This window comes from Balearica regulorum, chromosome 1, assembly GCF_011004875.1.
Source record: "Balearica regulorum gibbericeps isolate bBalReg1 chromosome 1, bBalReg1.pri, whole genome shotgun sequence".
Classification (NCBI taxonomy): domain Eukaryota; kingdom Metazoa; phylum Chordata; class Aves; order Gruiformes; family Gruidae; genus Balearica; species Balearica regulorum.
In genome coordinates this window covers 186,825,575-186,897,663 of record NC_046184.1, presented here as the reverse complement: position 1 = coordinate 186,897,663, position 72,089 = coordinate 186,825,575, and the positions used below count along the sequence as shown (strand labels likewise).

Below are 72,089 nucleotides of genomic sequence, written 5' to 3'. Positions count from 1 at the left end.
GAAGGCTACGTCAGCCTGTGTCTAACTCTGGTAGAAATTAGGAGACCCTGTCTACTGGCTTTTGAATTTTCCTTTGAGGTATCTGGTTAGGACCACTGTAAGAGAGAGATAGATTGACAGATAACACGCTTGACTGCAGCTTTTTCCCTACACAATCTGAATTTTATTTTTTCTTTATGCAGAAGACTTTCTTGCCAGCTTATCCAAAAGCAAGTTGCCCAAATAATAAATGCACTGTTAAATTCACACTTAGCGGCAACTATTCTTTTCTCCACTTCCCCTGAGGAGTGGTACCCCTCTTTGCAAATCTCATCTGATGCATGAACTGTCAAAACATAAATGGGCAACTGTGACTTCTCCGCTGTCTGCTCTGGAATGATAGCATAATCTATTTGCTGTATTCATCACTTTAATTTCCATTTTTATTGCTATAATCTAACCCACTTTTTTTTTTTTCCTTCCTTGGTGTACAAATTATAAAGATGGCCTCACCTATTCATCAGTAGGCTCTAAAGCGCGTGCACTGTCTGATGCACGATTCTATCTTGTTGTTTGATCTAGTTAACGCCGCATTCATAACTATACATGAAAAATGGGGAGTGCTGTCTGATGACAGCTTAGCGTAAATCATGGCATCCTCTGACCCAGGTGGAAGCATGGAATCTTAGCAGATCTGAAGCTTAAAAAAAAAGACTGATAAACACCGCTTCTAAAGCGTTTCTCAACCTGTGAAAAACAGAGCTGTTCTGTTCATTATACATGTTTGAATGGGCACACAAGCCTTTTCCTGGAATGCAGGACCAATGGCATCGCCATCTACATGGAAATGTCATTTCCTTTATAAGGAAACGCTCAAATTAGGGTCCCACTTAGGCACCTTTTTTGGAAAAGCAATTTAATACTGCTCAAATACCGTAGGAGCATAAACTGGCCTGATTTTGCATTAAATTGCTAGAGCCTATAATAAAATGTACTGGGTAGTTAATAAATAAGGCAAATGGATAGCGAATTTCAGAGTCAGATTTTTTTTTTTTTTTTTTTTTTTGGCAACAGGCATATATCAGTTCCAGCCTCAGCTCAGCCATGCACATCTGGATAGAAAGGAAAGATCACGTTTATGTATGGGAAATTCAGTTCTAATTTTCACCTGTATAAACCAATGTGAACTGTGAAGAGAATGACATGATTAAATTGATATACTACCAAAGTGATAAATCCAATATCTGGAAAGATGTTTTCCTTCCCTGCTTGCTTCTGAACCGTAGAAACTGGTTTTCAGCTCTTCACCCAAGAACAGCAGAGGAGGATCTATCATGTGGTTGGTTGGTTTTTTATTTCAGAAATACTTTGTGTTGCTCTAAAAGTACCTAATCACTGTTGTATTGATTTGTGTATCAAAAAAGTAATATCAGGAAAAGAGCAGGAGTTTCCTTGGGTTTTGTCCCTGATTGCTACTGAAATACATATATATATGTTTTTGCTACAGTTTCCAGGGGGTAATTTGTCTGATTTGGCCACAAGACAGAGCAGAGTGTGGGCAGCCATCTGCATTAGTGTTGCATTACTAGTTTCTACCAGTAGAGTTTCTACCATCATGCAGAAGCATGTTGGGTGCTTCTGCGGTGGTCTCAGCGTCATGGAGCAGCCCACGGGCTCAGTGTGCTGCTCCCAGCTGTGTGCGGGAGAGGGGGCAGCTCTGATGAGGAGCATCAACACATTGGCGACTGCCCTGCAGGGCTGATCACACCTCGGGATGGCCATGGGCAGAGATGTCCTAAGTGTTTGCAATCTGCATCTTTAGGAGGATTTATATAGAATCATAGAATGGTTTGGGTTGGAAGGGACCTTAAAGATCATCTAGTTCCAACCCCCTTGCTGTGGGCAGGGACACCCTGCACTAGACTAGACCAGGTTGCCCAAAGCCCCATCCAATGTGGTCTTAAACACTTCCAGGGATGGGGCCTCCACAACCTCTCTGGGTAACCTGTTCCAGTGCCTCACCACTCTAACAGTAAAGAATTTCTTCCTAATATCTAATCTAAACCTACCCTTCTTCAGCTTAAACCCATTACCCCTTGTCCTATCACTCCATGCCCTTGTCAACACTCCCTCTCCAGCTTTCTTGTAGGCCCCTTCAGGTATTAGAAGGCTGCTGTAAGGTCTCCCCGGAGACTTCTCTTCTCCCAGCTGAACAGCCCCAACTCTCTCAGCCTGTCCTCATAGGAGAGTTGGTCCAGCCCAAGTGGTCCATCCATCGAATCCATGTCTCTCCAATTTAGACACAAGGATGTCATGCGGGACAGTGTCAAATGCCTTGCACAAGTCCAGGTAGATGATGTCAGTTGCCCTTCCCTTATCCACTGATGCTGTAACCCCATCATAGAAGGCCACCAAATTTGTCAGGCACGATTTGCCCTTAGTGAAGCCGTGTTGGCTGTCACCAATCACCTCCTTATTTTCCATGTGCCTGAGCACAGTTTCCGGGAGGGTCTGCTCCATGATCTTGCCAGGCACAGACGTGAGACTGACTGGCCTGTAGCTCCCCGTGTAATGATGTCACTGTTTTTAAGCAGGACATAAAAGCATAAGGTCTACAGCTCCAAAAGAAATATTTTATCTGGAGACATTGTAACTTTAATCTGATAAATGCAGTCACTGTCCCATAAAGGGATGGAGGAGAAATCAGTGTAAGCCTAAACTAAATTGAATTGTTGGGGTTTTTCCTCTCCCTTCTGCAAAACTCAGGTAGCTTTGCAATTCATCACGCACTACTGATCAAGAGCTGGGAAAATTTCTTTCCAGCTTTACAAAAATTAAGTTTTATGCAGTTTTTGACCCAGATTAGTGGTGGGCAGAGCAATATGTAGCCTGATCCCAATTATTTCTTAGCTGTTGGCCCTGGCCCACTGCATCCCTCCACTGCTGGCATGTGCTGCTGTTTGCAGGCTGGCAGTTCCATGCAGGTTTGCTGGAAAAGGAATCATGGAAGGGTTATTAGATGGCAACAGAAATAAAAACATTCAAAAAGCCAACAGAAGTCTTAGGCGCATTAAAAAATACATTGTAAAGAATATCGCAAAGACCATTGTAGAGATATAGTTATCTTCAGCACGCCCTTCTTTCTAATTGAGTCCTAGACCCCCGCTGCTTAAACGACTGTTTTTCTATCTGCATGGTTAAATCTTCTTTTTTGTGGATAACTCTTTATGAACACTGCTTCTGTTACAAATCGTGAAGTACAATTTATATTGGCAATAAAACCTTTAGCAATTGCTAAAACAGTTAACCAGCTCACTAGAACATTCCCCATCACAGATCTAGCCTTAGGAAGTTAACTAACAAACAAGTTATTAACCACTGATGAGGAGCTGTTTGGAAGAGATTATTGCTTAATTAATCTCTGTGCCGAGCTAATAAGAGTGTTAAACGGGCCTCTCTGTTGAATTGGGTTGTTAATACAGATTGCAAGTTCCCTCAGGAAGAAATCTGAGACCAATACAACATTAAAGTTAGCCATCCAACAAAGAAGATATTTTAGGCATTAAAAATAATAAAGCCAAACATCTTCATTAATAATGTCATAAGATTCAGTGGCTCTGTGTGTGTGTATGACTTAGTGTACGTGCATGTATGAATTACCATGCTCTTTCCTCTTCTGCTAAGAAAGCTATATCAAAATCTTATTTAGATTCAATGTTTTTCATCACTGTTCTGTTGTGGCATAAATTAAACTTGTCACACTTATGTCTAGTAAGCAGGTTATGCTGATCGGGAAGGCAGAATCTGAAGCAAACTCTAATGTCGTCTGCTTATCCTAAAAAGACAAACAAGATCAAAAATCTCTTCATATTCATGAGTTGAATAAACCTTCTGCTTATACAACTTAATGCAACAGTAGAAGGCAGTGATCAGATTGCTTGCCCTTGTGCTTCATGGCATTTTAAGTAATGAGCGCTCAGGTCTTAGCCACGAAGCAAGGTGCCTGTACTTAATATTAAACCTTCATTTTGAAAGGTGTTATAATGCACTGCATGAGAAGTTACCTAATGTCTTTGACTCCCTTTTAACATACATGTTACATCTTTTGGGATAAGAGACAGAATCCATAAAAAAAAATATTGGAAAGGGATAATTCACCCTGGAATGTCTGTTGTTTGTTAGTAATTCAGCACAGATATTAGTCTATCTTCCACGCCAGTCCCTGTCCCTCATGAGACCAACTTCCATCTTTACACTCAATGTGGAGGTGTTGACTCTGTGTACGCCTGCATCCCATGATCAGAGTATTATACTTAAATGTGTGATTACATTTATTTTATATGAAACAGTCTCAGAAAGACTAGGCAAAACACTTATGACATGAAAGTAGCAATATGACAAAAATGCATTCATGCATACCCATAATTTTGATGTTAGGGTTTTATCTTGTCTGAATTCTTGCTGGCTTCAGGCTTAATATACTGCATCCCTCCCTGCTCACCAAAAGCCTGGGCGTGTCTAGACGAGGTGAAGTCCTTGTCTGCCTGACTCCTCTGTGACTAGCCTTTGACATCTAACAGGTTTATTTTATGGTCTTCTGCTACGCGCACTTGAATATTGATGAGAGTCTTGCACTTAGGGGATGTGGTCATAGTACAGATCATCACTTAGTGGTCTGTTGACTGGTTTCTCTATGTTGTCCATGTTGTCTCTAATGCATCACATTGAAGCACCAAGGCAAAACCTTCTTGATTAGCATATCCTTGGAGACCTCTAAATATTGCCTCACTTCATTACTACTGCAAAATGATCAATATGCCTCACCAAAATTAACTGTACTTTGGACATCTCCCTTGCCTGATTACTGTGCATTTTTTATTTCTCAAGGATAGTGGAGGTTTGTTCCTAGCCAAGATGTTATCATGGTTGTAGGCACAGCTGCGGAATCCCTCTGTGCCTGTGGCCTTTTCAGGAACAGGTCTTAGCTGCTAATCAAAAATACTCTTTGTACATGTGCACGCAATTTGTGTTTGGCGAATATGAGTTGGAATTCATAAATGGGAAGTGATTGATTAGAATAACATACCCCTGTGCTTTTATAAACATTGGAATGAGGGCTGGAATACCTCACTCCTGACTGCCTACAGCATATGTCCACAAATCAGAGATGTTGTTTTCCCACCCCTTGTTTCATGCTGACCTTTTAATGTACTAGCCGAAGCTAATCTTACGTGTACAACAGCATATTGGCTTGATGTATTTGTTACAGATAATTAATATTGGTCTAGTCAGCCATCTTGTCAATTATTATTTCCAGTTGCTTCATAATTATTAAACTGTCACATTTCAAGTGCAGACAAGTGTCCATGAAGATCTACAGAGGCTTGTTAAGTGGAAAAGTTTTAGGTGGCTTTTTAATACTCAGATCCCCAAGGAATGCCGTTGTGGTCATGCTGTCTTCAAATGTATATTTGACCTATACTTCATATGCACAGTTAAAGGTTAGAATAAATATGCATGTTTTCTCTGCTTATTAAGTGAAATTCTAGACATGAAGAGAACATGAGAGGAGTTTCCACTGATCTCCCAGCTAACACGGTAAATTGCTCACGCCGGATGCACCCGCCTGCCTCAGCTCTGCTCCACTCATCCATGCTGCTGTTTTTCCATACATGCATTCATAGAAATCCATTTGCATGGAAATATAGCTCACTAGTTAAGCCTTTGCATTGTAAATCCAGTTTTAATACTATCAGCAGTGCTCCCTGCTGTGCATCAAGGTCCAGTAAACCACTCCTCCACGCTGTGGGTTGGAGGACCCATTGCATGTCCTGTGTCTTCTAGGCTCCTGCTTTCCATTACACCTTCTTCCATGAGCAATGCCAGACACAACACCACTAACTTGTTCACGTGTTGTCCTCAGGAAAGTCTCCTCATGAGTACTCTTCTTGCAGGATCTTTTCCGTACACAAGGAGTTAGATCCCGAGGGAGTGTGAGCTTCCATGCGGAGGTCTAAGTGACAAGGTCAGAGGCTGCAAAACCCCGTCCCCTCCAACTCACCACCACATCTGTGGTCCTGAGCACTGTCAGCTGGCATTGAACAGTGACAGCGCTTGGGAGGAGAGGGAAGGAAAGTTGAAACGGAAAAGCAGGGGGAAAGAGTATGGATAACTGTCTGAAAAAAAGAAGCAAGAGAGTGAGAAAAATAACAGAACAGATATTGTTTAATCTCTGTTCATCAGGTAGTAAAAATCTCCCCTTTACACAGAGAAAAATTGTTTGCTCTCCAGGACAGACCCAGCTCCCAACAAAGTTATGCTGGGTTCAGGGAATTGTCTTTCACGAGCTCCACCCAAGCAAAAAAATGTTGTGGCTTTTTACTGAAAAAAAAAAACCCCAACTGAGAACTAAAAGTGGTCAGGAATCTAGCTAAGGATAATCTTCAGCTCCAGTAGTCCTGTTTGTCCAGGACAGGGCTTCCCCTTCCACTCTCTGCTGTCAGACCCTGATATTTCATTTTCTCACAGTCATTCAGGAGACCCGTTTTTTCCCAACCACAGCCCATCGGCTGCAACATCGGCCCCCACCCCCTTTCCCCTCTCCTGTTTAGGTACGTTTCCACCACTGTCATGACCTTCAGAGCTGATGTATGGAGTATCCCTGCAGGACTGTTCTGTCTGACATTGAGCGTGAGGCTGGGCAATAAAATCGCGAATTAGCAGGCATTTACATTCTGAAGTTAACGATGAGGAGTGTGAGCCTTCCGAACATCTGTTTCCACTGTTTTCAAGGGGGCCTTCAATTTACTCCTGGTTCTCATCAACATGGCCATTACCATTAACCATCAGCCAGTAGTGCCGTGGGTCTAGGGAACAAAGTCTGGGCTGTGGGATAAAAACCCTCTAAATCATGGTATATCTCAGTTTTGGAGGGACAATTGTAACAGCCATAGGTTTAGGACACCCTTCTTTGTGGGTGATGGGAGAAACACAGGGAAAGCTGTGCTGTCCTCAGGCCTGGAGCTGGACTCAGGGCTGTATAAATGAGGAAACTGTTCTGCAAGGGGCTGTGATCTCTCCCCCAGGGCACCGCTGGTCTGTCTCTTCTGCCTGCTTGCTAAGTCCTAGGCTGGTGACTGTTGCCCAGGGAAGGAACAAAGCCCTGACTCTAAGGTGAGAGAAGGGCCAGAAAATCCAGAAATTGGCAACTTGTGGGGCAAAAAGAATGAGTGGGGAAAAAATAGTAAGGAAAAAAAAGCCAGGACTGAGCGTGTAAGGAAAAGGACGTCAGGAGGGATGGTTGAAGGGAAACTCTGGGTAATGACCATTGTTTCAAGATGGACTTGGTGGACATGGGGGCAGAAGGCTGTTCTCCAGTAAAACACAGCCAGGGGTGAAGCTACCAAAGATCAGTCATCTTCTGATCAAGGGAATGAAGGGGGCAAACTGGGCACCCTGGCACCTGGTCAGAGTGTCAGAGCAAAACGTAGAAGGAACCCCTATGGAAGAAAATGTCTGAGTGGATTATAAAGACCAATATAACAATAAATCTTCCTGGTGTCTTTGCCTTTGACTTTCAAAGCCTTGTAAGAGTGCACGTTGTTCAGCTGTTACACCCCTCCCTGATTTAGTGACACTGGAAGTAGTCTTCACCTCCCAGAGTCCCCCATTTCATTGCCTTTAATAACCTCGTGAAGGGTAATGAAGCATTTTAGGCTTCGTGTCAAGCTGGCTGGTGTGGTGGGGGTGGGACATGAGGGCTCTGGCACACCTGGTCAAGGTTTCAAGATGCCTTTGAGAAGGAGCTTGGGGTGGGGATGAGGGATGAGGCATCCCAAGGCTCATCCCTGGGGGATGGGGTCCCGCTGCTGCAGCAGCTTCACCTGAGAGCCTGCCGAGCTGCCCCCACCTTTGGTGCCAGCTCCACGTCCTTTCCCAAATCCTCCCTAGTCCCTCCATGACTCTCGTGTGGAAATTTGGGGCTGAGGCAGTACAAGTATGCAGGATGCAGGGGGTGTCATCTGAGCCTCGTGTCTGCTGCCCACTCACAGGCAAAGCTGAAGGTGGTTTTCAGCATTCCCCCTTGTCAGAAGAGTTCCCCCTTGTCAAAATCTAGGCACAATAATAGCCGGGGGTCGGGTGTCTTTAAAAGCCTGATGCCAAAAGTGACTTTCATTATGCATTGTGCTGCTTGAAGTTATCCCAACACTGCGATGCTGGTGCACACCTTAAAAATTATGGATCTGTGACAGCTGGATTCAGTGCGGAGGTGCGGGAAGCCTCTGTGGTTTACCAAATAACAGGGAGAGACAGGAAAATCAACATGTCACACCAGTGTCTGCTGGCAGTCCGAATGATTTAACTGGCTCCACACTTTCTAGCATTTGTCTTGGATTTGCTTGGCTTTTAAAAACAGACGGGCTTTCAGGCTTGCAGCCATTTTCAGATCAAACACCCCACACCACTCCTGTCTCCATCCTCTTCTGAGATGCTTTTTGGCTGGCACAGATTGTCTGACGAGGATTTGGTTCCAAAATAGTGCATCCAGGGTTATAACAGAACCTTTTTCTTTTTGGCCGTTTCCCTTCTAAAGCAAGGTAATCAAGAAGCCCCAATTTGCACCCGGGAATGCTGATTGCACTAAGTAGTTAAGTCCATCAAGTTCCCAGTGACACTTTCTGTCTGTGAGTTTCAGATAAAGACGGGGAGCTAAAGTAGCTTAATGGATTAAAGCAATTGCCTTCCCCACCTAGACACCTCGGCTGGAATCTGATTTTGACGCTCAAGTGAAATTGCTCATTTGCTTCAGGGGAAGGAGGTGGTCACCCGAATTACCTCGGTGGCCAAAAACCCCAATGTGGCAGCTGAGGGGTGGCTGTCACCAGGACTGGGGCCATCGGTGCTGGTAGATGGGGTGGCCTGCCATTGCACGTGTCCCTGCAAGTCATTCCCCTGCCAGATGCTCTCCTCATATGGGATTTCCCCACTGCTAAAAATTTAACCCGCTTTGGCATGGAGTAGCTATCCCTCACGGCAAATGTGGAGAAGCTTGTCCCACTATTTAATACACTGTGACAAATTCTGCCAAATTCGCATTTGCTTGGAAAACAGTGTTCAGACTGGGGAGGTGCTAAACGGTTAACCTTTCCATCAGACCAGGGAGAGGCTCCGGCTGTGAAAGCACCAGCAATTTACCTTCCATTAAGATGCTGCAGCTTCTCATCTATTTGAAGGCTGATAGAAATTGTTTTCTAAATAATAAGGGTTTCCCTGTAAAAAATACTGTAGGTAATGGAAAGATTAAAACAGAAGTTGAGACATCACCAATCTATGTATTCGATCAATGCCAAATGCTTTATGCAGCCATTCTCTCCTTCCCGATACATGTTGCTAGGACCATAGCAGAAAGCTCAGGAGTATTTCCAGGAATTGATGCTATTTTAACTTACTTTTTTTTTCTTCTTCTTCTTTTTTTCTTTTTAGTTCAGCTTTGAGGTCCAGAAGAGAATAATTGAAGGTTGTCCAAATGACCTGAGAGATCAGTGGAAAATCTTGCAGAGAACCCATGACTTTTCATTTACAGGCCTAGAGCCACTTGCAGAGGAGCAACACGGCTCTCAGGGCTGTTCTTTTCACTCTTCAGTGTGGCTGGAATAAAAGTAGACTTTCTTAAAGGATCTGTTTGTTTCTGTGTGTAGCTGAGGCCCATCACTCCTTATTTCCCAAGACATCCCAGAGCACCTGAGAAAATGTGTTCTAGAGGGTCACCTCTCCATTACTGTCTTCTCCAAGATGGAACATCACAATTTTGTCTGGTGAGGGTACACTGCAATTTTCACAAGGAAAAAAATTTCTCCAGGATAACCTGATTTTGATTAGGAAGAACAGAACCAGCCAAGCTGAATCTGAACAATCAATGCCTCAGTTTTGCAAACTACTTTTTTCCCATGTAATATCTAGAAAAACAGTTTATGGGAGCAGTAGAGAAGAGGAATCCATTTCTAACCTCTGTGAACAGAGGCTGATCCCACACTGCTGGCTGAAGCTCATGTGAAACGTATCACGGCCAGTGCTTCACAGGAATGATGCATCTGTGTGACAGAGGAGAGAGGCAGAAATACCACTTAATGCCAGATTAATCCAACACGATTTAATAATAAGGCACAAAGGAACATAGTTGTCATTTACCATCGGCTTTAAAATGCTTTGTGTTAACTGCATTTACTCCCCCATCTGATGTAAGCTGTCCATTTAAATCCTCTTGACACACTCTCTCTGTTATCATTTCCTACAGACCCCTGTTTTACAGCCCCTCTTTTCTGGGTTTTTCTTGCTCCAACTTTCAATCAAAGGGTGACTGGAGCGGAAAAATGGCTCGAAAGCTGCTACAATGGGTGTCCATTTCTCTCCTCTCACGTCATTTTCTGTTAAGAGTCTAGAAGAAGACTGACCTTGACATAGGACCTGAGTCATTGCCTCCTTCTCGTGAGGATGGAGGAGGAAGCTGCTCTGCAACCCTAACCAAGGGAAAAGTTTTCCTTGCCAGTGTAGTGAGTAAATAGGATGGGAAATTGTTCCTGGGTCCTATCTGCAGGGTTGTTTCTAGACTGCAGCCAGAGCCGATGGGGATTTTTTTTCCCCATGGAATTAGGGACTTTTGCTGTCCATGATGAAGTTTTTTTCAAGTTTTTGCATGAGAAAACCAGAGTTCAAAGAGTCAAAACATTTGGGAGTTTCTTGGCAGTGAAAACTTTTCAGATCATGAAAAAAATCATTGAAAGTAGCATGTTCTTGAAAATGTTTATTGAGTGGAAGAGCTGTTTTTCACTGGAAAATATCAGGGACAATTTTCTTCTCCACTCTAGCAGATAGAGTCACACCTGAGCCTGAACTCCTTTTTTACACTATTTTATTTCTGTTTATTTTGCTTCCTTTCCCCCAAATGTCCCTCTCCCTCTCTGCCACCCACAGGGATGGTGCCATGGTCGAAGGGTCAGTGGTCCCCAGCTCAGCCCCCAGTGAAGGCTCACAGCATCGCTTAAACATCCTGGAGATCAGCAGGATTTTGTGGTGCTCTGGTGCTGGGGTGAAACCACCTAAATGATTCCCCAAGTACTTCTAAGTCTAGGAAGCAGGAGAAGGCTGGATCCAGAAAGGGGAGCAGAGCTCTGAAATTTGGGACAAGTGGACTTTCTTACAAGCTCTCTTCCAGGCACTGCCCGGGCTTTTTTGCGCAGGCCAGTGATGGGTCACTCAACCCCCGTGTCCATCTGCAGAGGGAGGCTCTCATACTACTGTCCCACCTCCATGATGCCCTTTCTGTCCCCTGCACTGTCACATAAAGATCTCAGGGATCCTCAGCTGAAATATCATGGTGCAATGACAGTATTACTAGGATATGGGTGGCTGCCTTACCCCTATCTTGTTAGTCAGGATCCACTAGCTAAAGAAATTGCTATTTGCCCCAGTCAGCCACCAAATACTGTTTATTTAACTTACAAAATGCAAATACACTGGCAGTCAGAGGGTTAAGAGAAAGCAGTGACTAAGTACTTGTAAATTGATGTAGTGCCCTGAGGGTACCTCTGCTGGTAATAAAGTGCATCTCATAAACAGATCTGATTCCGTGCTACAGTCCAGCAAAGCAAAGTGGAGTGGATCCATCCCAAATTAACCATAAATGAGACTGACACTCTAACACAAATCGAACACCCCTCAGGGCTCTGCTTACATTAATTACAAAGCCTTGGAAAACAATCCAGAAGGGCTTTCTCTTCTCCAGGAGAAATTAATTGAAGGGATTTGCAAACAGTGGAAAAATCAGATGTACAAGAAGCAAAAGCCTTTTAAATCCTTTTCTTTTCTAACCTTTCTCATGATGAAACCCAGTAATATTAGAAATAACTGCTAAGCGTGAATTCATCTGGGTGCTCATTTCCTCCTCCACCACTCTCCTTGCCCTGACATTTAAGGTGGAGAAGTCCATCTCATCCATGGATGTGGCCACCTCCAGACATGCCACGGGAGATGAGAAATCACCACTCCAAGGCTGGCGGCGGGAAGTGAATGGGACTGCGAGGGCAAAAACCATATCAGGATAACGCATGGGCTGGGACAGGCTGGACTCCCCAAGGGGCTTGAGGACACGCATGTGGGCTCTGAGTGCCCATACAGCTGAGACTGGGGTGCCATGGGTGCTCCCCACCCCTGCCTCACCATGGAGCACCCAGACCCTGTCTGTGCCCAATCTTGCTGCAGGGATGTGACCTGTGTCCTGACTGCTGCCTCCTCAAATCTGCACCTGTGCCCTCCTGCCGAGGGGCTCCAGCCCCATACAGGCTCAGCCAGGGATCAAAGGGCCAAGAGACACAGGGTGGCCAAGTCTCCTCCAGCAGTTTTTCAGAAGAACCAAAATGTGCTTTTTTTCTTTGCTAGACGGAAATGGATTTAGCAGCCAAGATCACCAGAAGGGTCAGGTTCTCCATCATGACTTTGTCGCACTTGTGCTTGTGCATTGGAGCATCTCACCCTCAGCAGGCACGGCTGAAATGCAGATGAGCTGACATTAGGGGCTGAATGAGGTTTGGATCAAAAAAAATGCAAAACCAATCCCAATCTGAACTTTGGGACTGCAATTTGTCACAGCTCGTCCTTTCTTGTGATGAACTGTGGGGCCAGGGTGGGTGGTAGGTGTTCTCCAAGGCAGGATGGCTCCTCTCGAGCTTTGATTCAAAGCCACCGCACGAGCAGGCAGAGGGGCAAAAGGTCCTGCTCCGTGCCTTATCCTCCAGCTCTGCTGCGTTACATTTCGGATGCAGGGCCATGGTTTATAATCTAATTCCAAAACAAAGGCTGGCATCTATTTTTTATGCTTTGTTAAGTAGCCTGTTTGGGTGTTTATGATTCAACTAATATTTGTAGGTTTTTCATTGTGAGCAGCCATCCAATAGCAACATTAAATAAAAAGTGGAGTCTCTTTATTGATTTGCTTTTAGTTAAAAACAAATATGTCATATGTAATCGAGATGTACACTGCTTGTAGATTGTAGAGAGCACATTTATAAAACCATCGAAAGAAATAATTAAATGGAATATATCACAGCCACCTTTACGAATCATTCGAACAGGGATGTTACATACATAAAATTCTGATAGTCCTTCTGGCAAACTTTTAATACAATCATTTGGTTTGCACTTTAAATGCCTGGCATATTTTAACCCTGGAGATAAATGAATCTCAGTGGGATTGCTGAGTAATTAAGAAAAGTGTCTCTGATGGGCTTGCTTCATACAGAGAGGTGAAATAACACCAGGAGAGTCAGCTGATCATTTGATATCTTTACATTAAAAAAAAGAAAGGCAAACCCTAGGGCATGCCATTGTCATGCTGCGTGACAGGCGTTGCTTTCAAACAAGTTGAGTTTTCAGTGTTAACTGTATCGTGGGTTTATAAATTGCCATTTAAAATGTAAAGCAATGTACGTTCCAGAAGGAAGCCTCATGAGACCCCTCCGAGCCGGAGCATGATGGCCTCGAGGTTGCAGGTCAGGTCTCATCTGCTCCGTGGGGCTTTCCTTGATCGAGGGCGATAGCTGGGTGGGTAGGTGGCAGTGCTGGAAGGGCTTGGGGAGGAGCGATTTGCTGCCCGCTAGTTAATTGCTGGCAAAAGATCCTCAGGAGTTGTTTATTTTCTTGTAATGGGGCAAGATATAGTCAGGATGGTCTCGATAACCTGCTTTTAGGTTTTGTGTTGAGCTTTCTGGATGCTCAGTTTTACTGAAGGCTCAGATATTTTTTGGTAAGAAATGCCAAATAGAAATTGAAACACTGAGTCCCCCGAAAAAAAGAAATCAAGCCTTAAATTACTGCCTGACTCTTTGATGTGCCGTGATTAGCAACACATACAGATTTAGTCCCAGTGCTACTACACACAAATCACGCTGGAAACTCTCCCTCAGCTATTACTGCCAGCAGAGGGATGTTTTCACATCGAGACGTTTAACTCAAAACAGTCGCTTTGCCAGAAAAAAATCTTGGAGAGCAGGCTCTGGGACTTTTCCCTTCACCGTAAAGTAGCAGAGCTAAATCCCAGGCTGGGAGCTTGCAGCCTTGATCTCTGCTGGCTGCCCTGAGGTCAGGCTCTACTCGCCTCTCGGGAGTTAGCTGTATCACAGGCAGAAACACGTAGCATCAGCCAGGATTTTTGCCGACAATATTGCTCTCGGTTTCAATGCGCCTCCTCCGGCATGAAAAGCATTCCGGGAAGAAGGTGGTTGTATCCCCAGAGATGAAAACCGATCTCGTTATGAAAAACATTAGTTATTCTCTGGAAAACAGACCCAGAATTAAGACATTAGACAATTAGAACAGTTGCCCCTTTAAATGATTATTTTCGACTAAAAGATGTTGTTATCATTGGCAGAGAGGTGGCTGCAGGAACAGTCCATTTGACAATTGTGTCTGAGAGCAGGGGACAGAAGCGCCTGTTTATTGGCTATATAAATCAAATTAATTTAGTTAAATTTACAAAGGCAGGACGAAAAGCAATAAGGTCTGTCCTGTGGCTGTGCCCCAAAACAAAGGCAACACTGTCAGTATTAAAACTGTTCTCCCCAGGGAAACCAAGAGTGTGATGTGGCTGCAAACATTTATTTGGTTGTTGTCATTTCCAGTGCTACATATTTTAAATTTATTTCAAGCACTGCTGGAAACCTGTACTTGTGAGAAACCACCTGCCCAGAGGGGCCCAGTGGGGTGACATGCCCACTAACATGAAGGGGAGTTGTGCCGTCTTGCTCCAAGGAAATAGTGAATTAAGGGTTTATAACCAAGGTTAATAACTCCAGATATATCTCCTTCTACCACACAAGATGGATTATTTATAGGCATGTGTTCTAGCCCCCTAGCTCTCACCTCCTGCCCCTCTCCCCCTGTCCCTCTCCACTGCTCTACCAACATCCTCTGCCCTGTCCGTGACTCCAACCACATCTGAAGCATGGCACAGCATCACTTTTCCACCTGTGATGCAAAGAGGAGGTATAAAGAGGTCATACTTTGACAACCCTCCATAGCTTTTCTCACCTTGGTATTTGCCATGTTAGTCAAGGCAAGACAGATGTGACGTGGGTCCTGGACATCACAGCCTGTCTCTAGCTCATAAGACGTTAGTCCAGATGCAGAGAAAGAAATGGTCGCTGCAGGACACAGCCTGGAGGGAGCTGGGTGTCTTTCACTGTGCTGGCCAGCTGGTGATGGCAGGCATCAATCTGCTTCATCTCTGCTGACGTCAGCATAATTGCAAAGGTACATTAAGCTGAAGAACAGCCCAAAAATTCATTTCAGGGAGGACTAGCCACCTCTGGTTTTTCCACCTGAAAAGAAGGTGAAATAAATGGTCTAAGACTGAAATTCTGCTATCAGATACCTATCTACAAATGTCACCAGTGTTATGGGACCACCACGTGTGAACATGGGAAAAGGATTTGGTGCTCCAGGTGAGGCCCTTCTTGTTGAACATCCTTTTTTGTGCACCCTTTCTGGGCAGACAAGTCCCTGCAACATCTCTGACCTAGGTAGGCTCAACCTTAGCTATCTGTGGGCTGAAAAAATGCCACCAGCTGCCAGGATGCCTTTAGTGCATGCACGGATGTGAAAGGACATGGTCCAGGCAAGCTGTTACTGGGTGCAGCTCATGAGGGGTGGATGCCTCTGGTGATACACTGGGACGTGGTAATCATCTTAACAGCACTTGGCACTGAGTACTCCCTCCCATGCACGTTGCTCTCCGAATCTCTGTGCCATTAGCTAATTGAGCTTTGCAGCAATACCTCAGCAACACTGGCATTGGCAGGCACGTTTTTCAAATGAGTACATACCAATTTGGAAGGGTTACGTGTCCTGTCTGGCCAGTGGTCATCAGTGGGATCTGCGAACCCTTAAAATGGCAGGAGCTGATGAGACCTTCAGATGGTGGTAGTGGCCCCTGGGTTCACCAGGGTCACATGGGTGGCTACTGCTGGGCTCTGTCCCAGAGACCCTCATGAAACGGGTTTAGAAATTTAGAAAGGAGTCAGAAATTTAGACCTAGTTGACACCTGTCCAACCATCTGCAGCCCATGTCTGTGTTGGCAAGGGGTATATCTGGCAATGGGGAGCTCCACTGCCCAAAGCAGGATGAGGACTGGAGGGGACACAGAGGCTCTTGCACTGGTGTATACCCAGACTAATTTGGGGTCACCTGGGCTCTGGAGCCTTCACTAGGGCTGGGCCGGGTGTGCCGCTGCCAGGGAGAGCAGCGTGGGCTGTGCACGTACCTCCACAACAGGCAGGACCCTTTGCAGAGACTACTCTCCTGGGTCACAGCCAGGGCTGGCCCTCCTGCAGTGCTGGCCGAGTAGTGCTGGTGACAAGCAGGTCCTCACTGAAGCAGCCCCTGCTATGGCACCCACTGTCCGGGTGGGATGTGCGGGGGCTTCTGTGGGGTTGCAGGATGCCACGTACTGGAGTCACTGCTTGTGTGGCAATGCCCGGCTTGCTGGGCTTGGGATTGATCTCACCTGGTCACGGAGGAGCATGGTGCTACATCTGTGAGAGTCGCAGGTGTACAACAGTCAGTGGAGGCGATTTGGTACTTTGAGGTGGTGAATCATCTATCCCATTTTAGGTATCTCCTTTAACCTGAGGTGCCCCAGACCTGTTTCTCCCCACTGTCTCAGGAGGCACGGTTGGCTAACTCAGGCATAGGCATCTGATAGAGGAAGATGTGTGCCACCTCCAATGGCTGGAAAATCCTCGACCAGATTTTGAAGACAGAAAAGTCCAAGACCAGGAAAACGTGGATGCAGGACCCAAAGCTGTGAAGCAAGCCTGAATTATTTATCATTCTTATGACCCAGAAAAGCAGGGAGTTCAGTCTGTCTTGCTGGGTTGTTTGGATACAGCTTTCCACCTCTTCATTTCCCAGGCCCTTCTCCTCCGCGGGGTGAGGCAAGAGCAGCATGACCTGGTTCAGCAGGGCTCATCTGCACACCCAGAAGCTGCTCACACTTTGAGGTGAGCGCAGCAAGTCTGTCTCATTCCCGCTACCTGTCTGTCCTTTGAACATCTCCATGCATGTGTCTCTGTGTCTGTTTTAAAGCAGTTGGACTGAAAAGTAAACCCCGTGGTGACTCTGGCAGGCTCCTAGGGAGGTCCCCGGCATCCAGATTACAAACCAGCGCTGGAGCTGGGAGCACACTAAGGAGATTAAAGGGTGACACCGGCGCTGCCGCCAGCCTGTGTTGCTGACTGCCGCTTCCCCTGGCTGAGCGCAGCTCTGGAAGCAAAACGCCAGCCCGCAGAGCGTGACCAGAGACAGCCTCTCAGGCGGGCTCCCCAGCAAATGAGAAACTCTCCAGCCCTTAAAATCTGCTCAGAATTAGAGGCTGCCTCTGAACAAGCCGCTGCGTGGACTGTCAGCAGGAAAAGGAGCATCCTCCATCCATCACTCCTGGCACCTGGTGCTTCTTCTCTCTGACACAAGGCGACCAAGGCGGCTACGGTCCATCCACCCCCCCGTGCTGGTTTGGCACGGGGCAGCAGAACTCTCCGCTGGGCAACTGCGTTAGGCTGACAATTGAAAGCAATATGTCCTTATGGTAATGTGGGCACCAGGCAGCCACTATGAATAGGAAATGATGGCAGTTACTTTATCTAATAACAGCGTGAAAATGTAAAGTGTCTTTATTGAGCTGCTGGCTTGCTGGTGAGAGTTAAAGGAGATGCTCTCTTGGGTACAACATTCGCAGAGAGAAGTGGCATGAGATACTGCCATAAACTCTCTCGATAACAAGCGAGCAGAGGAAGGGAGAGCATACCAAATGCAGCGGTGTGAAGGGACAAAATTAAGAAGGTGGAGGCAGCAACCTTTTTCCCTAGGCAGCAAATGTTCCCCAAGGAGAAATGAAGAATTCCCCTCTTGACCTAGTGACTAGAAAACTCATGTACTGCTAATAATAATGTAGGAAGGATGGCTTTGAAAGGAATAAAAAAAACTTCTCTTGCCATATTAGTGTCCTTCAATACCAGAGGGAAACGTAAGATTCTGCCAAAGGGAGATTAGCAGCGAAAGCCCAGCTCAGCAGCTGTGCATTGCTGATGCTCTGCAGGCAGCCAGGGGGTGCAGAAATTATTTTTGCCCTATGACAGATGGGGGAGACGTGGCCCAAGCGTGCAAACGATGTCCGCGTGCATCCCTGGTTATTGCAGCGATGGCGTTGGATGTGCAGCGTTGCAAAGTAGCTCTGAGGACAATGACCACACACAGTTGAAGGCGAGCTGCTCAGAGGGAGGAGGAAGGCAGCTCTGAGGAAATGTTGGGAAGAACATCAAAATTGTGAAATTGGTTCCAGTTCAGCAAATTCCATTTTCTCCCTAGTTTTGTAAGAAAGATTATCTTACATTTGTCACTGATACCTTAATTGTCATGTTATTTAACTAAAGACTGCTTTTGATAGTTCTCGCCCAATAAAAACTGTCCATTTGAGAAAAATGAAGATTTTTGATGCATTTAAGATCAGTTTCTGCTTAAAGCATCCATACAATTCCAGTGCAGTTATTGCTTATTTAGCCACATGGAGTCAAAATGGATTTTTTAATACATATTTGGCAAAATAATTCACAACAAATAAAGTACTTACTTAGGTAAAGCCAACAACTTTTGACAGCACTTTGCTTTTGAAAAAAAAGATCATTTTTTAAAGCCAAAAAAAGATTCTCTGATGTTCTTGCACCATAGAAGATGAGAGGAGGGAGTACCTCCATGCCTTTTCGAGCGAGGTTTGCAGTTCCCCTCCCTGCCCGCAGGCAGTTCAAGCTCCCACGTGTCTGTGCTGAAGTGGTGTGAAATCTGCCCTGCAAGCGAAGAAGAGGTGTGGGAATGGGGACCCAAAGGAGTGGATCTGTCACACCTGTCACCAGTGCACCATGATGCTGTGAGCCAAATTTTGCTTCTGCACTCATCAGCAGTGAGGAGCAGATCAGGCTCAAGAAGAGAGGAGGAGGAGGTAGAGAAAATACATAGAGAAGCCACAAGAGTGACCTGATCTTGGGCAAGAAAGGTGCTTCGCAAAGGAAACACTGTCTATTGGATTTTCTGAAGGAGATTTTAGGCAAAAACTGTCTTCACATGGAGAAGGTCTGTGATGGCAGAGGCTGCCACAGCTCAGCAAGGGAAGGCACAGTGACTTTCTGCAGGCAGAAGCTTATGCAGGAAAATAATTCAGACTGTAAATATGATAAAAAATGCTAGTGATGAAAATAAATAACCTTTGGAAGAACTTACCAGGAGGTGCCACTGGTCTCCTTCACAGGAAACATCAAAGCCAGGCTTTTTGGAATGGATGGGTTCCAACCAAAGCACAAAGCAGTCGGTATGAAGTGACATGCGCTTTAGAGGGGGCAGGCTGGAGGGTTACCACTCTCCTCCCGGTTTTAAAAATTGCTGACTCTGCTCCCCTAGGGATGTGCCCTCCAGTGCCCCAATACGACAGTTGTAGGTGCTGAGGGAATACCAGGAGAATGGACAGCAGGTGGTGGCTCCTGCCTATGAGCCAATTTGAAATGCCATCTCCTGTAGTCACTGCTGGGGACAGGGAGCTGGGCTGGAGGGACCATTGCACTGAGCTAGTGAGATATTTCTTATGATGTTCTTGCTTAAAAGGTCTAGTGGAAAACAGAGGAAAATGAGAGCTAACAGTGCAAACACCTCTCCTCAAAACCTGCCGTGAGACCCAGGAGAGCAGATGAAGCTTCATACATTGTTTGCATCCAAAGGATGTAGAAAACTGCCTGATGTCCCAGCCAGGTCAGGGGAAATGCATCCTCAGTGCGCCCAGTTCCTCCCAAGACTACAAAAGGAGCTGGGCTGATGCACTCAGATGCAGAGTCGCAGGAGAGGTGCCTAGTTGTCATGCATCCTGCTCCTCCAGCCCCTAGCCAGGCAGAAAATGGACTCAAACCTTGGCTAGAAGGTGGCAGGGACCAGTTCAAATGGCCAACTAGCATCCCCTGAGAGCAGGGCTCAGGGTGCAAAAGGGGTCCTTCCCTGCCCCAGGACACAGGGAAGTATAAGCAGTGGAAACAGAGTACGTCCTGCATCAGCCAGCACTGCCAGAAGCCTTACTGGCAGCCAACGACGGGGCCACACAAGCAGGCTGGTAAGCTGCCTGAATGGATAGTAATGATGCCCTGAACAGCACCTGCCTCTCCCGTCCTTGGGATAAAGACTAGTGCCAGTGTTGTCCCAGGCGGGTTAGGTTTCCCCCACAGCTGTCGGTAACAGCTTGGTGCCATCTGCTTGGAGTCATCCCGTGGACGTCAGCAAGAGATGCTCACCCAGGTTTGTACAAGTAGGGATGAGAAGGGACTTGGATTCACTGTGGTGTCTGGTGGGGCAGGAAAGGAGAGAGAGCAGTATGTAAGGTCACCCCAAAAAGTGCCCAGTCAGAAAGATAAAGAAATCTGATTGAAACCCAAGCCCTATGATTTAACGTTGGGTTTGGACTGAGCGATGCATCTCCCAGACTGTCATCCTGCCAAGTTGCATGATGCCTGGACACCTGCAGTTCCCCACAAGCGTTTCCCTTTCACCTCCACAGCTCGGACTGAAAGCAAAGTGGGCAAACTGGAAAGCTAGCACTGCTGTGGCTAGTTTTTATGTCTATCTTATCCTATTATCATGCTAACCTGGTGCAGCCACACCAGCATCTGAACTGTTAGATCATTATAATCCCATGCATATTACAGTGACGCCACTAGAGCTGCTAATTTGGCAAAATCTGGATCCTAATGAAGATTTAGCCTATGGCCTTTTGCCATGTCACGCTTGCATGTTACAGAATTAACTATCTTGGAAATAACAGCTACAGTCGCCAGAAATTTTCAACCAGCAGTTAAATGGGATTCATCAAGTGCCCCTTGTATGTGGACTTCTTCCTCCTCTCTCTGGCTGCATCCATACAGCCCAACAACACCATCAAGGACCTGCTCCATGGTTTGAGGCCAGGTAGGGCAGCAGACCTTGCATCTCCAAGCCTGGATGAGACCATCACGAGCTCAAATTAATAGTTACGCTGGTCAAGAGCCCCTGTGTGCAAAAGCAGAAGAAAGACCTGGATCCACACCTGCATATTAAAGGTCTTTTCTTTGCAAGAACGACAACCCTTTTTGCATACCAGCCCAATGGCCAGGATGTATATTTAGGTTGAAGATGTCTCTGCTTGCCTGTGGGATCAGGGACACCTCTCGTGCCCCCCCAAGAAGGCCCCTGGGTCTTAGGGGGGTTGGACCACGGCACTGCCGGAGCCCCGAGGCTGGCTGCACAGCAGCAATGAGGAGTGCTGTCTCTGCTGCCTACAGATGTGGTCGTAGCCCCAAGCCTAAACACTCAGTTGAGTCAATCAGTCAAACAGAAATAATCCCATGGGATTTAGGTGGTGATAACCAGTGTAAATAGCAAGGACCTTTTTCTCGTTTAAAGCTTTGATGACAGAATACTTGCACTGATAACTTGCGGGCTGAAATTTGCTGGTATAAAGTGTTTGTGCAGCTACCAACTACAAATCAGAAAGATATAAATAATAAATAGCTGGATGCTCACAGTTACTTTGGGAACGGAGAAAAGAATACATGTAAGCAAATCAATTCACTCACTTGTCCTCAAGTCTGTCTGAAAATATTCTCAAAGTGTCTCTCAGCACTGCAAAAATTATCTCCTGTTCTCATTTACAAGCAAATGTTAAGAACTGAGAAATACATATTCCTCCTGTCTGTAATGTTGGGGGTTTTTTGGGGGAGGTGTCATCAGCTGTTCCAGCATTCACAATTTCCCACTTATTTATCTACTCAGGCCTTTTTTTTTTTTTTTTTACACAGAGGCTCTCTGCAGTCTGGCAGAGCTGGTATTGCAGTATTGATTTAGGAGGAGGCTGCTGTGACAATCCAGTCCCGGGCTGAAGCCCGTGTCATACGGGGGCTGCTCTGTCCGGAGCAGCAGCCCCACCCCCAACGTGGGGCTCACATTTAAAAAGAAGCCAAAAAAAAAAAAAAAAAAAGCAAAGCTACTTTTATCTGTTCTGCTTTGAAGGGAAAAAGGATTACCAAGGCTAAATAAGCCATCTGAGTACTTAGCCTAAATAGCACCCTGATAGGAAGTTCTGGCAGAGAGCTAATTAAATTAACCTTCTTTGATTTATTAACAAGCAGAGCAACATATCACACAGGATTGTCCCATGAAATGAATGTGCTTTCTGATTCCCTCGGCTGCTTCGGCGCAGTCACCTCCCGGAAAACCCGGTTATGGGGACTCAAGTTTAATGAGGCTCAATGGCTCGAAAAGGATCCCTGCCCACCAACAGAGATACGCACTGGTAATAATACGCAAAAGCATGTTATTTTCCTTGCACTTCCCTAATTCCTTTTTAATGCCTAGGACAATCTAATGGCTAATTAGTAATTTCCTGCCCACCGATATGCAGATGAATGACAAGCAAAAGCCTTCTGCATGTTTAATTATTCTGTTGATTTAGAAGCCACTTTTCCCTCAGTGCAAGTTTCTCTGTGTGTGTGCTCTCATGCATCATGTATTTCATTATTTTTAGAAGCATGCTCTGTGCCTTTTTATGTTCTCATAGTTCCAGCATCCAGTAATTACCATGTTTTGTGTCCAACGGACCTGATCCACCGGCAAGCGTAAATCAGGAAAACATTGCTGACTTTAAATGGAGTTATTCCAAGTTATGCCAGACCTGATACCTGACCTCTCCTATTTTTAGTGGTGAGGGGAAATGTTATTTGAGTGCTGGCACCCTTGTGAAGTAGCAGAATGTAAAATTTAGTAAACTTCAGAGTGGTGAAAATCCAAATCAAAGCCTGCAAACGCACAGACGTGAAACTATTTATATAGTGAGCTCTACTTCTGCTTAACCCCTGCAAGGAACTGTAACTCTCTTTGCATATTTGATTTTTCTCCCTCAGTAAAACATAGTCTACTTAATCTATTTTTGCTACTTTCTAACAGTTTCACTGGTGAGCTTCTTCCCTACCCCTTACATTTAGCTTTGCTATCCAAGCGCTCTTTTGCTAAATTAAGGCAATTAATAAATGGAGACGTTAAGCAATCAGTTTTGCCTGCATATCTCCACAGCCTTACGTATGACTGGCTGTAATCACAAGATAAATGCAATGTGCTGATGTATGGTAATGTTCAATAATACATTCTCCACCAGGCTCAATTCATCAGGGAGTTTCTGGAGGGGAGGCATTCGTTATTGGCTGTCTCCGGACCTCAAGGATAACATTTCTGTCCTTTCCATTGGCCGCCCCGCTGCTGCAAGCCTCTTCCCGTCTTATTTTGATGATGAATATGAAGGCATGCTAAGCCGTGCTGGAGCGTAGCTCTCACTGACTGCACTCCCTCCCCGGGCTCAAGGACTCAGGGGCTCCCTCGCTGCTTCCCCTGCCCACCGCCAGCAGCAGCAGCAGCAGCAGCAGCAGCAGCAACGCCAAAAGTTGTGATGCTTTTCTTCACCCAGTGCTTTGGGGCTGTGTTAGATCTTATTCACCTGCGGTTTCAGCACTACAAGGCAAAGAGGGTTTTCTCAGCTGCCGGGCAACTTGTCTGCGTCGTCAACCCAACGCACAGCCTAAAGGTGAGTTAAAAATTTTTTTTTTTCTCTTCTGGCATCTTCTCGCCTTCCCCACTACACCACCATCAGCGTTTCTCTGCAGGGAATGAAATGATACTCTGGCAGCAAGGGGAGCGTGCTGCTAACACATTGCAGCCCTGGCAGAGAGGGTGTTTGCATTGTCTAGCTGCACGATTCCTTTCGGAGCGAAGGAGAAGCAACCCGCTGCTCCAAGCGATCGTGGGAAGTCGCTGCTCCCCCTCCCCAAAGTTTCCTCATCCCTTTCACCCGTATAATGAGCACGCATGTTGCAAATGTCTGGAAAAAATGACTGGAAAAGTTAGTTGGATGAATTAACATCCCTTTTTGGTGGAAGGATGCTGAGTGGTCTCCCAGGCTGACATCGAAGCACAGCGGGATGCTGCCAGGCAGTGGGAGGCAGGGAGAGGGGGGGTGGCAGCAGAGGGGTCTCTGGCTGCTGGTCTTGTTTGCTTTTTCAGGCGAAAAAGGCTGTTTCTGTCTCCTGAGGGGAGTCTGAAGGCATTCCTCTGGCACTGAAACCGTCCTTAAGCCATTTGCAAGGTGAATCTATTTTAGGCAGAAGAATACATTTGCCTTAATGCAAAACTATTTATAGTCCCCATAAAACATTTCTCTTACTTGAACAGTTCTGGATTTTCACTGACAAAGTGTCAACAGCTCCGTCTATGCCAGAGCCCTGATGTTTATATGTAGAGAAGGAGCAGCAGGGGGAGAAAGTGACTGGGAGGCTTTAATTACTTTATCACAGTGGTGAATGACCAACTTTAACAACGTGATTCCTGTTTTGTGGGAAGTCCTTGCGGACCTGACTTGTGATGCCGCTCTGCTAGCCCAATGCAAGCTTGGAAATGAATTTAATTCAGGACAACTTATCTTTAGCTCTGCTGGGGTCCCTGCGAGGAACTCGGAGGGGTTGTGGGGAACATCTTTCCTGAGCTGCAGGTCCCCGGGAGGTCCATTGTTGGGGTAAATCCTTCTTCAGAGCAACATCCCCTCAAAAAAGGCAGATTTCCTGGAGTTATAATTCCAGTGTCAGGCTGTGCTCAGGCAGGGGGAGGTTGTTTCTAGCAGGGCACCAGCTCCAGGAGGATTTCCCCGCACGGCTATGCTCAACCCAGAAAGCACTCCTGGCTGGGGCAGGCACTCCCGAGCACGGATTGCTAGGGTACGGGCTCGCCTCTCCTGGCATCACGCTCGGCTGCCGACACAACCTGTTTAAGAAACACGCAGCCCTGTTGTTATCTGAAAGGATCTGGCCGTCAGAACGGATAGAAGATATAGCCATGTTCCTAAGTACTTGGGGAGATTTTGTAAATGAATGCTTCTGTGCCTGACCCCTTTTATGTGACTGTCTCCTGCCACTTTCATCTCTAATTTTAATTTTTAAAAAAAAAAAAAAAAAAAGAGCAGGAAAAAGGTTATTGAAGGTCACAACACAGTTTCAATGCCAGTGGCACCCTCTGATGAGGTCCCGTGAGCACAGAGAGGTGTCCACTGACTGCTCCACTGTTATCTAGGACTAGACCTGAATTTAGCAGTTCAGGTCCTCTCGAGTCACAGGTTTGCTCTTGTAGGAGGTGCAGCATTTTACCTTTGAGCATACCAAAAAAAGTTGATGTTTCTGTTCCTCTCTGTTAAACACAAGGGTATTTCAGTTTATTAAAATCCCTCACGGCCAAAGTCTTCACTGGTCAGACCCAAAGCCTGGCAGAGAGACAAGCAATCTAGTTACTGTCTTGGCAGCTCTTGAGAGTAGGTGCTGGATGCAAAACTCTCTTGGAAACAAATGGGAGCCGATGTGTCAATAAAGCCCCAGTGAGAATCACCTTCACCTGGGTGGGAATTGCTTCTGTGATAGGGTCGTAGTGGGAACCCAATGGCACGTGTTTTCCCACACGGGCATGTTGAGACACCAGGCAGATGGACAAGCTGGCAATAAACTTCTCTACTCTGAAAAAAACCCCTCTGACCGTAAAGTGAAATATGCTTTGAAGATGTTCCTGAGTTACCCAGCTCACATCCAGCTGGGTAAATACGGTGGGCTTTAACTCTGATCTGCTCTCACGGTGGTCAGTTTGGTTTCCCACCAGCTCTGTAAGGAATGCACCACTTTGTGGCAGTACCCAGAAGAAGTAAGTGGATCGGACCCCGCTGTGCCCAGCACAGCACTACCCGTGCCCACCCGCAGGCGTTAGGAGCCTGTGGGCCAATGTAGCTGTCTCCAAGAGAGACACCTCGCCCCACCTGCTCTGGCCTGGTGGTCAAGAGGTGGTCGCCTCCAGCCAGCAAGGCACTTTGTCCAAAAACTGGTGTCAGAGACAAGCCAGACGAACTTGCTTCTCAGGGTGCCCGATTCTCCCCCAGAGATGCACGGGGAGGCTGTAGTTGCTCTCTCCAGCAACCTGGCACAGAGACTGCTGAAGGTGGGACAGGAAAATCCCCCCCCCAAACTGTCCTGTATGCCAAATGACACCTGAGGGACCATTAAAAATGAAAGGGCCGAACATATTCCTCTGTGGTGGTTTACAGTATTATGACTACTGTGATCTTTCATAGTCTATTATTTCTAGCTGGGTCACTTCAACTGTAACATTTTGTTGACAGCCCCCAAATCTATCTTAACAATTGACAAGTGGAGTGAAAACTGTATTAAGGTTCGCGGTCGATGAATACAAGCCTGCTAGGAAACAAGGGCTAGGAGCAATGTCATTTCTCTCCTTTCCCTTCAAGGCTTAAATGTTTGTGCTTACTCCAAAATTGTAAGCTTTTTGCAAAGGGATTATTTTATTCCATATCTCCACAGCACCCGGGCGAGGGAGCTCCTGGCTGATTGGTGCAAATGACAAATGACAGGCATCATATTCTGGTGTGATTATGCACGTTGACATCCCTCACATAGGTCAGGTCCTCAATCAGTGCCAACGCGCATAACTCCATTAAAGTCAAATTGCAGCAGGACCTCTATTCTTGCTCCTTCCATCCAGGGGAGTGCTCAGGGATGGTGGTGGGATCCAGCCCACCCCGAGGACCCATGGTTGGTGATCACGTATGTGTGTCAGAGATTTGGCATCATGTAAAGCACTCGGTGAGCAGCAGAGGGCATATGAGCCCTGGTACCCTCCAGGGAAAGGTTGCACCAGCTTCTGCTGTCACAGACCCGTAGCTAGATCAAGGGGGGCCTCCAGTAAAGTTATGTCAGCACACTGTCACTGCAGTCACAGTCTGGACCTCTGGCCATGACCAGAGGCCATCGCTTACCTCTTCCTTTATGAGAGGTCCGGAGGTTGGCAGAGAAGCACATGCTTAGAAAGAAACCCGTGTCTTTCTTCCCACTGAAAGGCTCATTAACTGGGAAGGCTGATGAGCGATTCAGTGTATCTTAAAGGAGAAGACGGTAAGAGTGTCAGGGCAGACACCTCTATTGATCTGCTGCTATTTTCCCTGTGCACGACAGGCTGACACAGCTGACTCTAAACAAGGAAAGACAATTTTGCAACTGTCCCACTCTGTTTCGCCTGTTTGGCAGGGGTAAGAATGGGGGGGGGGGGGGGCTGTTTTGGAGGCTCTTTGTCCTCCTTGCTGTTTTCTGCTCTTTGTCCTCTCACGAGCTTTCCCAGGCATGGTAGCGGCACCTTATGACGCAGTGCTATGCTGGGATCAAAATTCACTTGCCAAGCAGAGAAAACCACATATTTACCGCCCTTCTATAGGTCACCTTCATTCTCGATTGTATTATATGCATTACCTTGTAACCTGTCTTCCTTCAAGCATATGGTCGCCCTGACGTCTGCCCTTGGAGATGCACAGCCAGGCAGCGGAGCTCCCCAGCCAAGTGGCTGGTCCTTCCAAGGCCATATTGATTAGAGGAGCACCACTTATGCTGCTGGCTGCAGGCCCCAGTGTGCAGGGAAAGTTTTAAGGTTCTCCATGTGCGTGGAAGAAAAGAGCAGCGTTTTCTGGTCCCTGTGGAGATGAGGCTCAGTGAATTCCTCTGCATTTCCCCCCTGTTAATAGCAATTGTCCCCAACACTGCTAATTGCACCCTGGGGAGAACATGAAGGTGGGTGGTGTGTCCTCGCTCCTTAGCTGGCATCGGTCCCTGCCCCAAAAAACAGACATACGCAGCAGGGGATTGCAGTGCAATCACAGCCCAGCCGGGCACTGATGCCTTCCAAGGTGCTGTGTACAGCTGGGTAAAACAGGTCTTCATTCAAGGAGTTACTAGATTTTTACAGGCAACTTTAACTCTTTGGAGAGTATGAAAATTGTTCTTGTAAAGAGTAAAAAAGTGTGTTTACAATGTTCTTGTAAAAACCACCCGTCTCTATCTCTGTAGGACTTCAAGGAACTTATTGAATTACAAAAAGATGCATATTTAAAGGAGGACAGAAATAGTTACAGTCTTACATTCAAAAAGGGTTGTAGCACGGTTTATGGGGCCAAGCTGTCTCATAGCTATTTCTTAAAGCAACAAGCAAATCTGCTCTGAGTTAGGGAAGGATTTGAATCCTGTTATAACAGTTTGGCTCTGCGTGCAGTGGCCAGCCAAATAGCATTGTAATCCACTTTATCCCCAGCAGGATTTAAGTGCTACAGTGCATTATACCCCCATGAGATTTAATATTTATTTGGTGTAAGGGAGGAGAGAGACTGAAACCTGCTGCTGGCAACCCACAGACAACCTCTGCCACCTTCTCGGCCCAGACACCCTCAAATCTCCCATGCAGGGCTGTGATTTGGGGAACCCAAATGGTATTTGGCCCCAGTGGATCCCAGCAGGATCATGACAGCCATGGTGAGAGGGGTTGCAAACCCCCTGCTGCTGGCAAGCCCGGGCTCCTGGCAAGGCGCCTGGGTCCCCTGCCAGCTATGGACCAGGGCTGCGTGAGTACGGGGCATCTCAGTCGTTCAAATCCTTTTGTAGGGATGTGGACAGCAGCAAGCAGCACTGTTTTGCCACCCCTCCTTCAGCTCTGCCTCTGTTTGAAGGGATTTCAGTGGCCAAAACTGGAAACCAAGTAGACCGTGAGCACCCTGGGTTCCTCTGTCCGAGCGTCCACAGCCACCTGCAGATGTGACCGTAACGGTGCTCCGCAGAGGGGAGGCAGAGCACGCTCCGGCAGCTCTCCCTGGGGGCTCTCCATCTGCAGATGCTGCTGCTTGGTCCCAGGAGCTCCGCTCTCCCATAACCCATTAACCTTGAGCCCACAGACCCACGTACCTGCACAACCCATGGGACCATGTCACGAGACGGCACGGGCTTTGCTTCAAGCACGCTGCAAAGCAGGGCAGCTCTGAGCTTCAGCATGATTTCCCAGAATAACAATCACGGCGTCTCTTCAGCCGAGGGAGAGGGAGGGGAAGAGCCATCACCTCAGAAGTTTCTGTGTTAATATGCTCCGGCTTCCTTCTCCCCACCTCCCATCCCAAACCCGCTGCAGAAAATTAATTACCGCTGTTAACTGGCCCTGCCTGTCATGCTACAGCTCCAGAGATGAGATAAAGTGGGTAAGTGTTGAGTCCTTTCCTACCCATGTTTGATTTTGAAGGTGAATTTCAATAATAAACCCAACCTGGTTGCAGGACATTTCAAGTCAGATGTTATCAATGGAAGATGGTGCTGTTATTTTAATATTAGAGACATGCTTCTCCCCTCAACAAGGTGTTTGACAGCAGGGTGAGGAGTAGCCATCAGACACTGCCACATATCGCTTTGTAATCCACCTACTATGATATGGCTCATATATCGAGAATTTCTCAGTGCAGCCCTTTGGATTAGACATAACAGTCCAGATACCTCCCTCAGGAGAAATATTGCCCCAAAGCAATTGCTGTGGCTAACACATGGGTGCAGAGGAAAGAGACATGTGTTAATATAAGCCTTGATTACATGAAATGAGTGGTGAGGTCTCAGTCTGCTTCCCAGCAGATGTGAGTCACCCCTGGACATTCCTACAATAAGAACTCTGAGATTCTTAAGTAATCCAAGAAATCAAGTTTAAAGGAAGCACAGCAGATCCCAAGAGCTCCAATAAAGCGAGGGAAAGGAGCTGCTGTGACTGTGCCCTCCCCGGGGCTTTGATGTGTCCTACACCATAGAAAGCCCATAATCCTTGTCCTGTGAGTGAGGAGCATGGGAGGACACAGCCATGCTCTTCTGGCTGCACAAGGCTGGGGTGGTGAGGACTGCTGCTCTCCTGGCGTGGTGAGAGCAATGACCATGGGGGCCATGACCATGAAGGGCTGCCCTCAGCACCTCTCGGTGGCATTGCCACTGGCAGACATGGCAAGGCATGGCACAGCGTGGTGCAGAGCCATGGTTCTCCTTGGATCTGCTGGAGGTGGGTGCCAGGAGGCACACAAGCCACTAAAGAGGAGATAATTCCTTTGGAGAGCTGAACAAGATTTAGGTAATATGCTGGGCCTGCTTTGGTGTGATTTTTGCAACAGAGACAAGCAGAGCTGAGCCACTGTGTGCAGCTGATCTTGGTCCAGCTTCTGATGGAGCTGGGCAGAGCCTGGGCATGAAGTCTCCACTTGGATCTGGCTGAACATGGCAGGAACTTCCCTGCCCACCTCTGTATGCATGTGCTGTATTTGGAAATTAAAAGCACGGATGTTGAGACATTAAGCACCTTATCAGACTGCGTTATTTTCTTTCTTTCCATAGCTTGTCTCTTTTTGTTAAGTACCTTTTCTTCTGCGCTATTGTTGCTTCTCATCCTGCCCATTCCCTGCTATACTAAAGCATTAAAGCAAAAGATTCTCCTCATCTGTTGTTCAATAACCTAATTTTGGGCTTTTTTTCACTCCTGCTAAAAGGAAAGCATTGCTAACTTCACTGCAACTTTGGATCTCTTATTTTCCTCTAAGCTCTTTCAGAAGAAATCAGAGTCATTCAATCCTCAGCTTGTTTGGTGCCACCAATTTCCCTATTGACAGATGAAGTCCCACTTTAAAATGATCGCCAGCAAGATGAGGAGAGCTACAAAAAGCAGTGAAACTTTGCTGTCATCACTCATGGATGCACCTGGCAAGGAAGCCAAGTGCCTTACATGCCTGCAAAACCTAATGCCATTGTGCACTGGATCAGGGCTCGAGCAGGCAGGTCCTGCTGGAGGTGCTACGGCCTCCTGTTGTCCATCCAGTGCAGTAAGCCATGATCATGATCCCTTCACCAGTGCTGGAAAAAGAATGATATCTTCCCTCTGCTTCAGTCTGGCAATACTAATCCACTTTTAGCAGGGATTTGAGCTGATGGTCTGGTGTGTGCACTGTCAAAGTAGACACATGTCCCTTCAGCTTCCACGCTGCAGGAGCAAGCAGCTGGGCAGGGAAGTGGCCTCAGCTGGTTTTCACAACATCTCAGGAAGCTCTTACCCCTAGGGATTATTGAGGGCTGTGCTGAATGGCAAAATTTCAGTTGTGCATGGAGATCTCCTGAAGATTGCTCTGGGTGACCTGCTGCTAATAGCTACCCGCAATACTCCTGCTCGGCTCTCCCACAGCGTTCTCCTCCACAGATGGAATAGCGTCCTGGCAGTGCTGATAAATTGCCTGACACATACGCAGTGTATAATTTGAAGCACTTTTATTTATTTGGAGGCATTTCTGAGCATGTTATATAACGTTAATGGATTTATCTTTAGCTCTCCCCTTTAGTCTCAGCAGCAACATGAAAGCATCATTGGGGGAGAACAGCAGAGACCTCTGAGTACTTTGTGTGTCTGTTTTGGTGTACTTTTTTAAAAGGTAGTAATGTTTGAAACAACTTTGGAAAGGAATTAACCAGTTGTTATTCCCACACCAGATGCAGTGCTTTCAGTTCTGGTATTTTTTTCTAGAGCAATTTCATTCTGAGCCGATCCAAACTGAACCCCCTTTTCCTTCCAGATTGGCCTCCCCAGTGAGAAATAAATCATCTGCACAGCTTTAGTGATGTTACCAGTATTTTACACATGGAAATATTAAGCTCCAGAGTGGCTGGCGAATTGCCCATTAACACCTGGGAAATGCGTGGCAGAGAAGAGACACAGGTCCTCGTGAATATCTTAAACACAAGATCACACACTTTCTCACGTCAAGTGCCAGCTGAAATGGAAAGAGAAATATAGAAATGGAGCATAAATGAGACAGAAAAAGATGAAATTGGCAACATCCCCTAGTGCAGAAAACAAACACTATAGATGAGCAAGGAGGCAGATGCTGTGGAGCAGAAAACCACATCAGCAGAGGATGAAAATGTTCTTCCACTCTCAGGGACTGCCATGTGGAAAATAAGCAAAGTAATAAGTGTGAAAATGGAGTAAATAACCACCACACAAGGATTACATAGGGCAGCTGGGGTAAGGGGACGGTTAAGGTCACCTTCAGGCTTTGCAGAACGAGAGGCTGAAATGGAAACGGCAGGATGACGGCAAGCGGGGTGATCACAGTAGTGCCTGAACTCAGCAAGACCACTCAGGGGTTCAGTGTCAAGCATATGCACAGATTCAAAAAAGTGTGTGTTTTGCAGGATCAGATCCTTATTCAGACATACTTATTCTAAAAATTATCAAACTTGATTGAGAAAAAGACTGTATGAAAAACCCGCTAGAATCCAGCAAATATCCATCTCTTTTGAAGAGCACAGGGCAGATTGAAGTCATCTTCCTCTTTAATATGGAAGTGAGCCTGGATGTCTCACTGCTGCATTGCAACGTTTGCTGGGATGAGGATACTTGCCTGCACGCAGGGATGTGCTATTTCTGCTGGTTGGACGCTGCTGGTATGAAAAAGCACGTTACAGACCACTGGGGCCAGGCTTTGCTGGTGGGGCAGTACTGTGAGTTCCCTACTTGTACCACCTGAGACCTGAGGACATCTCTTTAGTGCAACATCTTTTGGAGTCTAGGATCAGTGACATGAATTGTCCACAAAGGAAGACTGTCTTTCTTGCCACTGACAATCAAGGAAGCCAGAAGATTAGCTTGGGATGGATATGTCATTTTTGTCCAGCTGAGGTTAGATGAAATGAACCCCATTGATAGTCTCTAGTTCCTTTGACTTATGCAAAGGAAAACACGAGCAGGATAATTGTCTCCTTAAGATAAATCCAGAAAGTTTGGGCACAGTAACACCAAGTGTTATATTCACTACTATTTTATACAGGTTAAGGCAAGACAGTCTTCTTTCCACTCACCAAAAGCAAGCTTTAAGATTTCAGATTCACAAAAAAAAAAAAAAAAAAAAAAGTCTGGCAACATAACTGCAGGGTGAGAGCTTTCAACTTTTGTCTGCTAGAAGGAACTTCTCATCAAGAAAAAAGTCATGAATAACTTTTTGGATTAGTTGACAACAGAGAATTTCTGGCAAAGCAAGCGAATAAACCATGGGTGCTGTCATCATTGCTAGGCAAGACAGAGAGACAAAGGGGTCCTGGTGGACAAGCTGAACGTGAGCCAGCAATGTACCCTTGTGCCAAAGGCCAACCTCACACAACCTCACAACCTGGGCTGTGCTAGCGGGACTAAGCAGCAGGAGTGTAACTTGTGAGAACACATCCAGAGTACCGAGTCCCGTCTGGGGTTGCCTACCACAAGAAAGGCACTGACACAGAGGAGCGAGCCCAGTGAGGGGCACCGAGTGGGTCAGGAGGCTGGAGCACAGGATGGAGGAGGAGAGGCTGAGGGCTGCACTTGCTCAGGCTGGAGAAGAGAAGGGAATTGCTGTCTACAATTAACTCCTGGGACTGTATAGAGAAAACAGAGCCAGATTCTTCCCACAGATGCACATTGGAAGGACAAGGACGAGACATAAGCCAAAATAAGGGATATTTTGACTAGATATGAGGGAAAAAAATCCTTCTCATGGCAGTGGTGAGACACTGACCCAGGCTGCCCAGAAGGGCTCTGCCATCTGAGTCCTTGAAGATTTTAAAAACTTGATGGGACCTTGAGCAAGCTGACCTACCTTGCAGTTGACTGTTCTTTGAGCAGTGGTTGGACAACGCGATGCTCAAAGGTCCTTTCCCACCTGAATTGTTCTGACCCTGCAATCCTGTATAAAAACAGGTGCTGTGCAAGGAGGAGTGCAGTAGCATAAGACTCTCAAAGGCAATCACCAAACGTTTGCATCAACAATGACCAAGCCAAAGTCATATCTGAAAGACATATCTGAAAGAATTAAGAAGGCAGACAGATAGACATGTGGGATGCACTCAGGAATCCAAGGATCAGCACAGGAGATTGGATCTATACCAGTTACACAAGTATCTGGTAACTGAAACTCATCAGAATACAAATCTTTACTGTAGTCCAAAGCCCAGGTATGTTACCAGCTAATGAAACCAGTCTGGATTGGAAAGGGGGTCACTGTGGCAGATGAGCGATGGCAAAAGAGAGTAAGGCATACTTCAAAATATGATTTGGGATAAGGACCCTTATTGGTAACTACAAGCAGTATGAAATAAGTTCTGAAGGGGAGAGGACAGATTGTTCAACATCTGTCGGTGAAGAGTTTGCACCGTGGCACAAGGGTAAACATGTTCCTAAAGAGTGCTGAGTGGCCCAAATAGCGTGGAGCAAGTGATGTGGAGCAAATAATCCACTCAAAAATATCTGCCTTTCATTCTCCTTGTGGGATGGCTGCCAGCAGAACAAACTTTCCCTGAGTTTATTCAATTAACTTCTTCATGATTACTGTCGCCCTATGGCAGGATCCCTAATGCTTCAGACTCACTTTTTGGTGTGAGAGCTGTGTTAATTAGCTGTGCAAAGAGGTACAAAGCAGAGAGGCTACTTAGGTAGTGTCGTTTCTGTTCCCTGTCTGGATTCTGGGTCTGATCCCAGGCTTGATGGAGTTTGTTTCTGTTTATCTTTGATTAGTGGAAGCCAGAGGAGCTACACAGATTTTGGTAACTTAGGATGAGATAGCATCACTAGAGGTGAGGAAATGCTGATCTACCTGGCCTTTTTAGGCCAGCTCATGGTTTGCAGAATGGAAATTTGCAGGTGACATGTATTTTTTGTGAGCAGCTTAAAATATTGTCATCCCACATGACTTTGCTGGTCTCCTAAAAGCTGTTGGTTGCCCTGGTGCAGGGGCAGCAGAGAGGGAGATAAAGCTTGGTCCTCATCCCACCTCCAACCCATTTCACAGGTCTTTGCTGGTTTGTTAAAAGAGTTTGCATTAGTATGTCAGACTGAGGAGGCAGCTGAAATGCAGACAAATGTTCCCCTTTGCTGTTTCGGCTGTGGGAATGTGACTGCCAGCAGAGGCCATGCAGGCACCGGGATCAGGAAGGTCCTAGGCCACCGCAGCAAGCTTCACCAGAAGATATCTTACAGGAGCCTAGGCATCAGTCCTTGAAAAGTATTATGCTGGTATTTAAGGTTTGTTGGCTTGGGGGTGATATTCACTTTTCATCTTCTCTCCTCATATTCCTACAAAATAGATGTGATGTGGTCAGAGGCATGTCTGGCTCATTTAGTTTCCTCTCTGCCATCATTCTGGCAAAATTTTTTTGGGGACCTCTTTACCCCTGTTGAATCAAGCAGTATCCCATATAAATATCTGCCTCAAGACATGTACGCAGGCTTAGACCTCTCATTATCTGTGCTTTTGGGAGTGGGTACAAAGACATGTTTTCCACAGCCACACGCCAACCTCAGCAGAATGCAAACTCAAAGGTGGCAGCAATGCAGCAGGAGCTTGTTCCTTACAAATAGGGGTGTGTTTACTTGCAGGCAATTTGTGGCTATGCCCAGCTCAAGATTTAAAGTGTGGCAGGAAAACAGACACAAATGCTTGCAGTAATTCACCATTGCTTCATCTGGTTTCCTCCTTACAGCCCAACTGGAATCTTTTATCCAATTATAGTTCCTGCCTGGAATCTCAAGGGTCTAAATCATATGGGAAATAATACAGCTTTAAAAATAAAACAAAACTTTTACTGGGTTTCTTCTGCCACAGAAAATATTTCAAAAAAGAGACTCAAAAATGTTAAGGTCATGCAAGGTTGCACAAACATAACCACTGGTTTGTAAATAACTGATTACAAAGACTGACTTTTCTTTCAGGCTGTTAGTAAAAGATGAAGGCAGTATCAGAAAACAGATCTGAAGTCAGCTTAATCTCCAGAAGCTTCACAAGGCAACTGGAGATAATTTGGTATTGCAGCTAAACACAAGCTTACTGGTGAGGTATCTCTTAATAATTTTTAAGCTTTTAATGATTTTTTAATAATAAGCCAGTGGTTAGAAAACAACATCCCAGTTCACAGATAAATCCAGGCTGCATCTGGGTATTTGGCCTATTTGCTGCTTTAACTAAAGCAACTTTAATTTGCCAGAGGCCAATCAACAGCCTATGGCAAGAGAACTCAATCTGATGAAGCAGATGTTGGGGAAAGGAAGACCTTTTCTTTACTCACTCATAGGGAAAATTAATTGATGCCGAAAGCAGCCTTTCAGCATTTTTTGTAATAGTAACTTTTGCTTCTTGACTTTTACAACACAGAAGAAACTTGCAGATCAAGTAGCTTCTGAGTTGTTTTTCATGAAAAAGGACCTCGATGTTCTCTACAGGCAAGTCACGCAGTGGGTTGCAGCCATATCCAGTCCTGGCTGACCCGTAATTACAGCTGAGGCACTCAGTAAGACCTGTGCCACCTGGTGTTTGCAAACAGCTGAGTGTTGAAAAATGAGCGAAAATCTAGTCTGGCCCTCTGCAATCCAGAAGTCCTGCTGCCTAAGTCCGGTTTTGTGGATAATTTGTTTCCATGGTGGTGAGCAACCCTACCTCTTGGTGGGTATCACAAGACTTCCCCAGTGAGCATCTGTTTCTAAGTTCATGGGCAAAATTAGGCTGAAGTCCCTGGAGAGCACTCAGTGATGACTGACCCGATGCTCTGAGACCAGGTTACAGCTAACAGTGTCAGAGAGTTTGCTGTGCTTACCTCTGTACCCAAAACTGCTTTTCCCCTCTGGGTATAAACTCAGCCTTTGAGCTCACTGACAGCACTGGCAGGTTGCCTGTCTCCTGCCCCGCTCACCACAGAGCTGGGGTGTGAGGAAGGATGGAGCAGAGACGCAGCAGAGGCTGGAGATGAGCCAGCCTGAGCCGAGCAGCTAAATAGCTGCATTAGGCGGGTGCTGTGCCTGAACCAATAAGCCCTGCAGGAGACAGGATCACTGCAGCATCCTGCCAAGGCGTTGGGGTTTATCTGCCTCCAAACCTGACAGGCACATCCACGTGCTGCAGTGGTCCGCCACACCACCGGAGCAGTGAGGGGGATCAGCAAACTGGGATGCTCTGTAGACGCCTCTGTCTTTGGTTTCTCTCTCTGTAAATGAGGTGGGGGACAATGTTCTCTGCCATCAGTTAGGTGGTTTGGGATGGAGGCCAAAATAGTCAAATCTCTTTCTGTAGGTTAAGCTGTTGTACGTGTGTGAGGGACCCATCTGCAAAGCTGGTCGTGTTGCCGATCTGTGAAGTTGCCGATACTTTTGGCGTCAATGAGACTGGGGGGGAAAATGTTCTTCCAATCTCACAGTCGGGCTGTAAATATCTAAGACTCAAAATGAGGATGCTGAAGCTTAATTCTAACCACCTAAGTTTATAATTTTTTTTACCTTAATCCCTTAATGATGATTATACTGTAAGTAGAAAATATAAAGCATTTTAGGAGCATTAAGTAATACTTAGAGGGCTCATTAATCCGCAGTTAACATGCATCCACCACTGAGAGGGAATGAAGCAATCATACTGCTCCAGCATTATGCAGCACGCCATCCCCGCCTGCCTTCAGGAGGGAAGCGAAGGATGCCTGCTCCACCTGGGACTGCAGGAGGAGGGGGAGGTGGAGCAATAGTCTGAGCTAGACACCACAGGCATGTGCACCTCCCTTATCATTGTGGTTTTGAGGCAGATCTGAACCAACGTCTTGACTTTTTCCCTAACAAAGACAGTAAAGTTGGCACCTTTTAGTTTCCAACCAGAGTAAAATTCAGCCACCTAGGTCAAGGTTGCTTTGGAAAGGTGTGTATCAGTGCAACAACTTCTTTCCTTTCCCTAGCAAAGGCAAAACCCTTGGGAGGTCACAGAATCACAGATTCACAGATTGGTAGGGGTTGGAAGAGACCTCTGGAGATCATCTAGTCCAACCCCCCTGCTAGAGCAGGATCACCTAGAGCAGGTTGCAGAGGATTGCATCCAGGAGAGTTTTGAATGTCTCCAGAAAAGGAGACTCCACAACCTCTCTGGGCAGCCTGTGCCAGGCAGGAAGAATTTTTCCTCATATTGAGATGGAACTTCCTATGTTCCTGTTTGTGCCCATTGCCCCTTGTCCTGTCACTGGGCACCACTGAAAAGAATCTGGCCCCTTCCTCTTGACACCCACCCTTTAGATATTTATAAGTCAATATAAGGTCAATCATAAGTCATCTAGGCTTCACCACACCAATTACTCAATTAAAAAAAAAAAAAATGGAGAGAGTATTCACCTGCCTTATCTTCACCAATAAATCTTTCTTGGTGGTTCCCCATACACAACAGCAATCAGACTGTGCCTCGTTGAGTCCCAAGCACGATAAGTTCCACACACTGAAGCAGAGGCAGAAATCACGGTGTCTGCAGTACAGCCAGCCAGTCTGGGCTTTAATTCCAGGGGGGATATAATTCTCGTAGAAAATGTCCTAATGTCACATGGCATATAAAAGAACTTGTCAGCTCAGTGACCTTCAGAAGGTTCTTAGCTGGCAGAAAATTCAAGGGGGTACTTTGTACTGCCTTTGGACAGGGTAAAATGAGAATGGAGGGGCATGGCAGGCAATAGTAGATGTACATGTACTACATGGTCAAAGGCAAGGTCTTTCTTTGTACTGCCAGGGAACTTAATTTTCCTGATACCTGTCACCATAGGAAATGAGTACTGAGGCTGTCACAGTCCCAAACAATTTTTTCATATATTATCTTCACTTCCATTGTGCAAGATAAGGCTGAGGCCACTCATGTGCTGGTTAGTCTATGGGACCCTCTGAATTGCATCTCAGATGCAATACGTCACAGTTAATTCTCCAAAAAGGTGCAAATCCCATCCACCCTGGGTGGCTGCTTTAGTTGCAAAGCAAAAAGAGGAGCAAGAGCAGGAAGCCTGCCTTTCTGGTGAGCTTGTCTCTCAAACCCAGTCCCAAAGCTGACAAAGAGAAGAAATGCATGTGTTCAGGGGGTAAATCCTTTTCTGGACAAGAGCGGCAGGGGTGCAGTGCTCCCCGAGGTCCCTAGCCTGCAGCTGTGCCCTGCAGCTCACGCATGGGAAGCAACCTGCGGTTGTACGTGCAGCATCGGCAGCTGCCCCAGACTTCATGGCCAGGGAAGAGCAGGCGTGGATGGGTCATCCTCAAAATAGAGCAGCTTGCTGCAAACTGGCCGCCTTCTTCCTGCTCTGTGCTGTCCTCATTGCTAACGTGGATATATCCTCTACACCTCCTCTAATCCAGAAGTTATGCCTGGGGAAGCAATAAATGCCATACCATGATGTGATGCTCCTGATTTTCCAGAATTTTTATCTAAGCATAATCCATTGATGTTATTCAATTACCATAAAGCAGCTGCCTTATAGCATCCAAAATACATCTATTTGCCTTAATTTTACAGTATGGTAATTAACTACCAACGACTTATTTAAAATGTATTTACAGAGGGAAATGTCAGAGATGCATCACTTTTTCATGCCCAGTAAATGCACATGCAACAACCAATTTGGTATTTAATTAGCTTGCTTATGAGCTCACCTCTGAGAAAAATTATTTCAGAGAATGTGTTAGCTATGATGCTGAAGCAGGTTCTCAGAGAGAGGATGCACCAGCTGCAGGTCAGCAACAATTTTTTGCTTTATTACATTGGGGTGTTTTGCTGTTCATACAGGCTTAATGTAGTTATGGCCTTCACATCATTTTTAAGTTAAACTATTAACCACACAGAAAATCAATATGCAATAGAACAACGTTAATTAAGCCAACCATAAATCAACCCTTCTGTAGACACTGCAGGTACCAAAGACTTTCATAAAATTCCTGGCCTGCAATGATCAAAGGAGAGGAGACTGTTACCATGAACAACGCATTTCTGTCCATCAGATGTGGGTTAAGCAATATATCCATGTTAACAAATATTAATTGGGAAGGGAATTTGTGTCTGTCAGGACCTAGTAACGGTGTGATCCTTCAAGGGTTCCTTCTGCTGTAGCTCCATGGACAAGATGGGAATCGTACGAGTTAAATGGCTCCTCCATTTCTGCATCGTGCTCAGAGATGTAGTCCTCCTGGGAAGTGCAGCGCTGGTCCCTCAAACAAGGGTCACACCACCATCCCCTGGGATTGCTGAGCTGCCTCTGAGCCACCAACCCCAGGAATCACGAGGCATCACGTTCGTGCCTTCTTTGGCCTGAATGAAGCGCGAGTCGCAAGGCTGAGGATCTTCCACTGCTCGTCACTGACTTTGTGTACTCACAGCACGTTCATCCATCACTGAGGACAAGCATCTGGAGGGAGCCTGCAAAGCTGGTGGCAGGGACAGGGGAAAGGAGGGATCTGGTTTTGAAACCTCACTGACATAACACAGGGTGAAGCTTTGGTGAGGGTACAGTGACATTTTCTTGCCTCCCACACATAAATTCACATCCTTTGAAGCTCAAAGAGACTCTGATGGTAACCTAGCTAGGCCAGCTGCACAAATCCAAAGCTAAGATCCTTTCTCAGGAGCTCCCTGATGTCTTTTAGAAAGACCTCTAGGTTAGACACAATGACTTTCATTGATAGAGATCACTTGTCTATGGGCAAAATATGGTATTTTTAGAAATGGTACTGTCAGCAGAAAAAAAGGCTATGTTTGATTACCTTTGGAAGGACTTTGGGGAAGCTGGGAAGGGACTGTACAGTGTTTTCTTTTTCCTGAATGTTAACAAAATAGCAGCAACTTGAGATCCCCCACAAAAGCCTGGAAATTAAGTATCCCCTCCCTCCTGCTCGGGTGAACTTTGATATCCCCAGAGAAACACTGTGTCTGTTGTAAAAAACAGAGTACCTTTGCTGAGGTGTGGAGGGGAGGCAATGAAGTAACCCCAGAAAAACCAATTACAGCTGATTAACGATACAGGTTTGCACCAGTTCGGCGAGACTCCCCTTTCTCAGGATAATTTTGCAATAGCCTTACATTCCCTCAGCGTTCACTGCATCAGCCTGGTCCCTCCATGGTGGCTTTTCCCCGTGCTCCTCTCTCTCCCAGCTTTTACAGGTGCAGTTACAGCTCATCTCAACTGCTGGATCAGCACTTCTTGCCCTCTGAGGCTTTGTGAAAGTCACCCCAGCTTGCAAAACCACTGACTGGTGCTTCAGCACTCTGTAAAAGCCAGCGATGCCTGCACACACAGCTTACCCCCGCAGCAGAGCCGCAGCTCTCCCCAACTGCTTTCCCACAGTAGCTGCAGCATCCTCCCCCTGCCCCATTTTGCCAGATTGCTCCTTCACTTTTCCCCCAGTCACATCCTGACCCATACAAACAGTTTTCTCATCCAGGAGCTGGCAGAGAGCGCTCTCCCCACAGAGCATCTGCTCCTGAAGCATCCCTGGTTACCCCACATCAGGGAGATGAAGCTTTCTGCTCCCTCAGCCTTGGGGGTACCAGCCTGGTAATGTTACAATGCCTTAATGCCCTGTGTTTATTCTAATTAAATATTGAAATTCTTGTTTCAGGGGACTGGATCTTCTTGTATGTCTGTGGTTGGGGTTTTTTCTCTGCGGTAGAGAGCCCGTGGTTCATTGGTCTGGAAAATATCATGCTTGTCTTTGGCAAATAGCCAGGTTTTCATAAAATGTTCCTCAAGTAGAAACTCCCTGACTGCTTATAAATACTGTTACCTCTGTTGTAGAGCTGGAAAAACTAAGGCCTTTCTGAGGTTAAAGCAAGGTCTACGACGTAGAAGGGAGAAAGCTCCAGTCTCCTCTCTTTTCATTAAGGAGGCATTTTTTCTCAGTAATTCTGTGGAATGAGAGATGAAACCTCTTCTGAAGTCAGGGAAAGTCTCAGGGGCTCAGCACTTACAGGTTCACACTTCCTATCAGCAGAAAGAAGGGGCTTTTTTTGAAGTTGATCAAAATACGTTTGATTTTGAAGTCACAGAAAGCCATTAATTATGCTGTTTTCAGAGAGAATCAGTCTAGGTACCTGCTGCATACAACAAACAGAAATACAGTGGGGGGGGGGGAAAAAAAAAAAAGAAAAAGTAAATGTAAGCTGATAGCATTTATAATCCAGAAAAGGTGCCCGTTGAAGGACAGACACTATTTCCTATCTCACCTCAAAGTACATGAACCAGGAGCTTTGTGAGGCCATTTCAGCTCCTGATAGGGCTGTTGTGCCAGCCCCAATAGTCTAGAAAATAAATTAAGAAAGTTACTTTCAGGTCTGCGCTACATCATCTCAAGATTACATTGATCTTGTTATCCAAATCATAGAAAAAATGAAGATGCTGTTGGGTCTCCAGGGGCAAAAGTGCAAATTTCATGCAAGATGCCTTCTGTTTGTCCCTGAGGGCAGCATCTGGGCATCACCCACAGGATGCTGCCTTCCAGTTATGCCTCTGCTGGTGATGGTCACAGAGGGGACACCTACAGCAAATGCCTTCTGTGGATTATTTAAGAGGAAGAGAGAAGGTTTGATTGAATTAAATCTGTGGTAGAATTTACTTAGGACTAAATTGCAGCTAAGTTTTATGTCCTTATTTCACAAGGGGGAGAGCATCATTTCCCTGAGATTTTAGCCAACTTTGAACGAGAACTGGAGAACAGAGAGTAGAAGTGGGGGGTGGTTTCAATGCCAAAAAAAGGTCCTTTCCCTTTGGATGGGTATGGTCATCTCCCCGTGGGGCAGGTGACAATCCCGGAGCAGGAGAGGTGCATGATGGAGCTCTGGCAGCAGCAGCTCTGAAGCTCTGTATGGGTCTTTGGCCATTCTGCAAACTGAGCTCCCTGGAGAGCAACAGGGTAATTGTCCCACAAGTGGTTGAATCTGCATTTTTCTGATCACTCAAATTCACTACAAAACTGATGATAGTGCAGGGCTTGTACTTTTCTCCCGTCTTTTTCTCCCCCTTAATACAGCAAAGTGATCCACTATTAATGGGCATGCATCAAACTGCTTGGCACAGCATGTTCAGCACTGAGAGCAGGAAATGATCATTTCAGGGCCACTGCTAAGAAAACCTGTTGAAGTGTCTTGGGGCAGAGTAAAAATCTAGTACTTGGGGATTAATTATCTGGAATTTAATGAGGCCAAAAGTCAGGTAGCAATTAAATGTCTGTAGATGGAAAGGGTAGTTTCATAATAGACCTCAGTGGTGAGGCTGGCTTAAAAAGTTTCTGCTCTCTCATCTCAGTCTGTTACCAATATTACCATTTTTGGGGTTGTGCTGTGAACCAGGTTGCTGAAGTGCAAACTGCACTGCATTGCAAACTCTTTCAGGGGATTATATTTGAGCTGTGACATTTCAAAATTAGGCTCAGGTTTCTGCGAAATTGGAGCAACGAAGAAGACGTATGTGTGTGCGTGCATACACGTGCATTTATGCACATCAATAAGAATGCATTGCAGAAGTGATGTTTGCACAGAGAAAGTACAGTATCAAAGTACAAGATTGGCGGGTTATGTCTATATTGCTAAGTGAAAGAGGGATGGGAAGCAATTTCTTGCCTGAAGCTAATACCAATGACTTCTTCAACTGGTTAGGGTTAGCTCTTGCTATAGCAATTTCACCTTGGAGAGATGTAGCTGGAGTGGTGCAAACAGAGCCAGGGAGTGAGTTGATAATTTGGGTACATGGATGATAGGGAGCCCAGTGCTTGGGTTCACTACTTGATCTTCTTTTGCTGGACATAGACATATATCCTTTTCCACTGAACGTACCCAGCTCCAGATACTGGCTTTATGCTTTGAGCCCATCTATCTGATGTAATCAAATTCAAAATAGTTTGGTTTGATTTTTTACTTTCTTATGTTTATTTATATATGTAAATATATAAACAAAAGGCAGGTGTTTTTTTTCACAGTAAATTATACTTTGAATAAGTCAACAGGAAGTCCTATTTTTTCCTGATTTATGTTAAGAAATATGTGAACAGTTCCTATTTAGTGCTTTTAAGAAAAACATTTGTACGGTAAAACCCCTGACCACTCTATCATCTGCCATATAAATGCCTACTTTGCACTAGCCAAAATCCAGTCCTATCCCCTATTTCATCCAGTCCAGTTTTTCTGCAGAGTTCGTGTTTCTCTCTGAGTACAATAACCATATCACTTCAGTTATTGCTGTCATAGCAAGGAGATCAGACACGCTCCCTGGCTTCTCCATACAATATATCAACTCTAGTTATGTAAAATATTACATCAATAAATTATCACATCAAACAGGATGTAGACAATAGGATTAAAACACTATGGCACGACACATATAATATGAAATTATAGGCATGCTATTTGACTAGGTATATGTGTATATATTAGTTTGCATATGGGGCCTAGGAAAAGATTTGAGGAAATGGAGATAAATCTATTTTTTAAATCAAGAATCAGAATATAACCATTCTGGGCCTGAGCACAGCCCTTTCTTGCCTCTAACAAAAAGACTGATGGTTTTCTTACAGCCACGGACCAGCTCTCCACCACATATTTTTGTTTTTTAAAGCTATAATGAGATCAGTCATAGCTCGTCTTTCCTTAACTCTCTGCAGGCTGATATCAATGCAGATGTTCATGAGGAAGAGATAATGGTTTAAAAGCTCTAATTTTGTTACCCTCTCTGCCATCTAAACTGATCCTAATGTGATTAGGAAAGCCCTTTCTTACTTAGGCAGAGTAAATTTGTCTCAGAGAAGGTAGGGAAAGGAGACACAGGGTGCCAGCGCTGGTTCCATGCTTATAAATTTTATCATGGGGGCTAGGAAACTTGTTAATGAGGTGTCCTTCCTCATATCCAAAGACAGGGGAGAGTGACCCACTTTAGTCATTCCTTCTTTATTTGCATTTATCTGGAAGCAACAGGCTGACACATTTCCACCAGTGCACTTTATACAAAAAGAGGCTCCCAGATCTGGTCATTGTGTCTGCACCAGATCAGGCTGGGTTCATCACATCTGATTTGTTACACAGCTTCACCTCAGTGCAGTGGAGGACCACAAAAAACCCAGTGTACTGGGCAGCAAGCTGCCAAATGCTGAAGCAACACATTTGGCTGCCAGACCTCCTAAGCATTCCATTTCATACACCACCAGACAAGGAGAAGTTAATGCAGTCATAAGGAAGTTTAGCTTAAGGTCAGAAAATACCAGGGTGCTCCCAAACCATCAGGAGCTCTTGTGAAATAATAATAGTAAAAGTGAGACGGGGAGGAAGTGCAAAAGACATGTTGCTGCAGTGTTGGCCAGTGGGCCAAGATTTGGGTATCAATCAGCACTGGGAACATCATGGGCAGCAAGTCATAGACCAGGGGGTCGGGGTGGGCTGTGGGAGTCACGCTGGTTTCAGAGCTGTGTGCCACCAGAGTGGGGCAGGAGCAGCAGGGAAGGAAGGGCAGAGCTGGAGGATGAAGACTGTCAGACGAGACACACACGATATAAGTGATGTTGAATGTGCCTGTGGTTGGGCCATGTCTGCACTGTGTTTTGGGATGGCCTCACACCAAGGAGGTGTACGGAAAGGTTAAAGAGAAGATCACTTCTCTTCTTCTGCATTCACCTAGAACAGGCCTGGATTCAGAGAAACACTATGAGCTTTTGTGTGGGCACTTTTTTCTGGCCATGGGGTGTAAATTACCACTTCTCTCCACTGTAGCTCTCCATCAGCGGTCACAAACAAACTAATTTTAAAAACGTCTTTTTAAAAGGTGTTGCCCTATGCCTACAGCCCCCTTCTTCACCCCTGGCAGCAGGCAGCTGCTCAGACACTGCCTTCACCATCACACCTCGAGTAAACCTTCATCTGCAGGGGCTGAACACCACGCCTCCAGTCTTCACTACTGGCTCAGCCCGTCCTTCAAGAAGACCTCTGACAAAGCTAGAATGCTGGTCTTGGCCTCATGCCGATGTGCTACCCTGACCTCTCATTTCTTATGCACTTATTTTCTGATTTTCCTGATGCAAATTACAAAATTACTCTTCCAATTCCAGTTCCTAGTACTTCACACTGCTTGCTGCTCATGCAGTTTCTCCTCTGCAGACAAGTAGCATGCATCAGCTCTCCAAACTGCCCAGGCAAATGTATCCTACTGTCTTTTCCCTATAGATGATTCTACTGCAGGTCTGAGGTTGCTGATGTCATCTGGGCTGATTGCACACCCTGCGTTTTCTCCATGTAGTAGTAGTGGATGCCAGGGACTGGCTTGCTTGATGTTTGTCACTTCTGCCTTATCTCAGCATTGTATTGCAATGTCTTTCCCTGCTACTAGACTGCATGCAGAGATTGCTCAGCCCTGTGGACTATATTTTCCATAAATGGTTAAAACACAAGTTTGTTTCCAAATGTGCCATTCTCAGTATTTCAATTTTTTTCACTTCCTGCTTTATTGGTCTTAGCTTTGGGTCATGTTTCAGCTTCGTTTGCCGAACTGTTCGTTCATTAAGTGTAGGTGCCCCTGCAGCTGGCATTTTTCGAACAGGATTTTCAGGACTACAAAAGCAACATTGTGCAGACCTTATACAAGGCGGGAAGGTTTTTTTCATGTCTGATGCAACCAATAAACTTCCAATAAAAGTTGGAAGTGATAAACTTCCAATAAAATGGCTACTTTCAGGCTGCAGCTTCTTGCCTGTTCTGTGGCACTGGAGCCCTGGAAGTGCCTTTCCCTGCAATGCTGCCAGGGGACCACAGAGTTTGGTTTATTTCATGCAAAAGCCCATTTTCTGGTTTCCTTTACTTTTGATCTTCACTAACATTTCTTTCCCTGTTTGCCCTATGCGGTGGGTTAACCCTGGCCAGCAACTAAGCACCCACCAGCCACTCGCTCACTCCCCCCAGCAGGATCAGGGAGAGAGTCAGAGGAGCAATAGTGAGAAAAACTTACGGGTCTAGATAAAGGCAGTTTAATAAGTGAAGGAAAGAGAGAAAACAAAGAACAAGTGATGCAAATGCAGTCACTTGCCACCTCTTACCAGCAGACCAATGTCCAGCTGGTCTCCAAGCAAAGACTACCTTGGAAAGACTACCCACCAGTTTTATTGCTGAGCATGACATTATACGGAATGGAATATCCCTTCGATCAGTTGTCATCAACTGCCCCAGATGTGTCCCCTACAAACCTCTTGCCCACCCCCAGCCAACTTGCTGGAGGGGAGTAGAGTGAGAAACAAAGATGACCTCAATGCTGTGCAAGCACTTCTCAGCAATAGCTAAAACATCCATGTGTTATCAACGCTGTTTTGGTCACAAATCCAAAGTCCAGCACTGTAAGGGCTGCTGTGAAGAAAGCTAACTCCATCCCAGCCAGACCCAGTGCTCCTTATGTTGATTTCACTCCACATCCTCAGTGACTCCTCCCTTTGTGCACAGTGCTTCTTTCTGGTGCCAGATACAGAAGATGCCTGACTAAATGCAGGGTCCTATTTTACCCACTGGAGGGAAACAGGCATGCCTAGATTAGATGCAAAAGCAGAGGACTACCTTATTTACATTGACTATTAGGAGAGCCTATATTGACTAGGTCACATGCAGATGCCTGTGAACCTGTGATGTTAGATTAGATGAATCACACTTTGAGTTGTTTTTGAAACCTTTCTGTGATCTCAAAACTTTGAAACACAGAGCATAAAACTTTAACCAGATTTTTCTTTTTGAGATCATAGATACTCTAGCCCAGCAGACTGTCATATTCCACTACCTAAGTTGTCCAGATCTTCAAAGATATTTTGTTTTGTGACTCTTACTAAAATCTAAATTTTTGTTCTTAAATAGAGTCAACACCACGAGATACTACATACACCACTTTCCACTTGTATACAAGGTGGAAATACAACTCTGGCTGCGTTTTTAATCCCTGTGCCTTTGTGGTAACCCCACACAACAACAGGGGTGGAGGATGAAGACTAAAAGGGAGAACAAGAACAAAGAAACCGGATTTACATCTATTGGTCATGCTGGCTTTCTATGCTGGAGAGAGGAAAGTGTAACCCTCCTTTTCTAGGTCACTTTGTTCAGGCACCTTTAGCTATGCACAAAGAGGCTCTGAAAGCAGGATATACACAACTTTGAAGTCTAACACGGTTGTTTATTGGTTGACAAAGACAAGAGATAGCTGGGATTTAATGTGTCCCCAGGCTAAGCATTAGTATGCTCAGTGTCCCCAATAAGACACCTGAAGAGTCCTTGCTGCCCAGGCAGGCAGCCATCAGGTGGGGAAGGGTTGGTTTCTGCTGGACTTGCAACAGGTCCTCAGTGCTGCTGAGTTGCAGTTTCCAACTCTCTGTGTTGCCATCTAAGATTTTATATCTTTCCATGCTGCTGTTTTTCATTTGAATCCTTGAGTTTTTCCCTATACCCATCTCTGTAACCTTACCTCTGTTTGCTTTTTCACCTTTCTCATCTCGTGAGTCAAGTTCGAGTGTGGTGTCACAGAGCAGAGTAACTCTTCTGCAGTCAATAAACTGAGATACCCAAGGTTTTCAGTAGTCCTCCAGTACTTATCCAAGGGATGGATAAGTTCCCATAATAGATGGTCCCTTAGCCAGTGTAGGGGGAAATTGTAGTATTTCTTTTATCTGTCCATCAAAATGACCTGTTAGGGACTCAAGGTGAGATCCAGCTCCTAAAATACAATTAGATGTTATTTGATGTCTAACTCCAAAACGCTCATCTGATCCCTTTGACACTGTAAGAGCCCCTGTACACCAAAGTTGGCACTGAAAATGTGCTAATGTGCCCAGTGTGTCTCCCCACCCCCAAAGGGCTGACATCTTATGACATCATCTTGCTCAGCTCAGCATCTCCCATTTGTACTTCTCTGGATGCAAAATCAGCAGTCACATGCTCCCGAGGGACTAGATCCTATTTAATTTGTGACTGTACCCAACACAGAGTGACAGCATAGAGGGCAGGAGAAGACACAACTCCCTGGCAGCAGCTTTCAGTCTATGTTTCATTCATGGTTTGCAGAGCAACCTAGAAGTGAGAAGTCTCTCCCATGGGGTGGGAAGCCACATCTCCTACTTCTCACAGGAATGCCCTAATGGTGAAAGGGATCAGGGCAGGGATAGCCCTCCACTCTTTCTGTTGAAGCAAGGTCATCATGCAGTCAAAAATACAAGTGTCTTGGGCTAGAAGAAATCCGGCTCCAAACCCACATCTCTTGTGGAAATAGTGAATTGCAGCCTGGTTTCTTTTAGCTGTAGTTCAGTGTCGTCTTCTTTTTACTGTCTCCTGTAAAACAAAATCCACAAAAACTAGGACTGGATCCTAAATTTATCTTTCTTCCTGTCAGCACGTAAACTGTGAAAGTCTCTGCTGTCCCTGTGTCTCCCTGCTCCTGGCAGCGCAGTTCCGTAGCTGAGGTGCAACAGTTGCAGTGGAGCTGTGCTGGCTTTGCTCAGCTAAGAATTTGGGTTTATAGCAGTTCACCCTTTCTGTACAGTCCTTTTTCAAAGTACTTGTTATGCTCGGTGCTGGAGAAATAACAATAGCAGAAATAATGAGGGTAGCACAACAGTAAAGCAGCCAAGTGAAAAATGCACCGCTCCAGTGCAAATGAGACCTGTTCTGGCCACTCGGCATCTGCTCTTCTCCCTGGAGCCGCGTCTCGTCTCCCAGCAATGTCTACGAAACCTTGAGGTGCCTCCACTGAAACATGATGTCACCTGCACACAGCTGAGCATATTCAGCTGAATGTGACCCTTCGCCAGGTGTCTGTAGTTGTGCTGATGGGATTTGGATGTACAATGAGAAGCCAAATTTACTTGAGATACCCTTGCTCCAGAGTGCCAATATCAGGAAACAAATGACATAAAAGGAAAGTAATGCACTCCTATTCCTGTACTATACACTTAAGATTAATTCCCTGTAACTGAAACTGATTGTTCACATAAATCTCACCCTGCTTTTAAGCTAGGACATAACCTCGGCTTAATTGATATTTGTGCTTGAAGACAAAGAAATCAATTTGGCACGTCTAAAGAGCCTTTAGGTTTTTGCACAGAGAAAGACTTCCCCTGGGAAACGAGCTTGTCTTTTTATATGCTCTGGTCTGCGAACATGGAAGATATGCCTTTAATAGTTACGTGCATAGACATAACTCTCCTTGGTGGGCTTGGAAACAAAACCACCTTCTGGAGACATCCTTACCGTGGTCTCCTTGACTTTCAAATGCCCAGGCACATGAAAACTTGCACAGATAGTTCCCATTCTTTTCCTCGCTGCCTCACTACTCCAGAATAAGGTGCCCATTCATAATTATTTATCAGTGTGTATACGATCAAGCCCTGTGGAGGCACCCACTGAGATATGGGTATGCCACTTCCATTCCTGTTTTGTAGTTCTTTAACTACTGCCCACCCAGTAACATTCTCAGCTTCAGACAAAAGTGCAAAAGTTATGTGGGAAAGCTCCTTTTACCATCAAACCTGCAGTGTGAGCATATCAACATTAAAAAAAAAAAAAAAAAAAGAGATAATGTGCGAGAAATCTCAGCTGCATTTCTGGCTGACTAGAGTTTGGATGGGGTTAGCCACATACCCTCACAAGCACACTCTCCTTTAAAGCTTTGAGCGAAGCAGGCAAGAGAACAAGGAGTCTGTGCTAGATTTTGAAATGAGCTTGTACAGCAGGTTCATTGCACGCTTATCATGCCTAGTAACATGCGCTGCCTCCATGTCCTACAATTTATGTGCTAACTATTTCTAATATAGCTACCACATTGATTTCAAGGGCAGTTTGCAGAGCGGTGTGACTCTTCAGCTGACAGGGAAGGTAAAGCCTGAATGCCCTCTTCTACCCGTAGAAAAGCTGTGGTACAGCTGAGGAGTTGAAATTGGTCCAAAAGAGCTGCTGACATAATGTGCTCTTGAAGGAAGAGATGTTTTTTACATAGTGCCTTATGAAAACAAACACGTACCTGACATGTAACTGCATCTTGACATAAGATGCCAAAAGAAAAAACCTTCCACGGGAAAGTGCTTATTAGTTCCCCTTCCAAATGACCGAGCACTTAGGAAATGTGCCAAAAGGTGTCCCTGAAGGCTGACAGTCTCTGTGCAACCATTAACCTTCAAGGGCTTGGGAAACAGCACATGAACTCCCCTGATGTGAATTTCTGCCTTTCTCCTGCGCAAGCTGAGCCACCTCTGGGTATGGGAAATTCGGGTATGGTTGTATCCACCATGCAGCAGCAGGCCAAGGCCACAGCACCAACTCGCAATCATCCATGCTGTGTGACAGCCAGCACTCTCCCTGGATTTCCCTCGTGCCAGCAAGAGCTCTCCTTGATGGGCTCAGAGACACCAGGGACTGTTCCCACCAGGCACAACGCAAAGGCCACCCTGTGTGAGAGGCGAGTTGAACCACATGGACACAAGCTGTGACACTTGTCTTCAGGGCCAGGGAATGGCTCCTGGCCTGTTTTACTGACCTGTATAAAGGCTGATGATAAATTAAAGATGAGGTCTGGGTTTGAGGTCTGGACCTTGATCACCTGCACCACTTGTTCACTGGCATGGGTTCAGGCTGCCCTGTCTCCCTTCAACAAAGGGCTGCCTAAGCCAGGTTGTGTCACCTGAGCCTGGGACGAGAGATCTGTCCCTAGACCTCCTTAATTTGGCAGTTTAGGCCTTGCACATAAGATTTGTGCATCACTGTCCTTTAAAGGCTGCAAGCCATGGTGAAAACAGGGATGCTTGCTTTTGTCACGTGGCCTTTTTCACACAAGGGACCAGGTGTTACACAGTTTATCAGCTAGAGCATCAGTGTCAAAGTATGTCTTCACATAGCAAAGAGACGGCATGGAGGTACTCCAGCTGGCTAGCTGAGACCCTGAAAGCAGTCTAGGGTTACAGTGAGATGTTGACAACCCTGTCTCATGAGTGAGGGCAGAATTCAGGGAAGAGCAGAGAGGTTACTAGGAGAGATGAAATTCATAAAGGTACTAATCTGAAGAAGGACATGGGGACAACAAGGGGGCCATGTCTGAGGCAATGTGGGGACAAGCCAGTGCAGGGACAGGCAGATGGATCAGGAAGAGACAGAATCAATGGGCTGAGGATGATCAGGAAGCTCAGGAGCCAAGGCAGGAGCAGGGTGGGATTTGTATCCGCTGAGTGTAGAAGCTGAAAATGAGATGTCTGCACCTGAGCTTAACGTACTCACCTTCAATTCCCCTTACAGGCAATGGAGAGAAATAGTCAAGTGATGCCAGAATCAGTACAATGGCAGACTGAACTGGAAAGGAAGTTTAGCTATAACTCTGCCACTCTGCAGCTTCAAATGGTTTAACTTATTCCTGACATTATTTTATATACATGCTTGTCTGATTTTTCAGCCTGCATTCCTTTAACTACAATCACCTGTGTAATGCCAGTAGCATGGCACTCAGGCAAAAGGGCATTTGCAAGTCAATTTAGATTGATACTGGTGTCATTGATGCCCATTTTCACATCTGACTGTTAAGAAAGAGTTGTAGTTTACTTTGCTCCACATCTTATTGTAAATTTGTTGCTTAAAACTCTTTTTTACCTCAATTTCTCAACTTGAAACATTTACTTTCCTCCTGTGTTCTGCCATGTCACCCTGATGTCCATCACCTGCAGTTGCAACTGTGTATTCCCTTTCCTATTCTCTTACTGTCTCTTCTACTTCACCACCCAGGTCGCATGGCTTGAAAAATAGCCAGCCATCATTGTCACCTGTGCTTAGCACTTTTCTAAGTACAGATGGAAATAAAATATTGAATGATAATAAGTGAAAATGAAACACAGAGCAGTATGGCAGTTCACCACAATGCTGAGGTTCTTGAATCACAAGGGGTTTTTTTCCCTTGAACCATTTTCATTTCACAAGATCATCCACGTAACTACTGTGTAACCATGGGCAGTACCAGGCCCACAGCTATTTAACACAACACTGAGTCTTCTCCATCACCTATTAATTTGGATGATCTCTGGCCAGTTTAAGCCACGCCTGATTCAGATCCTGTACATCTCTGCTGATGATGATTGCCATTCTGATAAATAGCAACAGAGTGAAAGGAAGAAAGCAGCATGGGTCTGCTCCTCCATTTACTTAATGTATCCTCAATAGCATTGCCCCTGTAATATATCTGTTACCAATCAATACTTGATATAATTTTAGTGAGTGGTGCTGGAGCAAGCCCAAAAGCTAAAGCAGATCTTTGTGTAAAACAGGCAGCAGGAAAAAATGAGGAGAAAGCTCATATGGGAAGCAAAATGGAGATGTGACTTGCAGGTCCAACTTTGCAATGCTGACCTCATAACCTCAGGTCCACCAGAAAGACAAAGCAACTCTGGGGAAAGAGAATTTCTGATGAATGAGTTGGGACTGCAGCAATGGAGAAGGAGTGGAAGGTTTCCCACATCAGCACTTTCTGTGGAAACAGGTTCTCCACCGCTTGCCCTGAAGTTAGCTGCTCTCACCAGTGCTGACAAGACCCCAAGAAAGGATGAGGTTAATGATCTGGCCTGGCTGAACAGAGAGCTTTGGCTGGAACTCAGGGAAAGTAAGAAAGTTTATGATCTTTGGAAGAAGGGACAGGTAACTCAGGAGGACAACAAGGATGTCATGAGGTTATGCAGGGGGAAAATTAGAAGGGGAAAAGCCCAACTGGAACTTAATTTGGCTACTGCCATAAAAGACAATAAAAAATGTTTCTATAAATACACTGGCAACAAAAGGATGGCTAAGAAGAACCTCCACATAGTGACAAAATATGAGGAAAAGGTTGAGGTACTTAATGCCTTCTTTGCCTCAGACTTTAATAGTAAGACCAATTTTTCTCCGGGAAACTGGCCCCCTGAGCTGGAAGACAGGGATAGGGAGCAGAATGAAGCCACCATAATCCAAGGGAAAATGGTTAGTGACCTGCTACACCACTTAGACACACAAGTCTATGGGCTCGGATGGGATCCACCCAAGGGTACTGAGGGAGCTGGCACAGGTGCTCACCAAGCCACTTTCCATCGTTTATCAGATGGTGAAGGGTCTAAAGCACAAGTCTGATGAGGAGTGGCTGAGTGTTTAGCCTGGAGAAAAGGAGGCTGAAGGGAGACCTTATTGCTCTACAACTACCTGAAAAGAGGTTGTAACGAGGTGGGTGTTGGTCTCTTCTCCCAAGTAACAAGTGATAGGATGAAAGGAAACAGCCTCAATTTGTGCCAGGGGAGGTTTAGATTGGATATTAGGAAAAATGTCTTCACTAAAAGGGTTGTCACGCACTGGAACAGGCTGCCCAGGGAAGTGGTTGAGTCACCATTCCTGGAAGTATTTAAAAGACGTGTAGATGTGGTCCTTAGGGACATGGTTTAGTGGTGGACTTGGCAGTGCTAGGTTAATGGTTGGACTTGGTGATCTTGAGGGTCTTTTCAGGCCTAAATGATTCTGTGATTCTATCTGCATCCTAAACTGGTGAGTACTGGGTCTGCTCTGGTTTGCAGTGGTGGAGGAGCTATGTTCATACAGCCCTGTTCTGCGCTGGAGTGCCCTGGCCTAAGTGGTTGTGAATGGAGGAAAACAGGGAAGATACTAAGTTCTTCATGGATCATTTAACTTCTGGGCTATGGTCTAAATCTGAAGCGGGTCTTGTCATATAGCTTCACACCACAACCTCGCAGAACCTCCTGTTTATGCTTCCCGGAGCCCATGAAAACAGGGCAGTCAGCTCAGCTGCTCTACTGTAGAAGAAGGAGTTACAGCTCTGATTTCCTTCCATCTAGGGCTAAGCTGAAATCCCAGTATGGAGAGTAAAACTATAACCCAACTCCACAATGTAAGGGTAGGATACTGCTCTGAGAACTTTCTCTGCCTGTGGATGCACTAAACAGACCTATGTGAACTAAGGGAAAAGGGACAGTTTTCCATCTTACATTAGATCAGAAAAAGGAACAACTAGTCAACTAATGACTTGCTAGTAGTTGATTAAATGGCAGTCAATTCTTACAATTTTTTCCCCTTCAACACATGAGACAATGCCAGGGCACTGTGTCGCATGATGGGAAATGCCTGGTGAGTCAGGGTGGGTTGCAGGTGGAGCAACGTTGCTAGATCAGAGATGGTTGGCAGATCCGAGGGGCCAGGGTGCAGCTGGAGCACAGTCTCAGACCAAGACAGGTACTGCGGTGCTGAGCTACACGTGCATGATGTACAGCCCCCTCACTAGGGGCAGGAGGGTCTGAGCAGAAGCCAAATATGTATGTCTCGGAGTCAGGTTATCCATGATGTTCTTCAGTATTTCCCCTAAAACTTGAAAGCTGTTAATTTCCCAGCATTGAGGATGCTTTCGAAGCAGACTAGCTTTGTTATGTGGCAGCAGGGATGGGTGCGCAATCAGCATCAGGCTAAGCGCACACTAGTCTGTCATGGCGGCTGCTGTTGGGAGCAAACTGTCCTGTCCACTGACCCCCTCTTGATTCAAAGCCTCTTTGGTGGGCAATTTAGCTGCGGGCAGTGATGGAGTGAAAAGGGCCATGGAAGTAGGTGGCTAACTGTTCCTTTGTCTGTATGAAGTCTGACAGGCAGCAGCTAGAGATTGCACTTCCAGGTGGCAATAGGAGAAAGGCAGTGCAAGCAAAAGTCCTGCTGGGATCTGTGATTCAGGCCCGCGGCTCAAGGTCCTCTCATTGCTGAGCTTTTCCCGCATGTAATTCTAGAAAGAGCCTCTGGTAAAGGCAGTGTTCATCTCATTATCAATTCAATTTTTGTGACAGCCCTGCTAGGGCTCTTAATTTCTTGTGTTAAAACAACAAATGAGATGACCCAACTGCAATCTTTAATAGGTATCATGGGTCAGTAATCATTCATTTGTTATAGTGCCTTTCACCCGAAGGACAGAGATGAAAATTTGTCCTCCTAATGGCAAGAGCTGTAAATTAGTTTTATTTCACTGCTAAATCTAGAGGCCTGAAAATTAGGATGACCAGCCCTTAGCTGGGAAGAAAATGTGTCAGCTCAAGGGATTTTCTGCATTAGGCAAATAGGCAGCTCATAATCACTCATTAAACAGTCACAGCAGCTGTCTCCTGACACTCTTTGCTACTCCAAGTTTTGACTCTCCTGCTGCACTGAACATGGTGAAACTTTTCAAGTCTGATGTCCAATTCTGGGCCAGTGACCTCAGCTCCACTTCTAGCCATGGAAGAGAAGTGAATATCTCCTGAAAGTGCTGCAAAATAATTTCATTTTTCCTTGAAAATGAGCATATTCAAGATAGGGATGATGAATTGCTTTGTGGAGCTACATCTTATCTTCATTATTATGGGAGTTTCAGGTGAGTAGCTCAGATCTGAACATGTCTGTGTTTTAGACATATACATTTAGTTGAGACAAATCCCTCCTAAAATTTATCCAGTTGTTTGTCACAAGTGTTTCTTCTGCTAAGTAACGTTATCCTTCTCCTTGAAGGCTTTGCAAGCCCCATGTATCTAAAAGATGTTATTCTGAGTTAGCATGGACTCGCTGTGGATTTGGAAATTGCGGGGCAAGCCATCACTGCATGCTCATAGGGTGGAAAGGAGGGAAATGAAGGGTTTTAAAGACAGGTGGCAGCTACGATGATAGGGACATGAAGACACCTAACAGCCTTCACTGAGCAAGTAGCTGCCAGAGAAGTCTCAGAAACACTTGAGTGTCTCTGGGAGTGTGGGTGTTTCTCTTGCAGTAACTACGGACGTGGCTCATGCCTTTGGCCTGACAGACTGCACAAAACACCACACAGTATTCCCCCTTGTTAAGCCTGGTCCCAGAGGTTTGCCCAGAGCTCTCCTAGCCCTACATGAAACCAGACGGGGATGTAGTGCTTGTCCCAGATGACTCAGGTTGTCACAGAGGTATGCAGTTCGTTGCAGCAAAGCCATGGTGTTCACCACAGGTGATGTCCTGACAGGGAGCCAGGACTGCAGCCAGGACCTCAGTGGCCTGAGCCCTGGGCAGTGGAGCTGTGCCCTCTCTTGCTCACATGCACCCTGGCCCAAGGAGCAGGTAGGCAACACTGCAGCATGAGGGACAGAAAGCAGATCTTCCCTTGGTGTCCCATCCTTGAGCCACCATGCTTTCTCCCTTCAACCCTTGCGACACTTTGGGAAGAAGGAGAGAGGTTTGTCCTGGGAAAGAAAGGCTGAAACGCCTTTGATGTGGTGAAATGAGTGGTCTGTCATCTTGTTCAATAACATGTCACACAGAAAGCTGTATAAAAATTTCTCTATAGAAAGCTGAAATACAAAAAAACCCACCCAAAAAAACCCTACCCCACTCTCAAATCCTCAAACCCGTAAGTGTATCAGAATAGTTGTACAATTACTGCCTTTTATGATGTGCAAGGTACAGAGTATTGTACAGCCAGACAAGTTTATAAGAACATGTATTAAGCTACCTGCCTGGGGAGGACCTGACTGAAGTTAAAACAATGAAACCTTCCCATAAGTCAAGTGAGGGTGTGAGGGAGGGACATTCAAGTACAAGAATGGCTTTGAATAAGAAATGTGGCACCTCTGCCCGCTTTCTCCAATGCTACACTTGCACTACAATAGAAAATTTTAGGATGGAGAGCCAGAGAGACCAGACCCAATAGAAAGAACTTGTGGTGCTGCAAACCAGAGCCGCACAGCCTACACAAATGGACTTCCAGCAAGAGCCTCCCCAATTTTAAAAATAACTAGACTCCAGGAGCTGCAGCTGATCTGCTGAGTGATAGATCTCTCATCTCTGTATTGTTCATGGTTTCCCCATAAACAACATTGCCATCCCCTGGTGACATCCAACCAGTCAGTCTCACCTCAGTGCCTGGTAAGATGATGAAGCAGATTCTCCTGGAAGATGTGGAAACATGTGGAAAACAGGGTTGTGATTAGAGACAGTCAGCATGGCTTCACCAAGGGCAAATCATACCTGACCAGTCTGGTGGCCTTCTACAATACTGCATCAGCGTGCAGGGGAAGAGCTACAGATGTCATCTACCCTGACTTCTGTAAGGCCTGTGATACAGTCCCCCACAACATTCTTACCTTTAAATTAGACAGAAATGGGTTTGATGGATAGACTGTTAGATGGATAAGGAATTGACTTGATGGCAGCATCCAAAGAGTTATGGTCAATGGCTCAATATCCAAGTGGAAACCAGTGATGAGCGGTGACCCACAAGGGTCTATACTGGGGCCAATACTATTTAATATCTTCATCAGTGACATAGATAGTGGGATTGAGTGCACTTTCAGCAAATTTGCTGACAATACCAAGCTGTGTGATGCAGTTGATTCACTTGAGGGAAGGGATGCCATCCAAAGAGACCTTGGCAGGCTTAAAGAGCGGGACCTTGTGAATCTCACGAAGTTCATCAAGACCAAATGCAATGTCCTGCACATGGCTGGGGCAACCTCTGGTGTCAATACAGGCTGGGTGGTGAATGGATTGGGAGCCGCCCTGTGGAGAAGGACTTGGGGATACTGGTGGATGAAAAATCAGATATGAGACAGCAATGTGTGTTTGCAGTGCAAAAAGCCAATGGTATCATGGGCTGTATAAAAAGAAATGTGGCCAGCATGTCAAGGGAGGTGATTTTTCCCCCTCTGCTCTGCTCTTATGAAACCCCACCTGAAATACCACCTCCAACCCTGGGGTCCACAGCACAAGAAAGGCATGGAGCTGTTGGAGCAAGTCCAGAGGAAGGTCACGAAAATGATCAGAGGGCTGGAGCACCTCTCCTGTGAAGACAGGCTGAGAGAGCTGAGGTTGTTCAGCCTGGAGAAGAGAAGGCTCTGGGGAGACCTTATAGCAGCCTTTCAATATATAAGGAGAGGCTGATAAAAAAGACTTTTTACCAGGACCCAGAGTAACAGGACAAGGGGCAACAGTTTTAAACTGAGAGAGATAATGTTTTTAAACCAAAAGAGGGTAGGTTTAGATTGGACATAAGGAAGAAGTTTTTTACGATGAGGGTGGTGAGACATTGGCACAAGTTGCCCAGAGAAGCTGTGGATGCCCCCTCCCTGGAAGTGATCAAGGCCAGGTTGGACCTGGCTTTGAGCAACCTGATCTAGTGAAAGATGTTCCTGTCCATGGCAGAGGGGTTGGATTAGATGATCTTCAAGGATCCCTTCCAACCCCAACCATTCTGTGATTCCGTGACTCTATACTTCCTCTTGCTGGTGGCACACGAGGTCAGAGTGGAGGTGCCAGTGGGCTAGGGGATGGCAGGGGATTCCCTCCCCAAAAGGGCAGTGCTGCAGGAAGGGCAGCGTGGAGACTGACTCAACCTCTCCTGACTAGGGGAGACCATCGTGTCTCAGATCTGAGGCATTTTGACAGGACAAGTTGGGGAAAAAAATGAACGCAGTTGTTCTCTGGGCTCTGCTCCTTCTGCAGGCAGAACACTGCAAGCTCGGAGGCTGTCAATACGGTACCTTTCTGTAAGCATGAATGTTAACTTAGAAGGTTGTTGAGTGGTTTTTTTTGTTTTTTTTTCTTCAGCAAAACCCTTAAAACTTTCAATCTATTAATAGAGATAATTTTCTTGCTGTAGGTGGAGTATTGTCTTCTCTGGCTAAGCTGAGCCTCCCTTTCTATTCTCTCTTTCCACCTGCATCCTCCCTATGTGAAGAAAACTTCTAGAACTAATCTTTGAGAATTTGAGGGGGAGAAAGAAGGAGGAACAGGCTATGATTTGCACAAAATTAAAAGAAGTATTTGTGACACAAGCCAAATGTTCCCACAGAAAAGTGCCTTTCCTTACTGCAAAGAATATATCAATGAAACATCAACATACATTACACACACTAAAAAAATTTCCTCAGGCCTGCAGTTTGCTTTTCATGCCCAAAGCTAATGGCTCACTTTTTGGTTTTCTGTATTGTTTTGTGGTTTTTTCCCCTTTCTTAAGACTGACTGCACAAACTCAAGACACACTTTCAGCTGACAGTGAAATAATGATGAATTTTGTGTTGTTTGTAACAGGGAGACTTTTTTTTCATTCAATGCCACACTCATGTTGCAGGCACCCAGAGCAAGGGGAAGCTGAAAGCTCAGGGCTAGGTCACTAGCGGAGAAAGGGCAGGGATGTGTAGGGGAAAGGAGAGTTACTTTGAGACTGGCAAAATTTATTTTCCCCTCTGTTCTTTTGCTAATGCTCCTGAAATCTGAGTGTGGCATCTGCCACACCAGGCCATGTGGATGGGTTCAAGATGCCATCACTCACGAGTACCTCAGCAGGAGGGAGGGACGCATGGTTATAAGCCACTCCTGCATTCCCCCAGACACAGCTCTCAGGAGAAGGTCTTAACCAAAAATGAGGAGTGTCTTACAGCTGATACATTGCTCAGTGACTGCTACAGAGATGTAGGCACAGGCATGGGCACGGGCACAGCCTATGAGACAGGACAGGGAACCAGTGTCGGCAGCATTGCATACCCTGTGCTCCCTCTCTGCTCCACCTACGTAGCCCCAGCTCAGGGTCTGAACTCATCTGTGACCTGCCTGGTGTAGGCTTAATTGGTCATTATCCCATGCCAGTTGCAAGAGCAATGTGACATAGACCATAGAGCAAATCCTTGCACAGGAGATATGTGTGGATGGGATTGAAGACATGGATTCCACCAAGAGAGGTTGCGGGCTTGCTCAACAATCACCACCTCATCTTTTTTCTCCTTCCAACAGGGCAGTAATGTTTGTGTTGTCCTTTGGCACTCCCGGGGTGCATTTCTGAAAGAGCAGTTCGTGAATTTAAATGTCATATAATTGTGATAGCTGCAGGTTTCCTGATGGAAGGGAAGAATTTCAATTGTCTTGGGGTGGATTTGGTCTAATTATCTCAGATGACACCAGCAAATCTGCTCCTCTTGGAGACATGCTGTTACTGTAGTAACTTGTAAATGAATATTGGATGATGAGTTATTAGAGCCAGTCTGAACTGGTAAGTTTATGAGCACAGTGGGCAATCACTTTTTTTTTTTTTTTTTTTCTTTTTCCATATTAATTTCTTCCTCAGTGTGAATGTAAAACACAAAATCCACAGGTCAGATTTAGGGCTCTTGTGAACTCTGCCTCTCCTATCAGACAGAGCAGATGCAGCCTGGAACTGCTTTATCACTTTGCTTTTAATTAAAGCCTATAATGGTTTTGCACTTTGTTAACAGGCTTTATACAAAGTACAAAGTGAATAAAGGATGAAGTGAATCTTCAGATACTTCTACATTTTGGATTATCTCTTTTTACTTATGCAGGCCATTCACTATATCACCCAGAGCCACAATCAGGATTGCCTCATGAGTGATCTGGTAATAAACAGTGGTTACATCCTGCCTTTCTGGAGCGAGAGCTGGTAGTGCCTGCCTTGGCTTCAGATACTTTCCCTGTGTGGCCAAAGGGGATGGTGTTTAGAGGCATCACCCTTGCTTAAACAAGGTATAAAATCTTCTGCTAGTCCAAGGAGAAGAAGGTAAACTTCTCCGTGCCCCAGTGCATCAGCAGTTGCAATGCAACACCAAATCCTCTGTACTACAGTTTGTTGTCACTGCATTGTGGTCAGTCCTAAAATGCAGCAAAGAGGATTCAAGTTGCAAATCAGGTCCTTGGGGCATGTGCCACCCTCCAGCCTGGTTTATCCTGTATCTCTAGTGGCTTCAGCTAATCTGCAAGCCTGGGAAGTCTGCCAGGAGGATGTTCTGGGTCAGCCAGAACCAAATCAGAGAGGGAAATGTTCAGATTATCTCTAAACTGCCAGGGAAGGAGGAAGACCATGTTTCTGACCTGCAGATGCCCACCCTTTCCACTTCTATTGTTGATAGTAGCTGTAGCTCAGGATCCGGATCTGGATTCGTCCCCAGCAGCCGTCCGCACTTCAGGGAAGCTGCTTATGGGAGAGGCAGAGTCTGTCTCCACTCCTTCCACGGTCACAGCAGGGACACTGGCTCCTGCTCCACCAAAACAGCCTCAGTTCAGCTCCTCTCTTGGGTGCCTCTACAGAGGGCTTAAATGGTACTGGCAAGAGTCTCCTCAGGGGCTTCTCCTTGAGAAACAGGAACAGTTTATTATCTTATTCTATTGTTCCCTTTTGTTTTAAAAGCCCTTTAAAGATTCCAGGACACCACCGTTTCTGTCGGGGGATCCCAAACCCAAGTAACAGAGAGCAGAAAAGCAACAAGGGTGAGGGTAGCGAGCATGCGTGCAGGATAAACCTGCACTGAGCAAGGATGCTCTGGGCACTATGAGCGTGCCTGGTCTAGTTGTTCCCACAGTCCTGGTCTCATACTGTGTTTACTCAAAGCCAAGATGCCCTTTTTTCTGTGGTAACAGATCTTAAAGCTAAGATTCATCCTTTGTTAAGCCGTTGAAGCAAGCATGGGGCAATTACCCCAGAGCAAGTGTTGTATATCAACTTGCCAACCTGCCAGGCCTCCACAGGTCCAGATGCTTCCATTTCATCCATTTCATCTCCATGTTTTTCTTTTATTTTGGCTAGCAAATAACTGTGTCAGATGATCCACAGGAATTGCCTGTGTGCGTGGTTTTGCTTGTATCTACTCAATGTATTTTATTCCTCAAAGAAAGCACAGAAAGTGATCTCAGTTAAGATCCAGAAAACACAGCAGCTAAACCAGGATCATTTGTGTGGGTGTCCATGACCCATCTGCAGCTTTGGCTGAGGGTCAGCGAGACGATGCATCTCCCTTCAGCCTGAAACACGTGAAGTATCAGTGTCCTCCCACCTGGGCTGGGAATGGTCCATCAAACTTGATTTTAAAGCAGGAGAGCTGGAGAGCATGACATTGCTCCACTTTGATGGTGTCTACGCCTAGACCTCTCTCAGAAAGCATCTACGAGACTGAAATGCTTTAGTATGGGTCCTATTTATATTTCATTATAACTACATTGTTTTCAATATATTGAAGAATGTCAAGTTTCTTGATATTTTGGTTGCTCTTCAAGACTGCATGACAGTTTATGCTAAAACCCCTGATATTTTAAAAGCAAGAAAGGGATTTTAATTTGAGAATAATATCTTTCTTTCCATCTGGGATACATTTAAAATGCTGTAACATATTTTTGCTACATTTATAACTACCATAGAAAAACAATTTTTATTTTTTTTAAATTTTTTTACAAAATACCTCTAAAACTATGTGACCTCATCTAAAATTCAGGGTCATCTGGTATAGAGAAGTGTGGTGCTACATGTGGACATGTACTAAAGCAGCATTTTCTCTGCATACTCAGAGGTGTGTAATTAGCATGAGGACAGCCATTAACACATCCCCTGCGCTGTGTCACCAAGTCATACCTGATTATGTTGCAAAGTGAGATTAGCAAAACAAGCTTCAAGTTGTCCTCTCGCTGCCATTTGATAGTAGGGAAAACAAATCGTTCTACTGCCAAAGCTGCAACTAATATTCAGTACTTAAGAAATTCAACTGATGCATTCATAATGAATAGGATTTTGTGTAATTAAAATTTTAAATAAATCCCTAACATGAGCCCTGGCTTGGACTTCTTAATTTCAGATATAGAAATACAGCTTTTGACAAAATAGGTTGAGGGATTTTTTTTCCCTCCTACCCTTTTCTTTCATCTGAGAGATTTACAAAATCTCATTAGCATACTAAAAAATAGCAGAAGATAAATTAAATGAAGACCAGGCTTAAAAGACTCACTAGTTTCTTCATGTCACCTTTATAGTTCTTTTGAGCGTCTGTCCCTGTGTGGTGGGTGTAAGTAACGTGGAGGTAGATGTTAGTGGGTGGCGAAGCTTTTATGAGACAGAAAGAAGCTGAGAATTAAAAAATGATTGGAGGCAGTTTCCATACAGATGAGAAGAAGCAATCAGATCCTGAGAAGCCTGGGAAGAGGAGGAAGACAGTATGAAAACTGAATAAATGGCACATTTCACTGGCAAAGAAAATGCCAATTTTTTTCAACAGAAACCCTGAAAGTTGCCATGGACCTCTCTCCTAAAGCATCCCAAAGCTGCAGACCTGGGTCCCTCCTTGCCTGCAGAAATCTTTAGGTCAAAGCCAAAAATACATCAAGTTCTCATGGCACGTTTCCAGGTTGCTCACCTACCTACAGGGTGACTGCATCCCTTGTTGTCCCTTGTCACATGATGAAGATGAGACAAATGATGGCAGGTCAGCAAGCAGGTCCTGTAGCTGGGAGGAAGACCATGTTGCCCTGGAGAGCTGGACTCCACTCATGTCTCTGCCTGGAAAGCCCTGTATGATACTGGAGAGTCATTTACAGCAAGCTGTCCATGGATGGCTTCTAGTCAGTCGATTGTCACTCCTGAGTTGCTCAATCTAACATCTTAGACCTGATCTGCGGATAGTTTAATCACTTGTAGCTCCATCTGAGGTTAATGGAGTCTGGATTTTGAAAATATCAAGTACTCTAGGAGGCAATTCTACTGTGAAAAATCAGGAGCTGTGTGACATAAGCTGGGCAACGAAATATGGTCAATACACTTGGATCTTTAATCTCTCCATGCCTAAATTCCTTGACCCTAAAGTGGGAAATAATACTGCCGTTGTACTGTAGATCAACATCAGAGGTATCAGCTTTTGACAGATGCTTTTGATGCACAGAGACAGCCACAGCAATGACACTCATAGAAGAAAAAATACATGACAAAATTAACTCTTCTCAGAGGCAGCTTCAAAAAAAAAAAAAAAAAAGCAGTCTCAAATTTGGGACTATTTTCACAAGGACGGCAAAAATAAGCTCATCATCAAAATGCATGGGCTTCTATCCCCCCAGGTACCATCATTTTTTAAATAAAAAAGGTACCAGACTGGTTTAACTTGGACAAAACAATGCGGTTTTTTTCCCCATGACATTATTCTCAGAAACATTTGAAACAGACCTGTAAGTGTTATGAGTCTACATAAAAACATGTGTACATGTGTTTACATAAGTGCATGTATAATTGAATATGTATTTTAAAGTCAGCCTGAGTCAGGTGTTATCCCAAACAACATAAGTTTTACAAAGTTGTACACAATAGGAAGCTGGATCTTGGAGTGGGGGCAGCGGTATCAGGAGGCAACATTAGCACAGGTACTGGGTTTGTAACAGGGGTGTGAGCACAGCCCCTCTCAACCCCTGTCTCCCGCAGCTGCCAGGAACATGCATGGCTCCTACCAAGCCTCCTGTAATCCAGCCCAGAAGGCTGTGGCTGAGGAGGAAGGAGCTTGGATCCACAGAAGGACCAGATACGGGTTCCCTCACAGAAGAAGGATTAGGTTGCAGTGTCTCAGGGTGTACTAAAGCTGGAACGGGGTAGAGAAGGAACACTCTCTGCTAGTTCAGGCTGGCTGGCGTGTCTGATGGCTTTATTTTAATCTCTGCCATTTTCTGTGTGAGCCTGTGATGGCCATCAGACTACACCACTGACTTCCCAAAGCAAATAGCCCAGCCCATGGGTGAATTAATGAGTGTTTGCAAAGTTGTGTGTGATCACTGGATGAAATGCAGTTGCATAGGTGGGCAGTGTCTGGAAAAGAGTGATTATTCACAGCACCTGCTTTGCTGTCAGAAACCCTTATTGACTAGGCAACAAACAAGTCCTTGTCCTCACAGCTTGGGATGTTCTCCTCAGCACACACTGCACTGTTCACGGGCATGTAAAAGGCTGATTTTTTTGCACATTATGTGCATTACTGTAAGTAAAAGTATGCATGAGGCATCCAGGCTCCCAGTGTAACACTGGGGAAAACTGGAAAGGGCAGAAAGGAGACATTTAACCTTCACTGTGAAGACCTGAGCAGCATTTATTCTTCTGCAATGTGACTGTGCTACTTGCCCTCCTTTTACTCCAGATCATGAGTGTCTGGGTCCTCTCCCATGGGGTGGGAGGACTGGATTCAACCCTCCCTCACCCTGAGGGGTTTGCAGCGAGCAAATTCTCCACTTGGAAGTCAGGACTTTAATTGCAAGGCATTCAGCTTCTCCGGGCAGCAGCCACCTTTGCTCTCCCATTTGAAGCCGTGCAGCAGAGAAGTAGAGCTTGAGGGATCACGGTGTAGCCAGTGCCTGCACCCTACAGTGCTGGGAGATCACCTAGCAGGGATGCAGTGTGGGTTTCTGCCTCTGTTTCCACTATTTTTACCATAGTTTGTAGTTAAAGTCTTTGCTAGTTAGAATACAAAAGGTTCCCCAGACTATGATGAGCAACACCAAAGCCCTCTCTCTTGGGTAGGTGTGCCAGTTTTGCAGCTGCACACTTAGAGGTATGCTTGTGTCTTCTCTACCTCTTGGAGATCTTGGAGATCTCTACCTCTGATCTACCCTTTGACCTTCCTCTGGATTTTCTATCATCAAGTCACTGGTGACTGGAGGTGTAATGGTGGTAGGGAGCTGTGGCTTTACACCCTCGTGTCAACAGGCATCCGCTTCTCTCACCACGAACTGCGTTGTCTCCAGTGTAGCAGGAGAAACTCACAGTGATACAACTCTCTCCTGACCAAAATCAGGTTCCCTTCTGCTCCTTATCTAGAAACCGGTTAAACCTCTGCAGATCTGCCCCGAGGATGGGTTTGGTCCTGGCTGCGTGTAGAGAGCAGTGTCTGGGGGTAAGTTCCTTCGGCATCTCTTGGGATGAAGCAAATTGCACTCCAGGGCTCTGCATGGGCTGTAAAAGGAGCTGATGTTCTTCAGAGTTTGCCACCTACTCAGATGTTAAAGTTAGAACAGATGAGTCACACCTAGAGCGATTTATTGCATTTTTAGTAGAAAGTCTGTAGAAAGGCTGGGGCAGGACCCAGAAGCCCTGTGTCCCAGGTCCAAATATAACCTTTTTTTTTTTTTTTAAATAAGAAAAGCACTGTGTATTTATAAATTCCTCTTTTCCAAATGACTTGTGCTTAAAGAGAATTACACTGCAATAAGCTGCATCATTAAAAAGAAATTTTTTCTGTGAGCAGCAGAGCCTGGTTTCCTGCGGTTTGGTGTGTCGTGATGGGATTATCTCATGTCTAATGAGGAGCACTCCAGCTGAAGCCTTTTCTCCTGTTCATAAAGAGTGTCTCATGTGGGTTCTCTGGTGTCTATAATACATTTGGGATCAAACTGCTGTTGTTTAGGTTCTCTCCTATCTGACAATGTAATATGGCCCACGTGGCAAGCTGTTCCTCCCTGGAGACAAGAAAGGGTCATACCTCTCTACCCTGCTGCCTCTTCTCATAAAACCAGTTGAAAATTAGAAAAAAAACTTTGAGACTTCTATCATACAGTTAAATTTGACTGAAATTGGCCAACAGGCTAAAAGATAGTTGAGAATAATACTGGACTAACACGACAATATAATAAACCTAATTTTATTAGGTAATCAGACAGTAAATGATGGAAAGTAAACACTGGAGTGGATTAAACATGAAAAAAAAAGTTCATAAATATTTATTCAAGCATTTAAATGTGCTCAAGGTGACCATTTTATGCCCGTTTTCCACTTCAATTTTAGAGGTTCGATTCATAGCCATATGGAAGGCCAACAAGGACACAGGCACCCCAATAGTTATGCTCATTCCTCAAAAGTAAAAGCAAAATAATAGTTTCCTGTGAGACTTTTTTTGTACAAAGACAGGGAATTTTAAAATGTTTCTTTCAAAATATTACAACATGTAGAATTTAAACACAGTTGTGTTGAATAATTCAGAAACCAGATTTTGAAGATGATTCTCACCTAGTCAGAGAATAAAAATAGATCATATGGTTTGTGTTGGATTTCCAGAATTTTCATTAAACCTGAACTGAACAAAGCCAGACCAAAAATCCTTTGCTGAAGTGATTCATGGAAATGTTTCAAAAATTTGAGATGTGAAAGGGAATTCTCAATTATTTGCATGCATGCACACACATACACACAAAATCACAAATGAACGAAGAAGGATACATTGAATAAATTGCTCATCGTAATTTATTTTTCCAGTTCCTGAGCCATAGAAACATGCTCATCATAAAGTGATTTTTTGGAGATACTCGTATTTTCTTAACTTGGATACAGTTTAGATGGATGAGCTACCATTGCTCTCCATGCTTATCAAATTAGGAGAATGCACTTCTAAATTCAATTACATCCTCCCTGGAAATGGTTTCTCTAACTCTGGTAATCTTTGGAGAGGAATTATACACAGTCTATAAAGCTTCACATTTCAAAACCTAATTTTGAATGTTATTCAAGAGGTTAATTTAAGATTCATCTTCCTAAAGAGGAGTTAAATAAAACTGATAGAAGGCTGGAACTTGTCGAGTGGTTGAGAGGTTTATCAGCATGTGAGTATGAGTTCATTAGTTTTAATTAGTATAATCACTAATGTTGCATTAACAGTTTGGTGAGAGAAAGTAATTGCTCACACCCACTGTATTAGATTGGGAGATTAGAATTCATTTTATGAGGTAATTAGCATTTCAGGGATTTTTTTAAAAGGCTTTTACGATCTGCCATTGCAGTAGCCTCCTTCACCAAAAAGAGTTTAAATTAACCATAACTTTCATCTTAATGGGATGCAAAAATTAATGTAGAATTAAGTATGAACCAGCAATCCCACCGTGATAAGCAGGCAGCTAAAGCCACAAACCTCGATTAGTTTATAATGACCTGTTTTATTTCCCAGACAATGATAGTCATTTATCTATCCTCAATTCATTATCTTCTTGGAAAGTTTATATTCTTGAATTTTATATAGCAAAACAAGTAAGATAGGAGCAAGGGAAAAGTAGAACAGTACTATCCAAGTAATATTTCTCCAAAGAAAAAGCTGCAAGGTTCAATAATAGGGTTTAAATAGTAAATTATTCTTCATATCAAATGTCAGAGGGAGAAACAGTTCCCTTTGACACCCAGTGCCTTGGGAAGAATGATGAATTTCACAGCAGCAATCACAGGCACTGCTCTGCCCATCATGTCCCTTGGCAGCTACTGATGATATGAGAATGGAGATCCAGGACTTTGTCACCCTGGTTGGCAAGGAAGCCGTGGTCACCTGAGAGTTGAGACAGTTGACCCAAGAGATTGCCTTCCAAAACATGCTGGGAAGCAAGGGTGCAAGTTCTGGTGAGAAAAGCTGCTTGCAGTAAGAACACTTACTTTCACGTCAAGGCTGTAATGAAAGGCATCACAGTATCCACAGAGAGATGAGACACCGCACCATTTGCAACATATCTGGTACCTAATATATGCGACTATGCTTGCCCCTGGTTAAAACAAATCTCTGCTCAAAAATAGCTGAATAAAGCCCAAATCTGCTATGTCCTGGATGTGGCATGGAGGAGAACAACTGTTAGATGTTAGAACTGTAATTCTAACTGTAATTCTGTTCCTGTAATTTTGGGTACATATGTTAAAACGAGCAGACGTGGGGCAGTATCCAGGGAATTATATGAATCTTCCTAAAACATATCTTAAAGCAAAATGTACTCTTAATTCTTATACTCCTTACAAACATCTCCAAAGGAGTTCAGAGGGAGACAATGCCCTCCTACGTTTAAACGTCTAAAATTTAGGTACAACTAGGCAGATTGGATCTCAGCCTTAGACTGGGTCTGGCGGCAGCTAGTGCCACCTTTAGGAGGTGAATTACTCCAGCCAAGATTTAAATCTGCCACTGGGAAGGCCTGCCTCCCTCTATTGACTGCAGAGGCAGTCCAAGTTAACCAGGTTTCCATTTCGGGTGGCTGAAGTAAATGCTTAAAATCGGGTAGAAGGAATCATGACCGGCATGCCTGTGCCTTAGGGTTTGTCTACACACAGAGTTATTGCGGAGAATCATTGCTCTTCCTGAATAGCATTACCTGTGGATACACTTTTGATTGAATAAAACTTACTCTTTTCTCTTCAAAAACATCCACTTGACAGAGACAGAGTGGTTTGCTTCCTAGTCCTCACGTGGAATTATTCTGCAAAAGCTGCTGCCTTTTCAGCTAGTTGTCCTACCTTAATCCAAATTTACTTTAGTATAAAAATGCCCTTAATTTGCCATCCATCCACCTTTGAGAGCCATTTAAGATTTATGGAGGTAAGTGCATCAATTAAGCACAAATACATTGACAAAAAAAAAAATTAAGGCATCATATACAATAAGAACTGACTTTTATTTCACAAATTATGGGTGTTATAAAGCATATTGTTTCAGGAGAAACGTCTGTATTTGCCAGTGTGTTTCATTAAAGAATAATAAAGTCATACATATTTCATTTCCTTGTTCTGAGTTGCAAGAGCCTTAACTATATAAAATGCCCCATGCTGTCCTTGCTTTGTTGGGCTTTTTTTTTTCTTTTTAATCAGATTTTTCCCCCAAAACTAATGAAATCGCTCTTTAAACACATATATCACTTTCATTTGAAGTTACTTATCATGGCTCAAATGTTTTCTCTCTTCTCCTGGGGAATAAGACAACTGCCAGCACCTTTTGCTGTGCAGATCCAGTCCTGGATTGCCCCTGATCTCAGCCTGGTTTTCTCACCAGTGCTGTTTTAGGTGGAGTCTGCAGGGGTCTGCACCTTGCGTATCTGAACGGGTTCCTGGTCCACCTACTATCGCTTGTAATTTCTCTCTTCTTGTAGTATGCACCAACCCGCTGTGCAGCTGTGCAGACATCCGTGGAACAAGCTGTCCTTCCTCCCTGTCATCACCACGAAGCAGTGCATGACCCCCAGCTGGTTCCCTGCACGTGCCCACTCTTCTCCTGCCCGTGGGAAGGGCACTTGGAGGTGGTGGTGTCCCACCTGAGGCAGACCCACCGCATCAACATCCTTCAGGGGGCAGAGATTGTCTTCCTGGCCACGGACATGCACCTACCTGCACCCACGGACTGGATCATCATGCATTCCTGCCTTGGCCACCAGTTTTTGCTGGTCCTCAGGAAGCAGGAGAAGTATGAAGGCCACCCCCAGTTCTTCGCTACGATGATGCTGATTGGCACGCCGACCCAAGCTGACAACTTCACCTACCGTCTTGAGCTCAACAGGAACCAGAGGCGCCTTAAGTGGGAGGCGACCCCCAGGTCGGTACTGGAGTGTGTTGACTCTGTCATTTCGGACGGGGATTGCCTTGTGCTGAACACTTCCCTGGCTCAGCTCTTTTCTGACAACGGAAGCCTAGCAATAGGAATTGCAATAACCACCAGCAAAGTTCACAGTGCTGAAAATGAAATGTGAGGGGGAAGAGGGAAGAAGAGGAAGAGGAGGAACAATGGTGCTCTAGCTGCCTTGTGAGAGCCGGAACTTGTGGACTTTTTGGGGGGGTCTCAGGTCTTTTATGGTATTTAGTACTCGTCCACAGTGGGCATTATGTAAACATTCTGTGGTTACGGTCTCTGTGTAATGTATTTACTGTTTTGTTAATACAATTTTATGAGAAATTTTAAAGAGGCTAATCAATTTATTGTTGCCCTCCAGCTGCACTGGAAACGACACTTTCTCCTGGAAAGTGCACCCAGGGTGACTCATAGCAGCCTTTGGTCTGAGCATTCTATGCAAATATGTTTCCTTCATTGTCTGCCTAATTGCCTGGTATTAATGAGGCCCCTTTGCCTGGTAAAAAGTAAAGTTTTCCACTAAGGGACAAGAGCACAGTGTTTGCAACAGGTTCGTTTATCACTGATTCAAGAACAACTTCAGCAAAACTGGTGCAGTTGACCTCAGGTGGACTGAACCGCAGCAGGTCTCAGACTACCAGAAGATGCCTGTTAGCCCCCCTCCCACCTTCCCTGCACCCTGCGTACTTACCTCCCTGTGACGGGTTTCCATACTCGCAATAGTGATTTAAGTCTTACACTGTGGTCACAACCAAGCCCCAGAGAGCTCATAGTTTCAGAGCTCACTTCAGCTTCTGAGGAAGCAATGTTCACCACCCAGACAATGAAAGCTTCAGAAGAAAAAGTCACCTCATCTGAGCCGGGGCCTGGAAAGCCTCCTCCTGCGTTAAATTGGGAATGACAGCTAGTGGGTGGTCACTGTGAGCATGGTTAAATCTCACTCCTGTATCATGATAGGCCATGAGAGGCTTGCTAGATGGTCTGGCTCCAGCATGGAGATAACTATAGCCAGCCATGAGGGCATTCACTTTTTTAGCTGTTATTTCCTTAAGCATTCAGAAAGAGATTTTCAGAAAATAAAGTATCAGGAAGGTCCTAAGTTGTGTACTGCTCTTGCTATTGAATTCTGTGCCACTTAGACTCACAACATGTGCAGCTA

At 45.3% G+C, this 72,089-nt stretch overlaps 1 protein-coding gene across 1 annotated transcript; it reads left to right on the top strand.

The window, feature by feature from the left end:
* The first annotated feature begins 23,100 nt into the window (after positions 1-23,100).
* SIAH3 (siah E3 ubiquitin protein ligase family member 3) lies at positions 23,101-71,418 on the top strand. Its single transcript, XM_010304137.2, has 2 exons — positions 23,101-23,666; positions 70,458-71,418. Exons 1-2 carry the CDS (start codon positions 23,532-23,534, stop codon positions 71,049-71,051), a joined length of 729 nt encoding a protein of 242 aa, XP_010302439.2. The 5' UTR covers positions 23,101-23,531; the 3' UTR covers positions 71,052-71,418.
* Positions 71,419-72,089: the final 671 nt, after the last annotated feature.

Bases quoted from the DNA above. Each gene is read 5' to 3' on its own strand.
- SIAH3 (XM_010304137.2), top strand. From the start codon at position 23,532: ATGCTTTTCTTCACCCAGTGCTTTGGGGCTGTGTTAGATCTTATTCAC. The intron at 23,667-70,457 runs GTGAGTTAAAAA...CTCTTCTTGTAG, and splicing joins ACCCAACGCACAGCCTAAAG to TATGCACCAACCCGCTGTGC.